We start from the raw sequence: 72,089 nt of genomic DNA on the forward strand, positions 1-72,089 counted from the left end.
TGGGGGTTCACGGTGATACTCTACCTCAAACATCTGAACGGATTTCAGGTGTTGTCAACCATGTATTTGTCAGAGCCAGTCCAGCCATCCTACGATCTCCTCGTGGAGTGGTCCCACTGGAAGGACTCTTGGGTCCTTCTCTTCCCACATATTTGTTCAGACTTCACCTCGTTACCAGTCATTCTGTAGCCTAACAGTTCGTCCTATCTGTCTGTGTGATGCTCACATCTGCCTCATGCCAGTTATTACTCTAAGTAATGCTGTTTTAATCTCCACCTGAAAACTTCCATTGGCGTTAGGAGACCAGGTACCCATCATATACTGTCACCATTCACTCTCACACCATTGGCAAACTGCAGCTTGCCGGTGCCAGACTAGAAAATGATCTGGAGGGCAGATCGAAACTGATAGTTGTGAATAAAAGACTTTTTGATCCAAGCTGCGATTTTTTTCATTTTGTTAATACAACACAGATCACGGATCCTATGTCATGGTGTCTATTAAGATAAGCTCAGCATTAGTAACATCAAAACCCTGCAGTCATAGTCACTCTAGTAGAAAAGCGATTACACCAATCCGAATCGTTGTCTCTTGGTTTGTACAGGGGTGCTCCTCCACTGGCTCTTTTGCAAGTTACGGTGTGAACTGGTTCTTCACTTCACAAAAACACCTTACCATTACTAAAATATTTCGTATTCGTGATACTGTCATCTTTCTACGTGAACTGATCGTTGTCCTGTCTGGTTATTATATTTAATGTGAATAACATTGACAAATCTGAACGACATTAACAATGGTGTCACCCCAATGAGGTGATGTGAAACTGTATGCCACTTAACGACAACATGAAGTTCAGAATCACACGTTACGCAAGAGAAACATACGAAATCTGTATTGTGACTCAATGGCAGCGGCGTGACTGTCTAAATGCATTAATGAAGCTGTGTGCTGTTGACACCAGATGCCTTGAAACTGTACAGATCACACCGAACAAACACGAAAGTTTCTTGCATTTCAGTATTGCTCGTGACGACATGTAGGAAGAAACAAATTCCTCGGTTTGAGAGAAAGTAGCAAACAATCTTAAAAATAGGGGAAAGTGTTATTTCTAGAGGATAGTGTACCTAGGAACAGATGTGTTTTAGACGGTACGCTAGGCTAATGACTGATTTCAGAATCATCTGGTGAAATACCCACTAGAGACCTCCGTACACTGAGATGGCAAAGTCATGGAATACCTACACTCCTGGAAATGGAAAAAAGAACACATTGACACCGGTGTGTCAGACCCACCATACTTGCTCCGGACACTGCGAGAGGGCTGTACAAGCAATGATCACACGCACGGCACAGCGGACACACCAGGAACCGCGGTGTTGGCCGTCGAATGGCGCTAGCTGCGCAGCATTTGTGCACCGCCGCCGTCAGTGTCAGCCAGTTTGCCGTGGCATACGGAGCTCCATCGCAGTCTTTAACACTGGTAGCATGCCGCGACAGCGTGGACGTGAACCGTATGTGCAGTTGACGGACTTTGAGCGAGGGCGTATAGTGGGCATGCGGGAGGCCGGGTGGACGTACCGCCGAATTGCTCAACACGTGGGGCGTGAGGTCTCCACAGTACATCGATGTTGTCGCCAGTGGTCGGCGGAAGGTGCACGTGCCCGTCGACCTGGGACCGGACCGCAGCGACGCACGGATGCACGCCAAGACCGTAGGATCCTACGCAGTGCCGTAGGGGACCGCACCGCCACTTTCCAGCAAATTAGGAACACTGTTGCTCCTGGGGTATCGGCGAGGACCATTCGCAAGCGTCTCCATGAAGCTGGGCTACGGTCCCGCACACCGTTAGGCCGTCTTCCGCTCACGCCCCAACATCGTGCAGCCCGCCTCCAGTGGTGTCGCGACAGGCGTGAATGGAGGGACGAATGGAGACGTGTCGTCTTCAGCGATGAGAGTCGCTTCTGCCTTGGTGCCAATGATGGTCGTATGCGTGTTTGGCGCCGTGCAGGTGAGCGCCACAATCAGGACTGCATACGACCGAGGCACACAGGACCAACACCCGGCATCATGGTGTGGGGAGCGATCTCCTACACTGGCCGTACACCACTGGTGATCGTCGAGGGGACACTGAATAGGGCACGGTACATCCAAACCGTCATCGAACCCATCGTTCTACCATTCCTAGACTGGCAAGGGAACGTGCTGTTCCAACAGGACAATGCACGTCCGCATGTATCCCGTGCCACCCAACGTGCTCTAGAAGGTGTAAGTCAACTACCCTGGCCAGCAAGATCTCCGGATCTGTCCCCCATTGAGCATGTTTGGGACTGGATGAAGCGTCGTCTCACGCGGTCTGCACGTCCAGCACGAACGCTGGTCCAACTGAGGCGCCAGGTGGAAATAGCATGGCAAGCCGTTCCACATGACTAATCCAGCATCTCTACGATCGTCTCCATGGGAGAATAGCAGCCTGCATTGCTGCGAAAGGTGGATATACACTGTACTAGTGCCGACATTGTGCATGCTCTGTTGCCTGTGTCTATGTGCCTGTGGTTCTGTCAGTGTGATCATGTGATGTATCTGACCCCAGGAATGTGTCAATAAAGTTTCCCCTTCCTAGGACAATGAATTCACGGTGTTCTTATTTCAATTTCCAGGAGTGTATTAATATCGTGTCGGATAGCCTTTTGCCCAGCGTAGTGCAGTAAGTCGAAGTGGAATGGACTCGACAAGTCGTTGAAAGTTCTCTGCAGAATTATTGAGCCATGCTGCCTCTACAGGATGATATTTTCCACCGTGTAGAGGCTCTAGGGATTGATCGAAGAGAGGACAGGGAACAGAAAAGGTCTAATGAACTACGTCCGGAAATGCATAGTTTCCATTCTAGAGACCATTTACTCAATCATACATTGTTACAGAGACTACGGTCTAATACGCGCTGTACCACGCAGCCACAGTTACAGTACGTGTTGAAAACTGTTTCCATGTGCCTCAACGCATGGGTGTACGTGCCGTAGCGTGTTCTATCTCACTCGTACACATCGACCAGGCTGCATCCGAACAGTGTCGAAGGCAGCATGAATACGCTGCTTCAGTGTCTCCACATCTGGAATGGGCTCTGCATACACAATACTTTGGAGATGGCCCCATAACCAGAAATCGGCACGGGTTGAGATCCGGTGAACGAGCAGGCAATGCAACTTGAACGCCTCATCCGATGCATCTACAAGGGAAGACATGATTGAGATGCGTCCGGACGTTAATGGCGAAGTTAACTGGAGCACCATCATTTAGGAACCACATAAATCTTCGAATCATCAATGGCACTTCTTCCAGCAGGGGAGGCAGAGTCACCCGCAAGAAACACCGATAGTTCCGGCCTGTTAGACGACATGGAAAGAAAACTGGTTCCAAAATACGGTCCCGGCCCACTCGTTCCGATTGTACCGATGCTGATGATTCGCTGTCACCATACCGTGGGGGTTCTGCGTACTGTCCCACAGATGAATGTTATGAAAGGTGAAGACACCATTCAGCGTAAAGGTGGCGTCATCTGTGAATAGGATGGATGACACAAATCCCAGAATAACCCGTGCAATAATGGATACAAAATCCGTTAAAAAGAGACTGTTAGTATAAAAACAGTTTGTAAAGAGAAAGAGAGGTTTGGGAGCAGAACATTAGGAATACTAACATAACAGTAGTGTTAAATATGAAGAAACTATAACGTCATTAATCATTAAAAAATGCTAATGATAAAATCACGAGTCGGCATTATTTGTAGAGAAATAAGGTAAACTACGACATAGATTGGAGAAAAAAACAGAAAGAGCAGTCAAAACAATAACAAGTCTTCAAAAAGATCAAAGAAATATTTTTTCCTAAAATTAAGTTGCTCGTTCAGTAAATCTAGAGACTCGTTTTTAGAATGTGCGTAAATTTCTATTTCTTCTAGTGAATTTAATAAAAGTCTTTAAGGGGCAATGTGGAGAATTTTTAAATTATTTTGGATTGACCCTTCAGAGTAATCACAGTATTTCAAACTATCGTTTAATGTTGCATGGGTTATTCCCACATCACCATTACTTTACACAATATTATCTATTACATGAATTTATAACCATTTAGTGTCTAACACGAGATGTAATGGAGTTCTGTATATCTAAAACTGTATGCTGCCCTTTGCGTCTGTTTCCTTCCTACGTAACAGGCAAGGTTGCTCGTTAACTAACGCCCCATGTTTCGCTATTCTGCCATTCATATTACTATGAATAATCTCTAACGACCATTATATTTCCTACTATATTTTCTGTTTATTTTGATGTGTCAGATCGATAGAGGACGCCGTTTTTACGGCAACCCTTAACGTTTACATAGATCGTCTTTGCTGTCGTTACAGCACTCCGTGGCAGCTTTTCAGAATGTCGCATCGATATTAGACGCCATTTTTACGCAACTCTAAACGTCCATATAGATTATCTTTGTTAGTAGCTTCTCTCTATCGCTATAACAACCTTTGACAGCTATTCCATATATCTTTGCCAACAGGACCCATGTTACGGAACGGATAACAGAGGGCAACCTAGATTACTTTATTTCAAGCTATTTATTTACTACAGTTCACATTTTTTGACGAATAGCTGTTTCATAGCAATTTTACGATGTATTTTACCTATAACTCTTCTTCAGATCTTAGTAATATAAACTATTGTAATACATTTTATGCTAATAGTATACACTATACTTCTGATTGTTTAACACCGATGTCACATACAGGACGGTGAGTGTGAGTAGCGCTATTTAAGACCACTCCCTACCTATCCATTTAGCAGTCAGTTCACCGTCGTGGATCGGCGCAGCCTGCTCCATAGAAGTCCACCTGCCGTTCTGGGTACATGTAGTTTGTAATCTTATTTCAGGATATATACGTTACCGTAAGGATCACTCTAACTGTACGTGTGTTCTTTCAGAGCCTGAAGATGATCCTTAAGGGCTGAAACCGGTCACTCCGATTAAAAGGAATTTGCGATCAAGACTGGCCTTTAGGTAAGTAAACACGATATCGGCAAGCCCTAAATTTTAACTCGGAACCGTCGTGTACAACGCTGTATCACATCCATCACAACTTGAATCAGCAAGTGAAGTGCGTCGCATACAACATGGCGCATTGTCATCCATAACAATTCTATCGTTGTTTGGGAACGTGAAACCCATGAATGGCTGCCAGTGGTCTCCAAGTAGACGAGCAATGGACCCGGTCCATGACGTTATTGACAACTTGGATCCGTGCTTTCATGGGGTCTGCGCCACACTTGAACCTTACCGCCATCTCTTACTAAAGGAAATCGGGCTCATCTGACCACGCCACGGTTTTCCAGTCGTCTCGGGTCCAACCATTATGATCTGGTGCGTAAGAGGAGGGCTGTAGGCGATGCCATGCTGTTAGGAAAGGTACTTGCGTCGATCATCTGGTGCCATAGCCAATTAACGCCAGATTTCGCCGCACTGCCCTACCGGATACGTTTGTCATACTTCCCACATTTATTTCCACGGTTATTTCACACAGCGTTGTTTGTGTGTTGGCACTGTTAATCTACCCAAACGCCGCTGTTCTCAGTGACTTGACACCTCAGTGGACAAAATCAATACGAAAGTGGTCTGAAAGCATATTTTTAGAACCATTTGTAAAACATGTGGACGACTTAGCCATACTTCGTTGGCCGTACACCATACTGTATCGTGAGACAGAAGAAGGTGTTTCACTTTGGAAAACGTGATATTTCAAAATGAACTGAGTTTCTGTATTGTCTTAAGAATTTCACCTGTCTTTAAAATGAAAATTTATGTTAGTTTCCAACTGCTCCTATTTCAAAATGTGTTCGGTAACTGGTTTTTGATAATACTCGTGCTTAGTTTGATTTCACTAGCTGTGATTGTTGGTGTGTAGTAGAATAATAATGTACAGTTAAACTCCAGAATGAGATTTTCACTCTGCAGCGGAGTGTGCGCTGATATGAAACTAATCTACAGTTAAACTATTAAATACGCAAATTTTTTAAAGTTCAATAGAATATTTGTCCCTTGGAACGTGTTTTCACATCTGGCAAAACATTAATTTTGCGGAGTAATTTTTATAATTTCAGAAGAAGACCTCAGGATTTAAAAAGTGAATGCCATCATTTAAAATTGAATATGAAGTTATATTAAACGACTATCACAGGGTTGAAAAGCAACCAAGCGACCAAGATACAAAACTATTCTCTATCAAAAGCGTACAAGACACGTAGCAGAAAGTAGGTAAAGGGTAAAGAAACAAAACTCAAAAGTGACAAGGTGTAATATCAAGGAGAATGACTACTTCCAAACATATAAACTGTTGATACAGCAGAATATTCGAAATAATTGTTCTTAGAATGCTTACATTTACACGTGTTACAGCATGTGCACATAGCTGACTTGTCAATATTTCGCGAGTACAATTGAGCCTGTATGGGCGTAAAGCACTCGTAACGCGTCGTCAATTCAAGCGAATGTATTTTTTGTGAGTTTCGTCATGAGTACAGAACCGTAGATGAATAAGTACCCCAGTCGGAGAGTCTATATCGAGGATAGGTGGATCACATATGACTGCTTGACCAGAAGTGCCTATTAATGAGAAGCTGAGATGTTAGGTAAAGACAAAAGCGATTTTGAGGGTTCAATTTCTGATATCACAGCTGTTAATGGATACATTTGTCAAATTTATTAAATATTTTCCAGTGCTCCGGCTGCAGATAATCTAACCGATAATTTCACTGCTAGTTTCGCTGTTACTTTTTCTGAATCACGCCGGTGGTTCCTCTATGACGCTCGGCAAGTATTAATTACCCATCACCCGCATAAGTCAGTCTGTGTGAGTCTTGAAACCTATGACACTTTTCCCTTTGCGTTCATTCAGTTGCTGCTCCCAGCCCACCAGGACCTACCCGAAATGACCTCGGTATAATTCTGGCCTTAGGTTCGCAGCCAACATGAGACTCGAAAATTGCTTTGATCAGAACGACGGAGTCAGTAAAGATGGCTACGTGTACTCCACAACAGTCCCGCGATCTGATTTCAGAACGGTAGCGTCATGCAGCCGCAAATTACGTGCCAGATGATGATTAGAGGAGCAGCACAGGTATAAATTGTAGGAAGTCAACATATAAAGTGTGCATTTCATCAAGGACTGGCGATGGGAATTTATGTAGAGATACAAATATTTGTACAATATAGTAACACACAGATGCTGAAATTATATTAGTGAACAGGCACGAATTGCGAAAAGAAACTCTGCCACTCAGCTCGTTCTACAAGAGAGTTCAACGTATTACGTAAGAACCACGAAATTCACTAAAATCAGAAGTGCCAGGAATTATTCCGTTGAAACAACGCATTCGCATTATATGGAAGTGGGAGTTAATTCAACGACTTCATTAAATATATACAGCGCGATAGAAAAGTTCCCCTTACTTCTCAAAAGAAAGCAGTAACAGAGTCTTCTTGGTCTAGTTCCAATTTTGTGTTTTTTTTTTTTTTTGTGTTAGCAGAAGAGCCAACACCGTGTTGCGAGAGGAGGCCGAAATGCACGCGTTTTAGCTCACGCAGGCTGGCGTGAGGAGGTAATAACTATACTGACGTGACGTCTGGAACATGACTAGGAATGAGAATTCAGAAAGCGGACGTAATTAGTTTGATACTTAACTTTAATCCATTAATGATGAACGTCGCTCTTGACGGTACATGATTCACAATATTATCTGTTCATAATACATTCTTGAAGATAGTTCTTATAGTAAGTGAATAGGGCGTCTTGCTAGGTCGTAGCAAATGACGTTGCTAAGGCTACGCTAAACTGTCGTCTCTGCAAATGAGAGCGTATGTACACAGTGAACCATCGCTAGCAAAGTCAGCTGTACAACTGGGGCGAGTGCTAAGGAGTCTCTCTAGACTAGACCTGTCGTGTGGCGGCGCTCGGTCTGCAATCACTGATAGTGGCGACGCGCGGGTCCGACGTATACTAACGGACCGCGGCCGATTTAAAGGCTACTACCTAGCAAGTGTGGTGTCTGGCAGTGACACCACAGTTTCTCTGATGAATGTCCTCAATTGACGAGTTTGCTATTTCGGAAATACGTAATTTCAAACTGGACCTGTCCATCGTCACTTTTTTCAGAGTACTGAAAAGTAACGCTCTTTATTACATGAACTGCTAGGCCTGGAGCCACAGTGACGAATGATTGTTGTCAGTGGTAGAACTCTGAAAATGCGGACTGAATTTTACGTCGTGAGATACTTTTACGCTATAGGGAATGATATCAAGTATCTGATGCTGCTCTTTCGGCGCATTTCGTATTCACCGGTGGTGTAAAGAGAAAAAAGAGAAATAAAGATAGATTTTTTTTAATGTCTTGATGTGGAAATTTTCTTCAGCGCACCCTCGACGTGTAGCTGATGTTACCCTATCCGTAAGCAAGGAGGAACGAGAATACGCTGGAAGCGACAAACGACCCGTAAAATTGCGTAGCTTGAAGTGAGCCGCGGCGCCTCCTTAAAGGCGATGACTCCGCTGGCAGTGCCGCTTCCGCTACCGCCCTCTAAATTTGCGGGTACTCTACTGCTACAAGCCGCTGTTCGCTTTCTCTCAAAATACGTAGCTGCTTTAAATGTAATCAAAAATTAAGAAGTCTTATTTCATATCAAGACACGATTTTCTATTGCATTCCTTTATTTCACAGTCCATGCGGTACTCTTTACAATGAATTCGGTGTGATGCTAAAAAGCCCAGAATTTGAACATCTATCTCGAATTTGTTTTTTACACATTTGAAAATTTTTCTGCGATGGATAGTAATTTCTGCTCAATCTTACTGAGCAGTCCTGATCGCATGAAATTTTTGCCACTTAGCCGGTTTCGACTTGTAACGGGCATATCCTTGCTGATAACTTTACAAACGTACGAAACGCCTCGTGAGTTTAAGCCGTTCCTGCTACAGGGTGTTTCAAAAATGACCGGTATATTTGAAACGGCAATAAAAACTAAACGAGCAGCGATAGAAATACACCGTTTGTTGCAATATGCTTGGGACAACAGTAAATTTTCAGGCAGACAAACTTTCGAAATTACAGTAGTTACAAATTTCAACAACAGATGGCGCTGCGGTCTGGGAAACTCTATAGTACGATATTTTTCACATATCCACCATGCGTAGCAATAATATGGCGTAGTCTCTGAATGAAATTACCCGAAACCTTTGACAACGTGTCTGGCGGAATGGCTTCACATGCAGATGAGATGTACTGCTTCAGCTGTTCAATTGTTTCTGGATTCTGGCGGTACACCTGGTCTTTCAAGTGTCCCCACAGAAAGAAGTCACAGGGGTTCATGTCTGGCGAATAGGGAGGCCAATCCACGCCGCCTCCTGTATGTTTCGGATAGCCCAAAGCAATCACACGATCATCGAAATATTCATTCAGGAAATTAAAGACGTCGGCCGTGTGATGTGGCCGGGCACCATCTTGCATAAACCACGAGGTGTTCGCAGTGTCGTCTAAGGCAGTTTGTACCGCCACAAATTCACGAAGAATGTCCAGATAGTGTGATGCAGTAATCATTTCGGATCTGAAAAATGGGCCAATGATTCCTTTGGAAGAAATGGCGGCCCAGACCAGTACTTTTTGAGGATGCAAGGACGATGGGACTGCAACATGGGGCTTTTCGGTTCCCCATATGCGCCAGTTCTGTTTATTGACGAAGCCGTCCAGGTAAAAATAAGCTTCGTCAGTAAACCAAATGCTGCCCACAAGCATATCGCCGTCATTAATCCTGTGCACTGTATCGTTAGCGAATGTCTCTCGTGCAGAAATGGTAGCGGCGCTGAGGGGTTGCCGCGTTTGAATTTTGTATGGATAGAGGTGTAAACTCTGGCGCATGAGACGATACGTGGACGTTGGCGTCATTTGGACCGCAGCTGCAACACGGCGAACGGAAACCCGAGGCCGCTGTTGGATCACCTGCTGCACTAGCTGCGCGTTGCCCTCTGTGGTTGCCGTACGCGGTCGCCCTACCTTTCCAGCACGTTCATCCGTCACGTTCCCAGTCCGTTGAAATTTTTCAAACAGATCCTTTATTGTATCGCTTTTCGGTCCTTTGGTTACATTAAACCTCCGTTGAAAACTTCGTCTTGTTGCAACAACACTGTGTTCTAGGCGGTGGAATTCCAACACCAGAAAAATCCTCTGTTCTAAGGAATAAACCATGTTGTCTACAGCACACTTGCACGTTGTGAACAGCACACGCTTACAGCAGGAAGACGACGTACAGAATGGCGCACCCACAGACTGCGTTGTTTTCTATATCTTTCACATCACTTGCAGCGCCATCTGTTGTTGAAAATTGTAACTACTGTAATTTCGAAAGTTTGTCCGCCTGAAAATGTACTGTTGTCCCAAGCATGTTGCAACAAACGGTGTATTTCTATCGCTGCTCGTTTAGTTTTTATTGCCGTTTCAAATATACCGGTCTTTTTTAAACACCCTGTATACACAGACAGATATGTTTTAAGCTGAAATTCTTCAGAAGCTCTGTAACGCACATAACATTTTTCACTCTGCAGATCTCGCAACAAAACTCTCCACGCAAATTAAATGTGTATTTATTAAAATTATAAATTAGATGGGGTGGCTAGATTTTAAACTTTTATATCTACTAACGTTCTACTAACAAGGAGTTTGTCATTCCGGTGGTTATCAGAACGGAATAACAAACTGTTGTACATTAACACTGAAACCCTTGAAACGACAGCAAATAACGAAATTTATATTATTTTGTGGTAGCAGCGTAGTTGTAAAAGTACATAATTACATTTGTAGATGATTTAGCTTTTTTAATCTATCATTAGTTTGATGCGGCCGCCCCCCCCCCCCCCCTCCCTTGTCCCTACAAACCTCTCTTTTGTGCCAACCACTTCATCACAGATTAGCCTTTATTCCCTATGTCCTCGCCGGCCGCGGTGGTCTCGCGGTTCTAGGCGCGCAGTCCGGAACCGTGCGACTGCTACGGTCGCAGGTTCGAATCCTGCCTCGGGCATGGATGTGTGTGATGTCCTTAGGTTAGTTAGGTTTAAGTAGTTCTAAGTTCTAGGGGACTGATGACCACAGCAGTTGAGTCCCATAGTGCTCAGAGCCTATGTCCTCAATTATTTGTTGGACATACTCAGTCTTACAGTTTTTACTGTCTAAGGCCTCATGTAATGCCACTGAAGTTGTTCCCAGCTATCTTAATACGTCCTATCATTCTATTTTTCCTTCTTGTGAATTTTTTAAAATATTTGATCATTTATTCGTAGATTTTGTGCAGAACCTCTTCATTCATTATCTTATCAATTCACCTGATTTTAAACTTTCTTCTGTAACATCATATCTTAAATGCTTCGATTCTCTTCTGTTCCGGTTTTCTCATTGTTTATGATTCACTACTTCACGATGTTGTGCTCCAAACGTACATCCTCAGAAGTTTCTTCCTAAAATCAAGGACGATATTTGGTACCAGTAAACTTCTTTCGGCCAGGAATGGCCTCTTCGCCCGTGATAACTTTGATGTCCTCCTTGCTATGGCGTCATGTGTTAATTTGCCTCCAAGATAGCAAGATTATTTTACTTTGTCTACTTCGTGATCACAAATATTTCTGTGGCCCTTAATTGCTTTCGTCTTTCTTCGGTTTATCCTCTGCCCATTAAACTATTCATTCCATTCAGCAAGTCCTGTAATTCTTTATGACTTTCAGTGAGGACAGAAATGTCATCAGTGTGTCTCGTCATTGATATCTTTTCACCCTGAATTTGATTCCCACTGTTGAACCCTTTATTACAGTCACTCCTTCTTCGATGTACGGGTTGAACAGTTAGAGAAAAAACTGCATCCCTGTGTTACGCCGTTTTTAATCAGCGCATTTCATTCCTGACCTTTCATTCTTACTGTCGCCTCCTGATTCTTGATAATATCGTATATATTCACCTTTTCTACAGCTTACACAGTTTTGCTCAGAATGTCGAACAACTTGCACCATTTTACGTAGTCAAATGCTAAGCGATATTGTTTCATTTTTTGTCATTATTTCGCGGATAGTATGTTGAGAGTACGGGACATGAGGGCCCGCGAGAAACGCTTTGCTTTTCTCGCACTGGAGGATTGCACTCCTGGTGTGGTTTTAGAGTCCTGTTGACAGCAGTGGGTGGTCAGTGAATCTCATTAAGAGAGGCGAGCCTCCTCAGGGAGACGGGCAGCTTTCACGAAAGTCAGACTGTGCCATTCTCATGCTTTTCGGGGCAGAGTCGGTGTCTGGCCTAGGTGAGGGTATGGGATGCCGTGCCATCACTGCTGTCCTCAGACGATAATTGAGTAAAATCGAACTCGAGTTCCATCCGCACCCGGCGATTTATTGGCTTTCAAATATTTCACTTGTTTCTCTGCACCAGGGATACTTATAACCATGTCGTCCTTACGGTAGTCTGTTAGGTGGTCAAAGCACGGTAGGTTTGAACGATTTCTTGAACGTGAAATTTAAAACTTCGGCTTTCGTTTTGCTATCTTCAACTGACACACCAGACTGACCAACAAGGGGCTGAATGGAAGCCTTAGACCAGCATAGTGATTTTACGTAAGACCAGAATTTTCTCGGGTTCTCTGCCAGATCTTTTGCTAAGTGGTAATTGTTGTATGGTTCACGTGTAGATCTTTTCACAGACACACAAAACTGTACTAAACATGGCTGGTCGTCAATTGTGCGTTCCCTTTTGAACCGAGAGTTCAACAGCTTCTGCTTTCTCAGCATCTTCCGAATTTCGCTATTAAACTATGGTGGGTCTTTTTCATCCTTTATCCACTTACTTGGTACATAACTCTCCAAACCACTATTAACAATCTGCTTACATTTTGTCTATAATTATTCTATAGCCATCTTACTGGAACTAAGTGACGCCAAGTCACTGTCTGAGTTAGATGCTAATAACTGCTTATCTGCTCTGTCTAGCAGAAACACTCTCCTCGCCTTTTTCACTGATTTATTAAATTTCGTAATCATAGTTTCTATAATGACGCCATGATCGATAATTCCCGTTCCTGTACCGACACTGTCGATGGGTCCTGCTTATTTGTAGCTACACGGTTTAAGATATTCCCATTGCGTGTGGGCTGCAGGGATAGCTGCTGAAGACAGTTTTCAGAAAACTGTGTTCAAATGTATTTCGCATGACTGTCTGCCTGTACAACCCCGCAATGAATTCATAGACATCTCAGTCCATACTCCGGAGGTTAAAGTCGCCTCTAACTGGTATTGCATGATCTGGTTATTTACGTGCTATTGACCGTAGACTATCTTTGAATGACTCTAGAACTATCACAGTAGAATCCAAAAATTAATCTGATTTCACATACACCTATTATAAGTGGTCAGATGACTTCACTGTCACACTCAACTTCGATCTCTATAGAGACATAGTTTATGTCAACTGCATTCAGCACTTCCCCTCCTATGGCCTCTAATCTGTCTTTCCGATGTACGTTCCAAGACTCGCTAAGTATCGCACAGCTTTCTACTTCTGGATTCAGCCACCCTCAGTCCCAATAATAATCTGAGCGCGAGACCTTTCCTGGAGGGCAGTAAATTCGGGAACCTTATTACGAATACTTCGACAGTTTACTGATAATATTGTGACAGTGGAATTCTCTTTACTCTGAATGCTGTTTGACTTCCTCTGCTGCTTATCGACTGGCGAGTGTTGCTCAGAGCACCTCAAGCTCCTGCATAGCCTAAAAAACCGTCATGTGCACTCCACAAGTACTCTTATACCAGAGTAACTGCCCCTTTTGTGTAATGCACCCCTGACCTATCACCGGGAATCTTCCAAATCTCCACACGATAACGCAGGTCCAGAAATATGCGGCCAAAACTGTCAAAGAGTAGACTAAGTTTTTGGCTGGAGACCCTCCACTCACCTCCAAACAAAAGGACCCCGATCAACTCTGGGAACGATGCTGCAAATTGCGAGCTCTGCTTGCATCTTGCGCGCGAGCCAAGCAGTCTTCGCCACTTCCGACAGCCGCTTATACGAACTGATCATTGCCTCAGAAAACATGCGACAGGCGTCGTTGTGGCAACGTGAGCCACAAAATGCGGACGACTAATCGCTGCACTCTCGATAGCGACAGGCAAGGCCACCTCCACATCTCGGATGAGGTCCCACGGATGGCGTACCGAGTACACGTTGGCTTTCTTTCCAGCCCTGAACGCTGTCTGCCTGAAGGAGTCCATAACGCACCTTACGTTGGAGCTCCCGGTATCTAGTGAACCCCTGTTCTCTTGTGCCTGCTCGGACACTGCTGAAGGGACGGCCGCCTGTCCACCAATAGGGTGAATGAGCAAGGCCAGGCGGCCAGTCTCCACATCGAGCGACGCGGACGGCTTACCACCCGCCACTCACGCTGCGGTGAAGAAGGATCCACCGCGTTGAGTGTACTAGGAGGTGCCTTGGAAGCAGAGCCCGTGGATAAAACAAGCGACACCTGAGTTGTCCCATGCGACGCGCCAGATTCTCCGCTACCGCTACACCCCGAGGCAGCTGCATGAAGCTGACTGACTCATCGTAGCCAAAAGTATATTCAGCTGTTCGCCAACTGCGACCAGCTCCTCCTGGATCTGCACACAGCAAGCACACATCCTAGTCATCCTGGCAAAACTAACTGTAGAAGTGAACTACAAAGGCAGACAATTCCAAACATGTAGCTAGCTACCCTTCTGATGTGACACCAATGGGCGCTGAGACGTTAAAGAGCTGCGTAGCTGGCTATTCAGTGAGCAGCTATTTCGCTACAGCGTGAATGAATTTGCACTTACAAAAATGCGAGATTAAACCTCTTAAACAGAGAAAAAAGGAAGAAATTTAATAAATGTACTACGAGGAAAACACAGAAAAAGATAAACACTTACCTTAACGCTCTGTACTGCTGGAGCCTGACTGATTAGACATATATTGATTGACCAGACAGAACTGCGTCGCTTTCCTCTAGGATTATAAGTTTGTTGTACGTTGTTTCGTGACTATTTAGCTAACGACATTATTACACTATGTGATCAAAAGTACCCAGACACCTGGCTGAAAATGACTGACAAGTTCGTGGCACCCTCCATCGGTAAAGCTGGAATTCACTATGGTGTTGACTCACCCTTAGCCTTCATGACAGCTTCCACTCTCACAGGCATACGTTCAATCGGGTGCAGGAAGGTTTCTTGGGGAATCGCAGCTCATTCTTCACGGAGTGCTGCACAGAGGAGAGGTATCGATGTCGGTCGGTGAGGCCTGGCACGAAGCCGGCGTTCCAAGACATCCCAAAGGCTACCTGTGGGATTCAGGTCAGGACTTTATGCAGGCCAGTCCACTACAGGGATATTATTGTCGTGTAACCACTCCGCCACAGGCCGTGCATTATGAACAGGTGCTCGATCGTGTTGAAAGATGCAGTCGCCATTCCCGAATTGCTCTTCAACAGTGGGAAACAAGAAGGTGCTTCAAACATCAATGAGAGCCTGTGCTGCGATAGTGCCACGCAAAACAAGGCGTGCAAGCCCCCTCCATGAAAAACACGACCACACCATAACAGGAGCTGCTCCGAATTTTACTCTTGGCGCTACACACGGTGACAAAAGACGTTCATCGGGTATTCACCATACCCATACCCTGCCATCGGATCGCCACATTGTGTATCGTGGTTCGTTACTCCGCACAACGTTTTTCCACTGTTCAATCGTCCAATCTTTACGCTCCTTACACCAAGCAAGGCGTCGTTTGGCATTTACCGGCGTGATGTGTGTCTTATGAGCAGCTGCTCGACCATGACACCCAAGTTTTCTCACCTCCCGCCTAACTGTCATAGTACGGGCAGTAAATCCTGATTCAGTTTGGAATTCCTGTGTGATGTTCTGGTTAGATGTCTGCCTATTACCATTACGACCCCCTTCACCTGTCGGTGGTCTCTATCAGTCAACAGACGAGGGCGGCCTGTACGCTTTTGTGCTGTACGTGTCCCTTCAAGTTTCCAGTTTACTGTCACATCGGAAACAGTGGACCTAGGTATGTTTAGGAGTGTGGAAATAACGCGTACTGACGTATGATACAAGTGACAGCCAATCATCTGAGCACGTTCGAAGCCCGTGAGTTCCCCTGAGCGCTGCATTCTGTTCTCTCATGATGTCGTATGAATACTGAGGTCGCTGATGTGAAGTACCTGGCACTAGGTGGCAGCACATTGCACCTAATAATGAAAACGTATGTTTTCGGGGGTGTCCGGATACTTTTGATCACGTAGTGTATATTCAGACGCAATAAGAAATATTACTTTATAGCAACATCATACCATTGTCCAGGTACATGGTCACTGTCCACATCGGAAGCAGACTTTTCAGCTTCTTTACTAGTTGACAAATACTACGATGGAGCCCTGAGTTTTCTAAAGTTTGGCTTTCACTAAGAATCGCAGCATGATAACTGCATCTCTGGTGCCTTTACCCTTTCTAAGGCCAAGTCATCTGACAGACCCACAATTTTCTTTTCCGTTCTTCGGCATACTGTTCTTGTCAGCAACCTAGAGGCATCAGTTGTTAGGCGAAAGTTCTCGCACGTATCTGCCAATGCTGTCTTCGGAATTATGTGCACAATAGTTTTACAAAAGGCTGATAGTACACTGGTGTGAAATACTTAGTCAAAAGTAACTTTCACATGATGTATCAGTGCCAAGTAGCCGGCCGCGGTGGTCTCGCGGTTCTAGGCGCGCAGTCCGGAACCGTGCGACTGCTACGGTCGCAGGTTCGAATCCTGCCTCGGGCATGGATGTGTGTGATGTCCTTAGGTTAGTTAGGTTTAAGTAGTTCTAAGTTCTAGGGGACTTACGACCACAGCAGTTGAGTCCCATAGTGCTCAGAGCCATTTGAACCATTTGAAGTGCCAAGTAACATAGTCTGCATAGTCTGATGGAACTTGGACCATACACAGAAAGTAACTGAAAAAAATACTCAGTGAGACAAAGACAATAATTACGCTGAAGACACAGAGATGAACGATACTTCCCTGGACAGGTACAGTCTGCGATCGTTTCGGAGAGCAAAGCATGATCTGCAATGTACTCACACCCTGGACGTAAAGTTGATGAGTCATTGTGCTAGGATGTTCCAGCCCCCCACCAGTGTGTTCGACAACTGCTGTATGGTCGTTGGTCTTATCGACACAGTGCAATAGGTCTCCCAATAGCATCCGACACGTGCTCGATGGTATCTGTCGGGGTAACGGCTGACCAGCACATTGGTCGAATACCCATTCGTTCTAAGGACTCCTCCACCTGAACTGTTCTAAGCAGCTGCGCATTTTCATCCGTAAAAATGAAGTCAGGGTCGAATGCACCTCTGAAAAGACGCCCGTGGTAAGGAGTAGAGGGTTACAATAACGTTGACCGGTGAGTTTATCCGGATCAAAGGTTTGGAAGTCCATATACATACGCAAAATTATGTCTCCCAACACCGTAGCACCTGGACCATCAAAACGATCATTTTCGACAATGTTCCGAGGTGGATTACATGTTGCCACTTCTCGCCACATAAAGGGACGTCCGGAATCATTACTCAGATTTCATCTGCTCTCATCCGAGGAGAGCACGGGACCTCACTCCTTGTTCAATGAATGTAACTCCATCCTATGTCTGGACCAACTCCGTGCCCTTGGTACCATCGCAAACGCTGCCGCCGTTGTGCGGGTGTTTACGGAACACATCTAACTGGTCGTCGGGCAAAGAGGCCACGCCCGTGCAGTCCCCGTTCCACTGTGGAGCGTGAGTTTCATGCTTTGTAGTCCTATTAACTTCGTTGCAACTGCAATCGCTGTTTGGGCGGTGGTTCCCTTCTTGCTTGCTGCACAATTTAGCGGTCATTTACTGCTGTAGTTGATAGTGGTCGACCATCTCTTCTCCTTGGGTAGTAGCGCCTGTGATTCGGAACGCTACTCAAGCACGTGGAACAGTTCTGTGAGCAATACCCAACTCCTGGGCTATATTCGTCACATTTCGTCATCTTTAGTTTTCCGATGATTCTTTCCTATGGGAAGTCATCAAGATGTTGTCTCTGGTCCATTTTGTAATGAAGGAACCACCACAAACTTAAGCTGTGCAGAGCAGTGTACACCTCCAGTGTCACAGATACTACACATAACTAGAAAATTTAGGTTGCCACTTCCCCTGGTAATTTTCTAAATTCTGAAGGAATGTTATTTATGTCTATTATCTAATATGCCTTATGTAAGTCCAAGATCTCCAAAGCTCACTGGATACCCTGTATCTTCCATATCGTATCCCTTTCTTTTTCTATCACTTCATCAGTTGATTTTTCCACCACGTAGTGGGTTTCAATACATTCTTTACACCTATTCACTCTCTCCTTTGCGTTTAATAGTGGAATTCCCATTGCACTCTTAATGTTGTCATTTTTGCTTTTAATTTGTCCGAAGGTTGTTATGACTTTTCTATATGCCAAATCAAACCTGGCGTCGACCATGTCTCTTCCGGTTCCTTCACATTTTACATGGGGTTACTCCACGGTTGCCCTCCTGCAGTTCCTATTTATTTCATTTGTGACTTCTGTATTCCTGCCTTTCCCTAAACAATTCTGCACTGCGTTCTCTCGTCAATCTATCGAAGTATTACTTACGACACCAAAGATATTTTCGCAGTTGTTTCCTTGTACATACATTCGTCTATCCAAATTCTGCGATTGCCCCTTTTCAGAAATGTCCATTTCTCTTCAATGGAAATGCATTCTGTGTCATGTTTTATCACAGTATCTACAGTCTAACACTAGAGTGCCCAGAACAATGTCCAGAAGATTGAATAATTCAACTCTTCTATCCATTTAAAACCAAGTAAACCCCCTCACTTATTTAATCTTGTTCAGTGAAATCTGTTTATTTCTTAATAACTGATGTTGATTGCATATCAGTCATGTAAAAACATTGAAATGTAACAATTGATTACAATTTTGAAATAATAATTCAGAAGATTATTGTTATATGGTTGGGGTCAAAATAATTCTTCTGGGCGTTAGAGATGGCAGGGAAAGGCTGGGCTACATCATGTAATCATTCTACAGTACAGCAGGATACCACTTTTTTTCACAATGATTCTGCCGGAAGATTCTCTTAAACACCTGTGTACTTATCAATACTACACTACTGGCCATTAAAATTGCTACACCAAGAAGAAATGCAGATGATAAACGGGTATTCATTGGACAAATATATTATACTATAACTGACATGTGATTACATTTTCACGCAATTCGGGTGCATAGATCTTGAGAAATCAGTACCCAGAACAACCACCTCAGCCCGTAATAACGGCCCTGATACGCCTTTGCATTGAGTCAAACAGAGCTTGGATGACGTACAGATACAGATGCCCATGCAGCTTCCACACGATACCACAGTTCGTCAAGAGTAGTGACTGGCTTATTGTGACGAGCCAGTTGCTCGGCCACCACTGACCAGACGTTTTCAATTGGTGAGAGATCTGGAGGATGTGCTGGCCAGGGCAGCAATGGAACATTTTCTGTATCCAGAAAGGCCCGTACAGGTCCTGCAACATGCGGTCAGGCATTACCCCGTACATCGGGGTACATTATCCTGCAGAAAAATATGGTTCCGCAGGGATCGAATGAAGGGTAGAGCCACGGGTAGTGACACAGCTGAAATGTAACGTCCACTGTTCAAAAAGCCGTCAGTGCGAACAAGAGGTGACAGAGACGCATAACCACTGGCACCCCATACCATCACGCCGGGTGATCCGCTAGTATGGCGATGACGAATACACGCTTCCAATGTGCGTTCACCGCGATGTCGCCAAACACGGATGCGACCATCATGATGCTGTAAACAGAATCTGGATTCATCCGAAAAAAATAACGTTTTGCCATTCGTACACCCAGGTTCGCCGTTGAGTAGACCATCGCAGGAGCTCCTGTCTGTGATTCAGCGTCATGGGTAACCGCAGCAATGGTCTGCGAGCTGATAGTCCATACTGCTGTAAACGTCGTCGGACTGTTCGTGCAGATGATTGTTGTATTGCCAACGTCCCCATCTATTGACTCAGGGATCGAGACGAGGCTGCACGATCCGTTACAGCCATGCGGATAAGATGCCTGTCATCTCGACTGCTAGTGATACGAGGCCGTTGGGATCCAGCACGGCGCTCCGTATTACCCTCCTGAACCCACTGATTCCATATTCTGCTAACAGTCATTGGATCTCGACCAACGCGAGCAGCAATGTCGCGATACGATAAATCGCAATCGCGATAGGCTACAATCCGACCTTTACCAAAGTCGGAAACGTGATGGTAGGCATTTACACGAGGCATCACAACAACGTTTCACTAGGCAACGCCCGTCAACTGCTGTTTGTGTATGAGAAATCGGTTGGAAACTTTCCTCATGTCAGCACGTTGTAGGTGTCGCCAACCTTATGAGAATGCTCTGAAAAGCTAATCATTTGCATATCACAGCATCTTCTCCCTGTCGGTTAGCACGTCATCTTCGTGGTGTAGCAATTTCAATGGCCAGTAGTTTACATTGTGAACCTAGTGTACTTCCGCTCCTGAGAACCCTTACAATCCTTCATCTGTTTTCGGCTGGTTCAAATGGCTCTGAGCGCCATGGGACTTAACTTCTGAGGTCATCAGTCCCCTAGACTTAGGACTACTTAAACCTAAGGACATCACCCACATCCGTGCCCGAGGCAGGATTCGAACCTGCGACCCTAGTGGTCACGCGGTTCCAAACTGTAGCGGCTAGAACCGCACGGTATGATTTAGGGACCTCTATCTCACCATGATGGAATTCCGCGTCTCTAGATTTCTTCCTAACAGGCATGTATCTCGTCTTATGGTTTTAGAATTATGGATTCTCTGTTACTAGCTGTACACTACTGCAGAACTCATTCCTACAACGAATCTCACATCCTCCCGTAACTCTGTCCTCTCTTCCCTCGTCTTCTAGCCGGTTCCAGTATCCCATGGTCTCCTTTTACGGACAAAGTTTCTGAATTAAGCGGTTCCCTATCTCTTGTGTACTTCTGCTTGTGACGTACGCATGTATACGTGAACTGTTGTTGCCACTCGTTTGTGCTCGACTCTAGTGAAAATTGCCCTGTCGCTGAACTGTTCACAGTAGCGCACTGTATTCCCAGCTTTTCCACTTGTCATCTTTTGCAGTCTTCGGAACTGAGTGGATGATATTTTTCCGAGAGATCGACAGTAGTTGCCAGACACATATTCTACACAGTAACGTGAATAGCCGCTTTGTCACCACTTCCCCACTGAGTTTAGAAAATCTGATGGAATGTTACCTATCCTTTCGGCCTTATTTGATCTGAAGCCCCCCAAAGCTTTCTTAAATTATGACTCTAACACTGGATCTCCTATCTCTTATAAATCAACTCCTGTTTCTTCTTCTATGTCATGGTCCGCAGTTCGTGGTCTAATGGCTAGCGTTGCTGCCTCTGGATCACGGGGTCCCGGGTTCGATTCCCGGCGGGGTTGGGGATTTTCTCTGCCCACTGGCAACTGGGTGTTTGTGTTGTCCTCATCATTTCATCACCATCGTCATCATTCGTGTCAGTGGGTAGATTGGACTGAGTAAAAATTGGGCTGTATCAAAATTGGGACTTTGTACGGGCACTGCTGAGTGCGCTGTTGAGCGCCCCACACACCAGACATCATCATTATCACTTCTATGCCATCAGGCTAATCTTCCCCCTCATAGAGGCCTTCACTGTACTCGTTCCACATATCCGCTCTCTTCTCTGAATTTAACACTGGAATTCACTCTTAATGTTACCACACTTGCCTGCAGTTTCGTCGAAGCTTCTTTTGACTTTCCTATATGTTGAGTCAGTGCTTCACATAATCGTTTCTTATTCGATTTCTATATATTTTTCATGCAACCACTTCGCCTTAGTTTTCCAGCGCTTCCTGCTTATTTCATTCCTAAATGATTTGTATTTGTATATTCCTATACTTCCCTGATCATTTTTGTACTTCCTTCTTTCGTCGATCAACTGAACCAACTCTTTGGTTACCCATGGTTCCTTTCCGGTTACCTTCGTTATACCTATATTTTTATTTCAACTTCTGTGATTGCCTTTATTAGAGCTATCCATTCTTCTTCAACTGTACTGCCTGCTGAGCTATTCCTTCTCGCAGTACAGCCTCAGAGAACTGCCAGCGCACCTCTTCCTGACTAGCTTCTTGTACTTCAACCTGCTCTTCATTACTACTAAGTTTTGATATGAGTCTATATCTGCTCCTGAGTACGCCTTACAATCCAGTATCTGATTTCGGAATCTCTGTCTGACCATGTTGTAATCTAACTGAAATCTTCCCGTATCACCCGGCCTTTTCCAAGTATACCCCCTTTATTCTTGTTATTACTAGCTGAAATTCATTACAGAGCTCAATTAGTCTTCCTCCTCTCTCACTCCTTGCCCCAAAGACATATTCTCCTGTAGCCTTTTCTTCTACTCCTTCCCCTTCAACTGCATTTCGGTTCCGCATTTTCATCTCACTTTATGCACTGTATTAGTGTTTACATATCCTCATAAGCTTTCTCTATCTCTTCATCTTCAGCTGGCGATGTGGGCGCGTGTATCTGAAACATCATTGTCGGTGTTGGTTTCCTGTCTACTCTGATAAGAATAATCCTATCACTGAACTGTTCACAGTAACACACTCTTGCCCTGCCTTCACTTTAAAAACGAATCCTACTCCATTGTACCATTTCCTGCTGCTGTTGATATTACCCTATACTCATCTGATTAGTAATCCTTGACTTCTTTCTACTTCGCTTCACTGACCCCTACTATATCTAGACTGAGCTTTTGCTTTCCATTTTGAGATTTCATATTTTCCCTACCACGTTTAAGCTTCTGACATTCCACGCCCCGACTCGTAGAACGTAATTCTATGTCGGTTTTTGAATCTTTTTCTTATGGTCACTTTCCCTTTGGCAGTCGCTTCCCGAAGATCTGAATGGGGGACTATCCGGATTCTTTTGCCAATGGAGAGATCATCAAAACACTTCTTCAGTTTCATGCCATACAGTGGTTTCCATTTGTTTCTGCCGTTGATCATTGCTGATGCTTCGTCCTGTTACGGACAGTTTCCACCCTAAAGGCGAGAGGGTGTGTGGAATCTCTGTCCGCTCCTCTGTCATCTTTGACGAGCGCAAGTTCTTATACCGAAAGTCTTCGACCAGCATTGCTGAAGGTTTTATACGAAGAGTGGGGTTACTAGTCAAAGACGCTAGCACTCGACCACGCGACAGAAGGTGAGAAATCCGTAGTGATTATAAAAATGTGTGTATGCATATGTGTGTGTGTGTGTGTGTGTGTGTGTTCCACATCTTCTCCTAAACCACTGGACCGATTTCAAAGAAATGTGTTATTCCTTACTCTCAGGCAACAATCGCTGTGGGGGTTAAACGTCACCCACCTTAGTTCGATAGATATGACGTCATAAAAAAGGAGACGCCTGATAAAATGGCGGATCATGCAAGACGTTTAAATTTATTGCTTCTGTGCTACTAACTTAGTTCGCAATAAACTTCGCAAACAGCGTCCACAGATGCCGTTAAATCAAAATTATATCATGGTACCACCAATAGTTCAGGAGACTTTGCATCATAAACACTGAGATGCGTGAAAAATTGTCGCGTTGTTCATGACATTTAGATTTATTTGTTCTTTACAAATGGCTCTATTCGCAACACATATTGTAGACAGTATGCACATATGCCGCTGAATCTACCCACGAAGTTATATCATTGTATGACATAGATCAAAGATACGACGTCATAAATACTGAGATATGTGAAAAAATGACGCATCATATTTGAAATTTTTGTACATTAATTCTTTAGTATTCAGACACTCTCTCAGTTGAGTGAAGTTAAGAAAATCCCTGACACCAGGCAGCGCTATTGACAGCTTTCAACTACGGAGTAAAACGGCTCTAGGTGAAAACAATAGCCGTTTATACTGCTTAAGTCGTCATAGATGCGCTTACAAAATCGCGTTGTAGACACGGGAAGCAGTTGCGCCCAGCGTACCATTATTTCATAATTTCAAAGGTTATTTCGCGAAATGAAATTTTTTCGATGTTATTGATCACAGAGATAAAGAGTTAAGTGCTTTGGACAGACCTTGGCCTCGTGACCATTTGTATGCATGTCGGAAGGGCGAGCATACAATAGCCATTCTACAGCACGGGCTGAACATTTAAACATCACACACTGGCTCCTGCCCAGAAAAATTGAGCAAATCGATTGGCTCTTTTACATTAGGTGTTGTCTATGGTGGGCCTTAGGCGGCTTATAAAAACACCATTTGCTCGTGGGCAGATCCTGAGAAAACCACCAAAACAAATTTTTAGTCAATGTTTGCAATGTGGGCCGCAATTACCTAAGGAACTAACCATAGAAAACGGCCCAAGTTTTAACAGTATACTCTTCTGACATTTATCTAGAAACGCCATTTTCCTATTTTCGAAAATCTTTATCCGTTATCAAGGTACACTCGAAAGTCTATCAAAAGTACCAATTTTGGGAAAGGCTACTTCTATAATTTATGTTCATGGCAGATGGCCTAAATTTTTACCCTGCGATCTTAAGATGATGTTCTCAGGGAACCATAGAACTTTTTTCGATATAATTATCAGTTACTGAGATCCAGAGGTTCAAAGTTATCATGCCAAATATTCACGTAATATCCATTCTGACTGGTAAATATAGTTTTAACTAATTGAGAAAAATTATTTTGTCATACGAAATTCTTTGTATTTCAAATCAAACACTGCATTTTTGGCACACTTTGTGTGTAGCCTAAAAATGTGTACTTTTCGTAATGCAGAGTAAAGTAAAATGTAAATGTGTGCCTAGGGCCTCCCGTGGGGTAGACCATTCGCAGGGTGCAAGTCTTTCGATTTGACGCCTCTTCGGCGACATGCGCGTCAATGGGAATGAACTGACGTTGATTAGGACAACGCAACGCCCAGTCCGCGAGCGGAGAAAATATCCGACCCAGCCGGGAATCGAACCCGGGCCCTTAAGATTAACATTCCGTCGCGCTGACCACTTTTTTTTATCGGCAGACGCTCTATCCATCTTTTTTTCTTTTTTTGTTTTTTTTTCTTTTTTGAATTTTATAACGCCTTAACCACTTTTTTTTAGTTTTTGTTTTATCTTTTTTTTACATGGACAAAAGGCGTCTTTCAGTTACGACAAACAAAATTAGAAAATTACAGCCGTAGCAACAACAGAACAAGAGTTCCTTCTAAACCATGAAAAAGAATTTGAAACTAATAGTGTGATGATAGATAATAAAGAAAGAAAAATGTAACCAAATCCCGCACGCCATTCCATGTGCATGGCCCCTCGGCGTACAGATGCCATGTTCCAAATTGTTACAACATTTCGCGTCGTGTGGAGCCCCATGTCGGCGGTCATCCTCTGCCCGGTACTCCCCAACTGTGAGGGGGGTTGTCGAAGACACTGCGCAAATAGTTCGCGAATAGCTGTCGGTATCGGGGTGTACACTCAAGTGTGCTATGACTGTCCTGGAGAAATTGCCAGTAATCAAGCACCATCTTCTCATCATCGCGAAAGAGGTAGTATATGGACATGCCTTTAAACCATGTGAGAGCGTGAGTCTTCGCAGGTGGGAAATACGTATCCTCTGGACAAAGGAGGAGCCGTGGCTCAATTGTGCGAGGCGCGATAGGTAGGTAGCAGGCGAGGATCTTCTGCACTAGCAGCCATACCCCTAACGCCGATCCACATGTTAAACGGTGTTCGTCAGTATCCACGAGGTGGCAACGTGGGCAATGGGGGGAATCCGTCATCCCAATAGCGTGCAGCCTTTGTCGTGTTACAACCTTCCCGTTCACCACCTGGTACCACGCGGCTCGTACCCGCGTGGGGAGGAACGGCTTCTGGACCGCTCTCCACACTGCCGGCCATAGGGTCGTAGGGCTCTTCCTCTCAATCACAATCCGAGGTATGGACCTTAGCAGCAGTCTGTAAACGTCTCTCGCCTTGGGAGTGCGAGTGTTGGGAAAGTCTGGGTGCACGTAACTATATTCAAGAATAAATGCCGAGAGGTGCGAGAGTGAAGGTGTAATGTGCGCAATCGTGACAGGTGGCAGAAGGGACGCCGGCAGCAATTCCTCTAACAGACGTCGCGTAAGGGAAGCATCTTTGTGGGTCCACAATTTCATCATTGTGCACAAGTATAACGCTGTAGCTCTCGCTCGTACATTTATAAGTCCCAGTCCGCCTTCACGCGGAGGGAGGGTGAGTGCTTCGTAGCGGACTTTGAATAGGTGTCCGGCGGTAAGGTAATATCCAAACGCTGCTTGCAATCTGTGTGCCATCGCTGTCGATATCGGTAGGACCTGGGCCATGTGGATCATCTTAGTCGCCACGTGAAGGTTGTATTCCACACGCTGGAGCAGGTCCATCCGTCGAAGTAAGTTCCGGCGAACTTCTGTGCGTATGGCCTGTAGTAATCGTGCATAGTTCATTGCAGCCGTGCGGCGCACATCCTGTGTAAATGTTATGCCCAAGAACCGGATTTTGTTAACTAGTGGGAGTGGGGCTAAAGCGTCCTCCTGTAGACCTCTCCCAATCGGCATCGCTGCCGACTTGGCTACATTCATAGGCTGCCCGCTGCCAGTCCATAGCGATTGATCCATTGTATCACCGATCGTACCTCGTCACCAGATCGGACAAGTAATAGAAGGTCATCAGCATATATCCTGCAGTGAAAGGTGTGACCCCTCAATGACATTTCCGAGTGCCTGTTTTTCAACCCTCCGACAAGTGGTTCGAGTGCGATCGCGTAAAGGATCATGGAGAGTGGGCATCCTCGGCGAACTGACCGTCGGATCGGAAAGGGACCCGCAATCCGTCCATTCACCAGTACACGGGATGCAGCTCCACGGAAAAGGCGCTGAAAGATGTCGAGAAAGTCAGGCGGGAAGCCCATGCGGGCCATAACGGACAGAAGGAACTTGTGGTGAACTCTGTCAAAGGCGTGGTCGAAATCAATGGAGATCAGAGCAGCTCGAAGGCGACAGCATGTGGCGATGGCAATTAAATCCCTGCATTCGCTGGTTGCCGTTTGCATGTTGGTCACTCCGCCCTGTGTCGTTTGCTCCATTGAGAGGAGTAGGGGCAGAACCTGCTTTATGCGGCTGACGAGTAGTCGGGCGAAGATCTTATAGTCCGAGTTGAGCATTGTAATGGGCCTGTAGTCCTCGACCGTCCGACCTCTGGAAGGCTTATGTATCGGTATAAGGAGACCTTCCACGAATGCAGATGGCACGTGGGAACCGGGGGTCATCAGTTCTTGGTACATGCTGATCCATGGGGGCATCATTAGATCGCGGAAAGACCGATAAAACTCGAGCGGCAGTCCGTCTGGCCCGGGAGATTTGTTGAGTGCTCCCTTGTTAAGCGCGTCATCGATGTCGTCCCGTGTAATTCCACCTAACAGCGTCGCCGCTGCTGCAGTGTCGATGGTGTGCGACACGTGCTGCAGTATGTCGTGATCGTCCGCTTCCTCTTCCTCTGTATTCACCTCGTCGTAAAACTGGCGATAGTGATCTGCAAAGGCTTCTGTAACCGCGGCCTGAGTCAGTACGACCCTACCACCTGGCAATACGAGGTCCGTGATCAGCTGCTGTCGGCGTCGGCGGCTGTCGAGCACGATGTGATGCATAGACGGGTTTTCTCCTTCCGCTCGGTCGTGACGTCGCGATCGCACGACGACCCCCTCCAACCGTTTCCTCGTAAGAGACAATATTTGACCTTTAATTCGGCGGCTTTCCATTTGTCGGTTTGGAGATGGTGGTTGGCCGTCGAGTTCGCGAAGCATCGTGTAATAAAAGTCCAATGTGTGACGATGCCAAGCTGCGATATCTTTACCGAATTGAGTTAGCACACGCCGAAACGCTGGTTTTGCACAGTCCACCCACCATGCTAGAGTCGAAGGATATCGGGGAAGACGACGTTCGCAATCCAGCCATGTGTTGGCGATAATTCGACGGCATTCCGGGTCTTGAAGATGTGCCACATTCAGCTTCCAGGGTCCTCGGCTGCGCCATATTCGCTGCTGTTGTAGAGTGAGTGTGCATATGAAAGCGCTATGATCGGAGAAGGCAAGCGGCCAACGTTCGGCGTCCAATACTCCCGGCGCTAGAGCTCTTGAGACATAAATGCGGTCTAGGCGACTGGCCGAGTGACTAGTAAGGTATGTCGGCCCGGGACGGTCACCGTGCACTGTCTCCCACGTGTCAGTGAGAAGCAGATCACGAACCAGGAGCCGAAGTTCTTGACAAGTCGAGAAGTGTGGGACTTGGTCTTTGGGGTGGAGCACACAGTTAAAGTCGCCGCCGAAGAGATATTGATCGTAGCGGCTGATAAAGAGGGGGCGATATTCTCCGAGTAGAACAGCGATCATTCGCGGCGTTGGTCAGTTCCTGATGGAGCGTAGATGTTAATGATGCGTGTGCCCAGTGCTGTGATCGCCAGCCCCCTTCCTGACGGAAGGTAAGTCACGTCTTCGATGGCAATTCCGTCGTGCACTAGTATTGCCGTACCGCTGCCATTCCGGTCCGCCGGTGACATATGTGTCACGTAACCGTAGAAAACGGGGAGGGCCGCTATATACACTTCTTGCAACAGGGCAATGTTAACATCCGAAGAACGAAGCATCTCACGCAGCAACTGGATCTTCACTGCCGTTCGTATCGTGTTGAGGTTAAGCGTGGCGATACGATATGCTTGTTGCGGAACCGCAGGTGTTAAGTTATCCATTAAGACTGGAATTGCCTATGGCGCTTATGACTCTATTGACACCTCCGCATCCCCACAAACCTCACCTGCCGTCCTTTCTAGAGAGCCGGCGCCAATGGCGTGGGCCCTGTTGGCGTAACTTGCATGGTTCCGTCGTCGTCGTGGTCATCCGCCCACGTCGGGGAACTCAATTCAAGATCTGCTGCCCTAGCGTCCTCAGGACTCGGCATGGGTGCTTGCACTCCAGAAGCTGGTGGGCAGCATCTGTCCTGCATATCGGCATCCGATGTTGCCACTGTAGGTATATGTGGTTTGTCCGCAGTTCCGTTCGGTGGTGCCACACTGCAGCAAATGGCGGCTGCCTCTGTGGTAGCGTCGTCATTGAAGGTGGAGTCTTCGTCCTCTGGAGGCTGCGTCGCATCCCGTTCGGAAGTTGCTCTACGACTCCGCTTCCGTCGCTTCGGGGAGCGTTGCTTCCTGGAGTGTCCTTCTGTGTCAGACGACGGCAAAGATTCCCGACGTTCCGGCACAAAGGCAGCTGTAGGCACAATAAGCGATTCTACGGCCATGATATCGTCATGTATGTTGTTATCCGTCGACGGGGGCGGCTGCATCGGAATTGAATCCGTAGCTTGTGGAACGGGTGTGTCGCCATCGCCCTGTATTGGAGGATGGAGCCGCGACCCAACAGTGGATGTCGGCTGTCGTGGTGAAGTGGTAACTGTCGTGAGGGCTGCTGCATAAGTCACGGGAAGCAGCGTCGGCTGCGATGGCGGGTCTGCGTCAGCCGGCGGCAGTTGCGTGATTCGACGTTGGAGACATTCTGATCTAAGGTGTCCCTCCTTCCCACAACCAGAGCAGGTCTTTGGTTGCCCATCGTAGATGACGATGGCACGGCAGCCACCGATAGTCAGATATGAAGGTACATGTCTTTTAAGTTCTATTCGGACCTGGCGGACTCCATTCAGCACAGGATATGTCTGGAATTGCGTCCATTTTTCCGCAATATGATCATGGACCGTGCCGTAGGGGCGCAGCGCTGTCACGACGTCCTCCGCCGGTAATTCGAAAGGAAGTTCGAAAATTCTGATCGTGCGAAGTCCCATGCCAGAATAATCGACGTGTACAGTCCCCACATTGCCATCAGCATGGCAGAAACGGAGGCCCTGTTTCGTGTCCCGAAGGATCCGTTCACATGTTGCGTCGTTGATGATCTTGACATATACGATACAACTCACAATGGACAAGTGAATGCCGAGAATGTCGGTCGCCGGGATTTTAACTTCTTCTCGTAGAAATCGTTCGACTTCGAGTGCTTTGGGCCGTGCAAATTCGTTGCGGAACGTAAATTTGAGCGTCGATTTTCTGTATTGGTGCGCCATGGTGATCTATTCGCTGAGTACGGCACGCGCGAAACGGCCGAGTACGATGTAAACAACACAAGCGCTCGCTCCGCGGCAGGAACACAAACAGCGCGTCCTCACCGCAGCACAGCCAAAGGCCAACTTATTCAACTATCGGGGGCGGAAGTCACGTTGCGTTGGATGAGGGTCTTGCGCTCGTCCAACTAGTGGAAGCAACTATTTTGTGGTGCAGTCACTTTACACCGTACATATTGTAGTGTCACTCTAAAACCATCTCTTTTTATTTATCAGGCGGTGGTTTTAGAATTTTTTTGAATTTCACATAGGATTCAATTTGTATGTGGACTGAGAGAGCGGAGATATCCTTTGGACGAAAAGAACGCCTATTCTGCGTTCCCGGTAAAGCTTTCGGACGTTGGATCTATTGCAGGGGAGAAACTCCTTCACGCTTGAGGTATGCATATTTGCTTATACTTGGTGTATTATGCCGTAATTTACTTGAGACTCTGATCTAGAAATACTGTTGGCCATATTTTGAAGATATCAACAATACTTGCTGATTGAAACGAGCAGAAAATACGAACGTTCCATCGAGCAAAACATGTACGCAGTAGTGAAGACCAGCAGAAACCCGAAATTGACATGCCACGACTTGAAGGAGCAAATCAAGAATAGAAGCCATAAACTAGAAAGCAATTTGAATTCCATGTTTATCAAGAACCGAGCAATAAAAGAGTACTGGAACAAAAAAATTGGTAGCTGCAAACTTTTGATGAAACTTAGGGCCCAGTGACATGGTGTGTTGAATATCACCGGGAAGACATGTACGGCTGCCTGAAGCTGATAAATCGAGATGACTGAAAGATGAAAATATAAAACCAGGCCATCTGTGTGCCATGGATCCCGTATCAGTTGTAGAACAATTTCGCCGGTGACTAAATGCTTTCAAGAAAACTGTGATACCTGATAAGAATGGCCCACTGGGTGTGGCAGTTGAAGGAAGCAAAGCGAAAGGTGAAGTTTTGAATTTCTCGTTCACGCAGGAGAATCGCACAAAACATATTGTCGTTTGACATCGAATAGACCCCTTTCCGATATGATGTACTGTTAACTATGGATGAAGGGCAACATGCAGACACCATATGTCTAGATTACCGGAAAGTGTTGGACTCGGTGCCCCACCACAGGCTGTTAAAGAAGATACTATCATACGGCACAGGTTCATCGATAAGTGAGTAACTGGATAAGGTCTTCAGTTGTAGAACCCATTAAATTGTCCTAAAAGGCGAGTGTTCATCAGAGACAGGGGTATCGTCATGAGTGACCCAGAGAAGCGTGGTAGGACCGCTCTTATTGTCTGTATACATAACTAACTTGGCGAACGGGTGGGCAACAATCTATTATTGTTTGTTGATGATACTGTGCTTTGGTGTGCAGCAAGATGTAGAAGACGAGTAAGTGTGGGAGGATACAAGACGACTTATACAAAATTTATAGTTGGTGTGATGAATGGCAGCTAGTTCGAAATATAGAATAATGTAAGTTAATGCGGATGAGTAGGAGAAATAAACCTCTAATGTTCGGGTACAGCATTAGTCGTGTCCTACTTGACACGGTCAATTCGTTTAAATATCTTGGCGTAACTTCGCAAGGCGATATGAAATGGAACGACCATGTGAGGATTGTGATGGAGACGGCGAATGGTCGGCTTCGGTTTATTGGGAGAATTCTACGAATGTGTAGTTCATCTGTAAAGGAGACTCGCATATAGAACGTTAGTGCAACCGATTCTTAACTACTGCTCGAGTTTTTGGGATATGCACCAGGTCGGGTTAAAGGAAGACAAAGATGCAATTCAGAGGTGGACTGCTAGATTTCATACTGGTAGGTTCGAACAAAACGCAAGTGTTAAGGAAATGCTTCGGGAACTAAAATGGAAATATCTGGAGGGGACATTCCTTACGAGAAACGCTACTGAGAAAATTTGGAGAACTGGCATTTGAAGCTGATTGCAGAAAATTTCTACTACCTCCAACGTACAATGCGCGTTGTGAACTGCTGTCTGCTGGAGTTTTCTGTTTGTGTGGTAGCTTATATTAAGGTTTGTGTTTTTAAATAGATAGCATAGATAGAATCATAAAAGAAGGTTGTATACCTGGAAGAATCCTGGAGATACTAAAAGGTATCAGATAGATTATATAATGGTAAGGCAGAGATTTAGGAACCAAGTTTTAAATTGTAAGACATTTCCAGGGGCAGATGTGGATTCTGACCACAATCTATTGGTTATGAACTGCAGATTGAAACTGAAGAAACTGCAAAAAGGTCGGAATTTACGGAGATGGGACCTGGATAAACTGGAAGAACCAGAGGTTGTAGAGAGTTTCAGGCAGAGCATAAGGGAACAATTGACAGGAATGGGGGAAAGAAATAGAGTAGAAGAAGAATGGGTAGCTCTGAGGGATGAAGTAGTGAAGGCAGCAGAGGATCAAGTAGGTAAAAAGACGAGGGCTAATAGAAATCCTTGGGTAACAGAAGAAATATTGAATTTAATTGATGAAAGGAGAAAATATAAAAATGCAGTAAACGAAGCAGGCAAAAAGGAATACAAACGTCTCAAAAATGAGATCGACAGGAAGTGCAAAATGCCTAAGCAGGGATGGCTAGAGGGCAAATGTAAGGATGTAGAGGCTTATCTCACAAGGGGTAAGATAGATACTGCCTACAGGAAAATTAAAGAGACCTTTGGAGAGAAGAGAACCACTTGTATGAATATCAAGAGCTCAGATGGCAACCCAGTTCTAAGCAAAGAAGGGAAGGCAGAAAGGTGGAAGGAGTATATAGAGGGTTTATAAAAGGGCGATATACTTGAGGACAATATTATGGAAATGGAAGAGGATGTAGATGAAGACGAAATGGGAGATAAGATACTGCGTGAAGAGTTTGACAGAGCATTGAAAAACCTGAGTCGAAACAAGGCCCTGGGAGTAGACAACATTCCATTAGAACTACTGATGGCCTTGGGAGAGCCAGTCATGACAAAACTCTACCATCTGGTGAGAAAAATGTATGAGACAGGCGAAATACCCTCAGACTTCAAGAAGAATATAATAATTCCAATCCCAAAGAAAGCAGGTGTTGACAGATGTGAAAATTACCGAACTATCAGTTTAATAAGTCACAGCTGCAAAATACTAACGCGAATTCTTTACAGACGAATGGAAAAACTGGTAGAAGCGGACCTCGGGGAAGATCAGTTTGGATTCCGTAGAAATGTTGGAACACGTGAGGCAATACTAACCATACGACTTATCTTAGAAGAAAGATTAAGAAAAGGCAAACCTACGTTTCTAGCATTTGTAGACTTAGAGAAAGCTTTTGACAACGTTAACTGGAATACTCTCTTTCAAATTCTGAAGGTGGCAGGGGTAAAATACAAGGAGCGAAAGGCTATTTACAATTTGTACAGAAGCCAGATGGAAGTTATAAGAGTCGAGGGGCATGAAAGGGAAGCAGTGGTTGGGAAAGGAGTGAGACAGGGTTGTAGCCTCTCCGCGAAGTTATTCAATCTGTATATTGAGCAAGCAGTAAAGGAAACAAAAGAAAAATTCGGATTAGGTTGTAAAATTCATGGAGAAGAAGTAAAAACTTTGAGGTTCGCCGATGACATTGTAATTCTGTCAGAGACAGCAAAGGACTTGGAAGAGCAGTTGAACGGTATGGGCAGTGTCTTGAAAGGAGGATATAAAATGAACATCAACAAAAGCAAAACTAGGATAATGGAATGTAGTCAAATTAAATCGGGTGATGCTGAGGGGATTAGATTAGGAAATGAGACACTTAAAGTAGTAAAGGAGTTTTGCTATTTAGGGAGTAAAATAAGTGATGATGGTCGAAGTAGAGAGGATATAAAATGTAGACTGGCAATGGCAAGGAAATCGTTTCTGAAGAAGAGAAATTTGTTAACATCGAGTATAGATTTAAGTGTCAGGAAGTCGTTTCTGAATGTATTTGTATGGAGTGTAGCCGTGTATGGAAGTGAAACATGGACGATAAACAGTTTGGACAAGAAGAGAATAGAAGCTTTTGAAATGTGGTGCTACAGAAGGATGCTGAAGATAAGATGGGTAGATCACGTAACTAATGAGAAGGTATTGAATAGAATTGGGGAGAAGAGAAGTTTGTGGCACAACTTGACTAGAAGAAGGGATCGGTTGGTAGGACATGTTTTGAGGCATCAATGGATCACAAATTTAGCATTGGAGGGCAGCGTGGAGGGTAAAAATCGTAGAGGGAGACCAAGAGATCAATACACTAAGCAGATTCAGAAGGATGTAGGTTGCAGTAGGTACTGGGAGATGAAGAAGCTTGCACAGGATAGAGTAGCATGGAGAGCTGCATCAAACCAGTCTCAGGACTGAAGACCAAAACAACAACAGCTCATTTTATAGGATATGCTCCCTAAGAAAGGTAATGCAATGTATTTTTTGCTGTTTTCTATTTTGTCTTGTGCTGTTTTCTATTTTGTCTTGTGTTACCTGCATGTTCGTCTGGTGTGCAGGTTTGTTGACTGATGAGTAATTGGATTTTTTTGATAGTTTGTGTATTTTGAGAGAGCTGTATCCACTGTTTGAGGACATGGTTTTAATGATATTAATTTCTTTTTCTTTTTGAATTGGTTCAACTGGAATTTTATGTTGGTGATTCAACGTGGCTCTAAAAATATGCCAACTTACTCTGGTTTGGGTAACAAGATGAGCCGTTGATACAGACATCAGTGGATGTTGAGTTTCTATAAACCTCGAAAGGTGTTTATGATTTTTGCTGCTGATTTTTACATCTAAGAAACTGATGCTATTGTTGGTCTCGTGTTTAACAGTGAATTTAATGTTATTCTGCATACTGCTAAGATTTGTTGCTAATGTGTCTATTTCCTCACTGCTGCCATCAAAAACTATAACCGTGTCATTAACATATCTTCTGCAGTAGATGATTTTGCTGTTGATGTGACTGTTAGCTTGAAAAAAATGTCTGGTTTAAGTGATTTATGTAAATATCTGCAAACATCCCAACTAGACTGCTACCCATTGCTAACCAATCTTTGTGTCTTTTGTTATTAAAACTGTAGTAATTGTATGACATTACCAAGGTGAGTAACTCAATGAACTCACAGATGCCTGCCATGCTTAGTTTATGTTTCACTAAATTGTTTCTTATTATTTTTATGGTGTCCTCTATAGGGACGTTAATATAAAGGTTTACTATGTCAAGTGACGCAAATCCGGTTGTCGTTGGAATGTGAACTTCTTTAATTTTGTCAATGAGTTCATATGTGTTCTTAATGGAAAATTTGTTTTCAAAATTACAGTAGATATTAAATAGAACAAGGAGTTTGTTGTTTAGTCTATATGAAGGGCTGTTCCTGGAGTTCACAACTGGCCTGATAGGACAGTTCTCCCTACGTGTCTTAGGCTGTGACCAGAGTCGAGGTGTAGAGGGATTCATGGAAATGTAGCTCTGCACTTCCCAATTGGTTAGGAGGAAATTACAATTCTGAGCCGTGCTGCTGCTCTCGTTGGTGGTGTTTGTAGGCCAGATGGTATCGTTTAGTTGGCATGGTTGCGGTTGTTTGTCTTCTTCTCGTGTTGACTGGTGCCACTCGGATTCGCAAGCGTGTCCTGTCTGCTAGTGGCAGCAGCGGCGATTATTGGTCTATAGTCACTGTTGCCCTATTCTTGGGGCGACGTCGTTGTTTTTCCAGGTCGTGTGAGTGTGCGAGTTCCGTTGGGGAATGAGGAGGAACGAAGTCCGCGCAGTGCCAGAACACGCCGGGACTGCTGACGGCACGCACGAACTGTCGGATGGAAGTGCTGTCGTCACGAGGGTGCACGACCTCGTTGTAAACCGGATCCAGCAAACTTTAAGATGAGTGCGTTTCAATCCAAGTAGAGAAACCTCCACCATTGTGACATCTCGCGATTCTCCAGTGACTTGGGTTCGTGTTGCTGCTCGTAGTGTCGCCAAGGCGAAGAGCAGCGATTGGAGTGCTTGGGGACGGCAGATCTGATTATCTTTCCAACGAGGCAGAAGTGCAACAAATGAACAGCCTGCAGAGTGAGTAGATCCATGGTCAGTGAAATCTACAAAACTGGAAGTGAACAAGAACATTTTCTGATAAAACTTGACATTTTAGAGAAGAATCGCATCACGAACGAGAAAAAAGAATGGAACAGCGAACAGTTCTGGGAATAAGTGCGAATTCAGTCATGACCTATGAAAAACGCTTTAAAACATAACTGCGGTTGTGCAGAGAGGAGAATCAACGGAATCTGGCATGCTCGTAATAGTCTACTTGAGGTCTTTGCTTATTTGGGAGTTATTTGGGAAAGTTTCTTAACAACAGTTAAAAAAAATCATTTCCCTGAATGATGCATTGTTTACCACTTCGTAATATAGTAGCCACATGCATGTGTTTCAAGCCACTGGGACGTGCAAAATTTGCTGTGATAACGGTTGGATCAAGGTGAAAGACTTGAAATATCATCGTCGTATAAAATAAAGTTTTCAACTAGCCTCTAAAACATTTACATTGTTTTTGAGGAATGATTTTGAAAATGATATGTTCTGTAGCAGTTTACTTGTTAAAAATAGTTGCACATCAAATGCTCAAAACAGTTACCTATTTTCTAGCACATTTTTAAAATGGCTTATGCTTGTCCAAAATTAACTTACATTTCAGATATGCATTCAACCGTAATAATGAACATTGGTGAGACTACCGGTGTGTGAAACTCACATCACATGCCAATGTTTCCAATGTGGTGTCTGTTCTTTCGGACAAGTCCAGACGAATGGAAAACAAATATATAATTAAGGCTATGATGGCTGATCGTCCCCTCAGTGCAGATGAACACCAAGGTTGAACTCTCGAGATCCCATGTAAAAATGAGATTAACGCGCAGGGGGACTACATCAGTAGTTGAGAATTTAGGCCTTACAGGAGGCGTGCCAGAGTAGTGCATGCGATTGCGGTTACCACTGTGCCTAGTAAGCAGGAGACTACCGTTCGAATCCCAGTCTGGCGCCGGCTTAAGTGGCCCAGCGGTCGCAGGTTCGAATCCTGCCTCGGGCATGAATGTGTGTGATGTCCTTAGGTTAGTTAGGTTTAAGTAGTTCTAAGTTCTAGGGGACTGATGATCACAGCAGTTAAGTCCCATAGTGCTCAGAGCCATTTGAACCAACTCGGTCTGGCACAAATTTCCAACAGGCCCCATTGATGTAAATCAACGCCCGCCTGTATCTAATGTCTTAAATTCCTTTGTGTGTCTCTAATAATTTGTCATTGCACTTGTAGGAGGTATTCAGATACGTTGACAGTGGTACTGCAATGGCAAAATTTTCTAAAAGGGTGGAAAAGAACTTAAAAAATGACTGCCAAAAATCATGTAAAACTGGAAAGACTGCAAATTCAGTGAAATGCTTTTAACAATATTTTTAATCTTTTAAGAGACAGATGTGAAGCCGGGCGTTTCCGGTGAAATGAGACCAATGAGCTAAGTACCCAATAAAAGAAAGGAAGCAACGATTTTTCGTTAACTTTGTACTATGCATACTTAATGGTTGTTTATGTGTGTACAAGTATATACATGTATCTGAACCGTGGATTTAATTTCAAAGAATATTCTTAAAAAATTATTTTATTTACTAGCGATTCATCAAGAAAATTAACACATCTAATCACACTATATGAGCGTGGAAGTGGTTGCCAGGGAGTAACTGATGAAATCAAAATCAAATTGCTTTTAACAGATGGGAATTTTATTCCTAAAAGCTCTTTTTTTAAGAAACAGATTTAAAATTATAAGCAGAAAGCACCCTCTAAATATCAAGCTACAATTTATTCAGAGGCGGAAAGAAACAAATTTTTGAGTGTATGAGCTTTCGGGCTGAGAACCTTGTCGCTCCCTTTTGACACGGCCGTAGTCACGACCGCTCACAACAACCTCTGAAAGACTACACTAGTGCAAATCTGCAACACACCAGATTACCTTAAAGTAAAAGTGTTAACAATTCACACTAGCTCACAAACTATGCACCCCGTAGGAGGGATGGAAATGGTACAAAACACTAAAATTACAAGATTAACTTGCCACCGAAGACGCAACTTCATTATAACTTCTATGAAAAGTCTTACGGTGGAAGGGTTGCAACTTTATATACTAAAATGACCATTTAAATAAAAGCCCATGAAATGCAATCTTATATAAAATTATACAAGGTTAGCCAAACGATTTAACATGCTCTACAGTACACATATACCGCCTCTCAAAATGATAGGCAAGATCAAAACATATTTCAGGAATTAGGCCGTTACACTCCAAGCAATAAATCCGTTAACACACGTGACAGAGGCAGCTCCGAACGACATACAGACAGTAACTGCCTCACAAAGGCGGACAAGAGACTGACCCCAGACTGCCTCCGACTGATCCAGACTGACCAACTGACCCTGATAAGTTCATAGCGCCCCTTAAATGCACGTGAACAGGCAACCTTTCCCCTCTGCCACCCGAGGGAGACACCAGAGCTGCGATTGCCACAGCGGCGCCACCGCCAGAAACGGAGGGCGACTGCTTCACACTACGCGCTGCGGCGCGCTCTTTAAAACAGCAATTTTTACCACGGCTCAGTGTCGAAATATATAAGTAAACTATCAAAATTTTACTGACCTAAAGAATTCTTCTTCTATAAGCAGCACTGCCTACTGTAGAGGAAAAAAAATGGTAGCAGCAGAAAAATGCTCCTATCGGAGCACAAGAAAGCGGACATGTTCCATGTTCCTCTTAAAGAGGCTGTCAGGAAAGTGGGGAACCAGGTGCCTCAAATCTCATTCCTCGTTCCCCACCAAAGACATTGGCGTGCGAACATAGTCCCGCTGTTTTATTCTGAAAGATAACGGCAAAGAGACAGAGACGGTGGAAGAAGAGACAGCAGGCAATGCCAGTGGCGAAGAAAGAGAGAGGAGATAGTGACTGTGGTAGAGAGAAAGTGGCAGTGAAAGACATGGCTGAAGACAATAGCAGTGAGAGCCAAGCAGAGAGGAGATAGTGACCGTTCAGCGAATTACAGTGGTAGTAAGAGAGAACGACAGATGGATTGAGATAGAAACAGTGAGAGGAAAATAAACAGGAGATAGTGGAAATGAAAAATACAGATGAGAGGATACCACATATAGGCTTGGGGGGCTCTGTAAACTTTCAGACCGACGAACTTTAGCACGTAGGTATGGGGGAGGACTAATTTTGGATCGAAATTTTAATCACGTGGGTATAGGAGCCAGCACATAGTCCCTTTCCTAAAATGCTTAGTGGCTATAGACAACATGAGAATAGTGCCAACATCGTGATAATCAGTTCTGGGGAAACGGGGAGGCCACACTCTCTCCGCAGCGAGGATCTTTTTTTGGCATGCAGGCAATAAGCAAATGTGATACCATTCAAAGAAATTTAAATCTTCATGGACCACTATCTTCCCTCAGGATATGATCTTTCTTTGGCACTGAGGCCAGAAGGAACTGTCATACATTTAAAGAAAATTGTAAAATTATACCTGGACCCAGTGAACGATCTGTACGATACCATTACATGTTATTCTGACGATGAACAGCGTCAGGTGGAAGTGGGAACCGAGTGCTGGCACATACAGACGAGCGAGCATTGAAATCTGTTCCCCGGTACAATACGCGTCTGCATAGGTTATTAAGACGGAGCATAGGTTCAAGATGTGTAAGGAAAGGGAGGGAAAACAACTGTTCGCTTTTCTAAGCCGGCCAGTGTGGCTGAGCGGTTCTAGGCGCTTCAGTCTGGAACCGCGCGACCGCTACGGCCGCATGTTCGAATCCTGCCTCGGGCATGGATGTGTGTGATATCCTTAGGTTAGTTAGGTTTAAGTAGTTCTAAGTTCTAGGGCCCCCCCTCCCCCCATGAACCATGGACCTTGCCGTTGGTGGGGAGGCTTGCGTGCCTCAGCGATACAGATGGCCGTACCGTAGGTGAAGCCACAACGGAGGGGTATCTGTTGAGAGGCCAGACAAACACGTGGTTCCTGAAGAGGGGCAGCAGCCTTTTCAGTAGTTGCAGGGGCAACAGTCTGGATGATTGACTGATCTGGCCTTGTAACATTAACCAAAACGGCCTTGCTGTGCTGGTACTGCGAACGGCTGAAAGCAAGGGGAAACTACAGCCGTAATTTTTCCCGAGGACATGCAGCTTTACTGTATGATTAAATGATGATGGCGTCCTCTTGGGTAAAATATTCCGGAGGTAAAACAGTCCCCCATTCGGATCTCCGGGCGGGGACTACTCAAGAGGACGTCGTTATCAGGAGAAAGAAAACTGGCGTTCTACGGATCGGAGCGTGGAATGTCAGATCCCTTAATCGGGCAGGTAGGTTAGAAAATTTAAAAAGGGAAATGGATAGGTTAAAGATAGATATAGTGGGAATTAGTGAAGTTCGGTGGCAGGAGGAACAAGACTTTTGGTCAGGTGATTACAGGGTTATAAATACAAAATCAAATAGGGGTAATGCAGGAGTAGGTTTAATAATGATTAAAAAAATAGGAGTGCAGGTTAGCTATTTCAAACAGCATAATGAACGCATTATTGTGGCCAAGATAGACACAAAGCCCATGCCTACTACAGTAGTACAAGTTTATATGCCAACTAGCTCTGCAGATGATGAAGAAATTGATGAAATGTATGACGAGATAAAAGAAATTATTCAGGTAGTGAAGGGAGACGAAAATTTAATAGTCATAGGTGACTGGAATTCGTCAGTAGGAAAAGGGAGAGAAGGAAACATAGTAGGTGAATATGGATTGGGGGGAAGAAATGAAAGAGGAAGCCGCCTTGTAGAATTTTGCACAGAGCATAACTTAATCATAGCTAACACTTGGTTCAAGAATCATAAAAGAAGGTTGTATACCTGGAAGAATCCTGGAGATACTAAAAGGTATCAGATAGATTATATAACGGTAAGACAGAGATTTAGGAACCAGGTTTTAAATTGTAAGACATTTCCAGGGGCAGATGTGGATTCTGACCACAATCTATTGGTTATGAACTGCAGATTGGAACTGAAGAAACTGCAAAAAGGTGGGAAATTAAGGAGAGGGGACCTGGATAAACAGAAAGAACCAGAGGTTGTAGAGAGTTTCAGAGAGAGCATAAGGGAACAATTGACAGGAATGGGGGAAAGAAATACAGTAGAAGAAGAATGGGTAGCTCTGAGGGATGAAGTAGTGAAGGCAGCAGAGGATCAAGTAGGTAAAAAGACGAGAGCTAATAGAAATCCTTGGGTAACAGAAGAAATATTGAATTTAATTGATGAAAGGAGAAAATATGAAAATGCAGTAAATGAAGCAGGCAAAAAGGAATACTAACGTCTCAGAAATGAGATCGACAGGAAGTGCAAAATGGCTAAGCAGGGATGGCTAGAGGACAAATGTAAAGATGTAGAGGCTTGTCTCACTGGGGGTAAGATAGATACTGCCTACAGGAAAATTAAAGAGACCATTGGAGAAAGGAGAACCACTTGTATGAATATCAAGAGCTATGATGGAAACCCAGTTCTAAGCAAAGAAGGGAAGGCAGGAAGGTGGAAGGCGTATATAGAGGGTTTATACAAGGGCGATGTACCTGAGGACAATATTATGGAAATGGAAGAGGATGTAGATGAAGACGAAATGGGAGATAAGGTACTGCGTGAAGAGTTTGACAGAGCACTGAAAGACCTGAGTCAAAACAAGGCCCCGGGAGTAGACAACATTCCATTAGAACTACTGATGGCCTTGGGAGAGCCAGTCATGACAAAACTCTACCATCTGGTGAGAAAGATGTATGAGACAGGCGAAATACCCTCAGACTTCAAGAAGAATATAATAATTCCAATCCCAAAGAAAGCAGGTGTTGACAGATGTGAAAATTACCGAACTATCAGTTTAATAAGTCACAGCTGCAAAATACTAACGCGAATTCTTTACAGACGAATGGAAAAACTGGTAGAAGCGGACCTCGGGGAAGATCAGTTTGGATTCCGTAGAAATGTTGGAACACGTGAGGAAATACTAACCTTACGACTTATCTTAGAAGAAAGATTAAGAAAAGGCGAACCTACGTTTCTAGCATTTATAGACTTAGAGAAAGCTTTTGACAATGTTAACTGGAATACTCTCTTTCAAATTCTGAAGGTGGCAGGGGTAAAATACAGGGAGCGAAAGGCTATTTACAATTTGTACAGAAACCAGATGGCAGTTATAAGAGTTGAGGGACATCAAAGGGAAGCAGTGGTTGGGAAAGGAGTGAGACAGGGTTGTTGCCTCTCCCCGATGTTATTCAATCTGTATATTGAGCAAGCAGTAAAGGAAACAAAAGAAAAATTCGGAGTAGGTATTAAAATTCATGGAGAAGAAGTAAAAACTTTGAGGTTCGCCGATGACATTGTAATTCTGTCAGAGACAGCAAAGGACTTGGAAGAGCAGTTGAACGGAATGGACAGTGTATTGAAAGGAGGATATAAGATGAACATCAACAAAAGCAAAACGAGGATAATGGAATGTAGTCAAATTAAATCGGGTGATGCTGAGGGGATTAGATTAGGAAATGAGACACTTAAAGTATTAAAGGAGTTTTGCTATTTAGGGAGTAAAATAAGTGATGATGGTCGAAGTAGAGAGGATATAAAATGTAGACTGGCAATGGCAAGGAAATCGTTTCTGAAGAAGAGAAATTTGTTAACATCGAGTATAGATTTAAGTGTCAGGAAGTCGTTTCTGAAAGTATTTGTATGGAGTGTAGCCATGTATGGAAGTGAAACATGGACGATAACTAGTTTGGACAAGAAGAGAATAGAAGCTTTCGAAATGTGGTGCTACAGAAGAATGCTGAAGATAAGGTGGGTAGATCACGTAACTAATGAGGAGGTATTGAACAGAATTGGGGAGAAGAGAAGTTTGTGGCACAACTTGATTAGAAGAAGGGATCGGTTGGTAGAACATGTTTTGAGGCATCAAGGGATCACAAATTTAGCATTGGAGGGCAGCGTGGAGGGTAAAAATCGTAGAGGCAGACCAAGAGATGAATACACCAAGCAGATTCAGAAGGATGTAGGTTGCAGTAGGTACTGGGAGATGAAGAAGCTTCCACAGGATAGAGTAACATGGAGAGCTGCATCAAACCAGTCTCAGGACTGAAGACCACAACAACAACAACAAGTTCTAGGGGGCTGATGACCTCAGATGTTAAGTCCCATAGTGCCCAGAGCCATTTCAACCATTTTGAACCCTTTTCTAAAGTACCGTCCCGCCATTTGCCTGAACCGATGTAGGGATATAACGTCAAACCTAAATCTGAATGGCCAAATAGGAATTCGAAACGCCAACCCCGCGATTTCGGGAAAGACTGCAAGCCTGCGGGACAACTGAGTGGCGGAAACCATTGTATCGTACCAAAACCGGTATCGCTGAGTGACTCCATTCATATATGGTGAGAAGCGCACCCACCTGGTCATCACAGATAGCTAATCGTGACCGATAGGCCACGACGACCAGCCGCTATGGAGCTGTATTAGTTCCTCTCGCCTTTGAATCCAGGCCATTTACAAGAAGATTCAATCTCACGCCCAATCTCGAACAAGGTAAAGTACTTTTAAGCAGAGTCCTAAACACGGTTGGTAAGCTTCCCTAACATCTTGTATGCGACAAACACAGATTAAATTATTTATGTTGTGTCATATAACTTCAAATGTCTGAATATTATTATGCGAATAATATCCTCTTGAAAGTTAATGTGTTTCAATTGATCTAGGAAGTCATACGAATTGCTACGTCAATATAACTTTTGATCGAAATTTGTCAGTGTCTTCCGATAGTCCACAAAATCCGTAGTACGCGCGGTGACGCGGTGACAGACACCTGGCTCTTATTTAGGACGGCGGCGGCTCACGTACCCGTCCATTCATCCTGACTTGGTTCCCTATGTTTTTCACCAATCGCTTAAGGCAGATGCCGAGGTGATTCCTTTGAAATGAGTTCGGCCAATGTACGTCTCCCGTGATCGCTTGTGCTCCATCTCTAGAGACCTCATGGCTAGTGGTACATTAAAACAGTCCGTATTACGTGACTTTAAAACTGATTAAAAACTATTTCGTCCTTTACAGAAATTAAAAATAAAAGCCTGCTACTTCCTACTTAAGTATCAACTGAGTACGTCACTGGTAAGTTTTCGGTGCTTACGCCCTAAAGTATCCCATTCTTGAACAAAATTTTGATCCACGTGAAAAGTAGTGAGGGAGGAGCTGGGAGCGGAAGTGCCAGGCGACCAAATAAACATAATTCACAACATGAAGATTGAACATTTTAGTCACTTAGACCAGGGCTGTATCAATTTAACTAAACACCCAAATTAAAAAAGTAACTGCTAAGAATATACGATAAAACTGATAATGCTTCCAGAAAAATGTCAGCACCGGCTACCATTACTGGAGGTGTCGCACCACATAATCTCCTAAGATTGTACAGCTGCTGTTTGTACTACAACACCCAGAAAGGCATCGATTAGATTCCATATAACGATTTCACGTGCGAATCAGGGCAATTTATCTGGCGACTCTCAAGCCCCAATGATTAACAAATTATAAAAAGTCGGATACTAAGCTACAGTCAAAGTAGATGTAATGTAACATAAATGGACTGTGTGTTATGTGTGTCAAATACTGTAGTCCACGTAAGAACCATAGACAGAGCTATTAAGCGACAGTGCTAAGAACCAGAGACATTATTATAAAGCAATATTTTTGAGTCTCTGCGGCTGTGAAACATGGTAGCGAAGTAATGGAGATGACTTATTAATCTGTGTCTAAATCAAGAATTGGAGAATAAATTGGAGCTCACCAAAGAAAAATAGAAGAGATTTGGTCTTAAAAAGTCTCTTATTAAGTTATTTCTAATTTTATAGACCAGTCACAGAACTTCCACGAGGACATCGTGTCGGGGAGAAGCTACCAGAAATCGTAAGGAAACTGCAATACACACGCGTGAAGTGACTGAGATTGAAACTGTTTAGCTCTTCATCGAGATAATTCTAGTCGATGCTTGTTGAGGATATGTACATGAATTTGAAAACCCATTGTACGACGAATTTAGAAGGGTGGATTGTAAGCCAGACTATTCAGCATTAGAAAATACAACACCAATACAATACATAAAACTGAATAGTGAAACAAAAACAATAACTAGGATATATTTTAACTTGGCTTCCAGTAACATGACACCTATTTGAATTCGTGAATAAAATAACAATAAATTGCATGAAAAATTTTCTTTTGCAAATATTGTACTTGTATTTAATATAAATGACTAATTATATATTTCTGTTTAATCTCCATTTACTGGAGATGGATTCATGTCGATACCAAATCCGATTTGATGTCGGTAAAGGAAAATTAATGTCTGTAATCCAATGTGATGACCAAACAGCTGTCTACGATAAGTAATGTTGACAATTACATTTCTATCTCTGCAGACTTTTCTGTGGGTGAGAAGAGTACTTGTTATTTGTAGATAGCCATTATATTTTTTAGACTAGTAGTAGTTAGCGTCGTGAATCTTTTAGTAAATTTTACGTACAAGATCCATAGCAGACTGGAATCGTTAGATTGTTTCTGTTACGTGTTAGTCTAAAGCTAAATGCAAGCAGATTAACCAAAGTAAATAATTTCCACTACTTCAGGTCAATTAATTTATGTGATTTCAAAATATGTAGTCCATATGGTGTGAAATGTTTTTCTTTACATGGTCAAAACGAGAAGTAAGGTCAAGATGGCGGAAGAGATGCAACAAATTGTTGAGGAGGCGGTGACAGGGCTTTGTTGATCCGCTTACGTTACTTTTAAGATATATGGGACAGTTGTCTCTGGAAATGAAAAACGACTTACAGGCTAACCAAATAAGGCTTAAAACTGAATTCCAAACGGTACTGAAAGATAATAAAACAGCACTGCAAACCGAATTTCAAAGTAGCCAACCTGCTCTGCACACTGTTCTCCAAACCGCATGTCAAACGGAATTGCAAGCTAATAAGACTGCGCTGGAAAACGAATTTCAAAATAGTCAAGCTGCAATTGAAACTGCCCTTCAAACCGAATTTCAAACGGAATTAGAGACAAATCAGATACCACGGCGTACCGCAAATGGTGCAGGACTGTGTTGTAAAAACAAACCGTACTGAACAGTGCCATTCAGCAGATTTCAACCACACAGCAAAGCTTAGCAACCGAATTCTGTTAGTTCGGTGACGAACATAAACATTTATCAGAGGCATTTAGAAAGTCCGGTTGACAACGTGAAGCAAGGCCAAGATGCATTAACTAACACTGTTGTCGAGTTATCATGAACAGTAGAAGCTATCTCACATGGTCAGCGTCATATTATTAAAACAAAAATTACACAGGAGGAGGAATAATTCATTGAAATTTTCCAGCAGTGGTTAGAGCATTAAGACACGCAACTGACCACTACTGTCGAATGAAAATTTCGGCACAATGTTGCCAACAGAGAGTTTTTGAGTAGTTTGCATGCAGTTCGCGCAAAAACTTTTCGCATTGAAGTGCTGCAACTGAAAAACGAGTTGCGGATGTCAACCAGGGAATTCGGAATCTTCGTCACACTATTCAAGATAACCATTCGGTCACTAATGAAAACGAACGAAAGCCAGATCAATCTTACACATATCCTGCACAATATTCCTACAAGGCAAATGTGCATATACAACCAACAGTGTCACCCTCCGTTACGTATGAAGGAGAATCTGATAAAAAAATAAAATAAAACAAGAGGTGGACATCCAATCATATTCACCCGTCCCTTTCAAGGGGCTTTGCCGAGAATATGGAAGGGAAATCAAAAGATAGGATATGTTAGTGGACACATTAATAGTTGATTAAGCCCTGTGGGTAGCAGAGGCGGCAGAATCTTGCGAAACTTACGTTCAATTCGAGAACTCATTCATTGCAAAGTATTGGAGTGCCTGCAATACAGGAGAGACTCCGAAAGCAAGTGTACAACACCGAACTCTAGAACCTACGTTTAGGTAGTCTGCGAAAGAACTGCGAGAGGTGCCAAGTACAAAGTACCTGTCAGAACCGATCTCTGCAAAAGAAACTGTAAGAGCACTAAAGGCGAAGCTGCCACTTCACATCCAGCAAATATAACAAACAACATGTCAGTGACAATCATTTTGAAGTATTTTTGTGTGCAGCAGATGCTGCAACATACTAATGGAAGACTCCAATTCCGTAGGTGCCAATGTCAACGGGCACAGTGGTCGTAGCATGCCAAATCATCCTAATCGTGTCACTTGTAACTAAATCACGGAATACCTAAGTTAGGATGGCCACCTCGCTCGCTTCCGACGTTTAAGAGCAGTGCACTAGTAGGCGTGCCACCAATGGCAGCCAGCTGTGCCTTCAGAGGACCACTCGCGTCACATCGATGAGTATACTGAGGCTGCCTTGCGGCACCCGCGGTAGGACAAACAGAACTTAGGGACTCAACATCATTTACGGCTCAGCCTCCCACGTTCTACAGTACAGCCACTATTGCATCGTTGACTTCAGATTCTCTTTCTAGCCATACAATAACTGTTACTGAGACGTAGGCACGTTGTGGTAAATTCATCAGGAAAGAGAAATGATGTTTATTACCGTCCCCCCTTTATCAATTAAATTTTTCAGCTGTTGTTTATATTGTCTCATTTTAAATTTTGCCAAGGTTTAATTGTGCATCATTTCATGCCATGTTCTTTTCATATTTTTGTGCTTATAAACTTTCGAAAAAACTTCTGAGTCACACACATCATGATTTTGATTAAGGTGGTTAGTGAACCCTCTACCTTCATTAATGTCTTTGAATAAAAGAATTGTGAACACAAGACTTGAAATTTACTGTTTGGGCCGAAAACTTTTAAAGTGTTAGTTTAATCCGTTGTTCACATTTAATCTAGAAACGATTCTTGAGAGCGAATCTGTCTCACGGTTAATTCCGACACAGGTTGTTCCACACACAGAGTTCCACAATTTCTCTAGCAGACAAGAACAGTGTATAGAGAGCCTTTGCACCTTTCCAGCGACTTAAAAATCTCCAAGTGACATGTAATTTGAAAGACGGTATCTAACGGACTGCTTTCACGTAGTTCAGTGCAACCCATCGGTTACGGTACGATGTAGTAGTAAAAGATGTTACTGAAACAAGAAGGTTACTATAGAAGAGCCGTTTACGTTCATGGTTGCAGTGTAAGATTTATGTATATATTGTGGAGATTTTCACGACAAAGGAAATAAAAAAATCATGCGTCCTCTTCTGCTAAATGACTTTGGACGCTTTTTTTCATTCCGCAATGTCATTAGTTCATCACTGGGTGTGATAAGTACACATATCAAGTGGGCAGTCTCACAAAATACGGAGCGATAAGAAGATTGTAGTGCAAGTGATGACATGGAAGCGCATCTTCAAAAATGGTTCAAATGGCTCTGAGCACTATGAGACTTAACTTCTGAGGTCATCAGTCCCCTAGAACGTAGAACTACTTAAACCTAACCTAAGGACATCACACACATCCATGCCCGAGGCAGGATTCGAATCTGCGACCGTAGCGATCGTGCGTTTCCACACTGGAAAGCCTAGAACCGCTCGTCCACTCCGGCCGGCGGAAAAGGATCTCATTACATGAAAACATCCGTGCAACACTCGTTGCTGAATGAGACCATGTGAGCGATGAGTGTGCTGATCAACAGACATTCGAACGAAGGACGGAAGTGACGTTAGCAATCGGATACTGGAGCTACTCAGAGTAAACAACACTCCACAACTAAAAGCTGCAGCCAGATTTCGCACAATAGTGTACTGCAAGACACTGGGAGCGACTAGTATGATTTGCCTTATGAACTTACGATGTGTCATGTAAGATATTTTAATTTCAGTCCGTCACTCAGTTCAATGGTAACTATGAGAAGAAAATTAGTCTTAGATAAATTAATCTAGACATATTTAAAAATTGGACTTCTGTGTGCGTGCGTGTGTGTGTGTGTGTGCGTGTGTGATTCCCACGTCTTCTCCTATTCTCCTAAACCACTCGACCGATGCCTACCAAACGTGGTACACATATACCTTAGTACCGGGTGACATTCGCTGTGGGGGTAAGAATCACTTACCTGGCAAAGGGATGGAGGTGAACAATAACTGTACCATGCGACTCGTTAATTCCCAGATTTTATCCAACCAGTATTTGGAATGCAGTTGTACGGGAAGGAGTAGAAAAAAAGGTTACAGGAGAATATGGGCTTGGGACGAGGAATGAAAGAGGAGAAAGACTAATTGAGTTCTGTAACAAGTTTCAGCTAGTAATAGCGAATAACCTGTTCAAGAATCACAAAGGAGGAGGTATACTTGGAAAAGGCCGGGAGATACGGGTTTCAATTAGATTACATCATGGTCAGACAGAGATTCCGAAATCAGATACTGGATTGTAAGGCGTACCCAGGAGCTGATATAGACTCAGATCACAATATAGTAGTGATGAAGAGTAGGCTGAGGTTCAAGACATTAGTCAGGAAGAATCAATACGCAAAGAAGTGGGATACGGAAGTACTAAGGAATGACGAGATACGTTTGAAGTTCTCTAACGCCATAGATACAGCAATAAGGAATAGCGCAGTAGGCAGTACAGTTGAAGAGGAACGGACATCTCTAAAAAGGGCCATCACAGAAGTTGGGAAGGAAAACATAGGTACAAAGAAGGTAGCTGCGAAGAAACCATGAGTAACAGAAGAAATACTTCAGTTGACTGATGAAAGGAGGAAGTACAAACATGTTCCGGGAAAATCAGGAATACAGAAATACAAGTCGCTGAGGAATGAAACAAATAGGAAGTGCAGGGAAGCTAAGACGAAATGGCTGCAGGAAAAATGTGAAGACATCGAAAAAGATATGATTGTCGGAAGGACAGACTCAGCATACAGGAAAGTCAAAACAACTTTTGGTGACATTAAAAGCAACGGTGGTAACATTAAGAGTGCAACGGGAATTCCACTGTTAAATGCAGAGGAGAGAGCAGATAGGTGGAAAGAATACATTGAAAGCCTCTATGAGGGTGAAGATTTGTCTGATGTGATTGAAGAAGAAACAGGAGTCGATTTAGAAGAGATAGGGGATCCAGTACTAGAATCGGAATTTAAAAGAGCTTTGGAGGACTTACGGTCAAATAAGGCAGAAGGGATAGATAACATTCCATCAGAATTTCTAAAAGCATTGAGGGGAAGTGGTAACAAAACGACTATTCACGTTGGTGTGTAGAATATATGAGTCTGGCGACATACCATCTGACTTTCGGAAAAGCATCATCCACACAAGTCCGAAGACGGCAAGAGCTGACAAGTGCGAGAATTATCGCACAATCAGCTTAACAGCTCATGCATCGAAGCTGCTTATAAGAATAATATACAGAAGAATGGAAAAGAAAATTGAGAATGCGCTAGGTGACGATCAGTTTGGCTTTAGGAAAAGTAAAGGGACGAGAGAGGCAATTCTGACGTTACGGCTAATAATGGAAGCAAGGCTAAAGAAAAATCAAGACACTTTCATAGGATTTGTCGACCTGGAAAAAGCGTTCGACAATATAAAATGGTGCAAGCTGTTCGAGATTCTGAGAAAAGTAGGGGTAAGCTATAGGGAGAGACGGGTCACATACAATATGTACAACAACCAAGAGGGAATAACAAGAGTGGACGATCAAGAACGAAGTGTTCGTATTAAGAAGGGTGTAAGACAAGGCTGTGTCCTTTCGCCCCTACTCTTCAATCTGTACATCGAGGAAGCAATGATGGAAATAAAAGAAAGGTTCAGGAGTGGAATTAAAATACAAGGTGAAAGGATATCAATGATACGATTCGCTGATGACATTGCTATCCTGAGTGAAAGTGAAGAAGAATTAAATGATCTGCTGAACGGAATGAACAGTCTACTGAGTACACAGTATGGTTTGAGAGTAAATCGTTAGACGAAGGTAATGAGAAGTAGTAGAAATGAGAACAGCGAGAAACTTAAGATCAGGATTGATGGTCACGATGTGAATGAAGTTAAGGAATTCTGCTACTTAGGTAGTAAAATAACCAATGACGGACGGAGCAAGGAGGACATCAAAAGCCGACTCGCTATGGCAAAAAAGGCATTTCTGGCCAAGAGAAGTCTACTAATATCAAATACCGTCCTTAATTTGAGGAAGAAATTTCTGAGGATGTACGTCTGGAGTAAAGCATTGGATGGTAGTGAAACATGGACTGTGGGAAAACCGGAAGAGAAGAGAATTGAAGCATTTGAGATGTGGTGCTATAGACGAATGTTGAAAATTAGGTGGACTGATAAGTTAAGGAATGAGGAGGTTCTACGCAGAATCGGAGAGGTAAGGAATATGTGGAAAACACTGATAAGGAGAAGGGACAGGATGATAGGACATCTGCTAAGACATGAGGGAATGACTTCCTTGGTACTAGAGGGAGCTGTAGAGGGCAAAATCTGTAGAGGAAGACAGAGACTGGAATACGTCAGGCAAATAATTGAGGACGTAGGTTGCAAGTGCTACTCTGTGATGAAGAGGTTAGCTCAGGAAAGGAATTCGTGGTGGGCCGCATCAAACCAGTCAGTAGACTGATTACAAAAAAAAAAAAAAAAAAAAAAAAAAATGTGAATAGTTACTTACAACAAACTTTACACATAATTTCAAATCAAGAATTTTCTTGTCGCTGACAATCCCTACAGAATGATGAAAGGAAAAATATGTATCGCTTACTACTTTTCTGCTGTTCATACAGTAAAAGGATCGCAAGAGGCTTGACGTTGTAATTTATTACTTCTTCGCTGATTACTGTATTCATGACATTTCATATACAGTATGCACATATACCACTGAATGTAGGTGCAAAATTATTGAAAGCAGGTTGGTAGGTACTCAGAGAGCGCACGTGATAAGGTTATGATTGTGGCTGGGGCCGTAAACATTTACTGTGAGTTGCACAATCAAACACACAACTTTATTTTCCAAAGAACCACTAGTTCACACATTGCTCTAAAAGGTCACAAGTAAGCAATACGGCTGAAGGCCTCGTTAAAGAAAACTTGACATGCCTTCTGAGATGTCACTACAGTTGAAGCTTCATAACAGGTTAACTGATCACACAACTTCAGCGTCCAGATTCGGCGGGTAACGAACTTTGTCGCTCTGGCAGCTGGCGCCTCACGATCCAACAGCGCGTGCACGCCGCCAGTCGTCCCGGCCTGGCATCGCGCCGCGGAGAGTTCCTTGCTGCTCTTTTCCAACCGACTGATTCAATCCAGCATGCAGACATCGTTAAAATAACTGCTCAGTGAATACCACAAAATCTTCACAAGGTTCCGTGAAGCACTTCCACAAACAAGTTGAACAATACCAAAATCTGTCACTGTGGAACAACAGGGAGGAATCTCAAGTCGACACACAGACACACACACACACACACACACACACACACACACACAGACAGAACCCGGAAGTGGTCGGCTACCCAATACACGTCTTCCGATGAGACGACCGACCGAACGAGCAACCAAGGTCGTCCCCACTGAAGTCGTGTGCCGGCAACGGTCGGGGGAGACATGGCTGTCCGGACCTCACTGCTGCTCCTTCACCACTGAAATCCCGACACACGACGACCCGGAAATACTAGCGGTCCCTCCAAAGGTAGTACGACAGTGCTCTTATCGATAAGTGCTACTGCTGCCACTCACGGGCAGGCAAGCTAGCAACTTAGTGAAGCCAGTAAATTGAATAAGAAACGAGACTGGAGTACCGCCAAGACAACATGTCAAGCAATAACGGCACGAACACGAGCCGCGCACAGCTCAATTATATCACTGTGTAAGTAGGCTGTTTAGTTTTTTATGTTGGTAACGCCACGTAGCGCTCTGTATGAAAATCACTGGTTGAGCTGTGTGCATTCTGTGGCTGGTTGGCATTGTTAGAATATTCGCTATTGTAGTGTTGGGCAGTTGGATGTGAACAGCGCGTAGCGTTGCGCAGTTGGAGGTAAGCCGCCAGCAGTTGTGGATGTGGGGAGAGAGATGGCGGAGTTTTGAGAGCGGATTATCTGGACGTGTGTCCATTAGAGACAGTCAATTCGTAAGACTGGATATCATGAACTGATTATACATATAATGACTTTTGAACACTATTAAGGTAAATACATTGTTTGTTCTCTATCAAAATCTCTCATTTGCTACCTATGCCTATCAGTAGTTAGTGCCTTCAGTAGCTAGAATCTTTCATTTAGCTGGCAGTATTGTCGCTCGCTTTATTGCAGTAGTTCGAGTAACTAAGATTTTTGTGAGGTAAGTGATTCATGAAAGGTATAGGTTATTGTTAGTCAGGGCCGTTCTTTTGTAGGGATTTTTGAAAGTCAGATTGCATTGCGCTAAAAATATTGTGTGTCAGTTTAGTGTTGATCAGAATAAGTAAAGAGAGAAATGTCTGAGTACGTTCAGTTCTGCTCAGCTGTTTGAAAATCAAATAACGTAAGAGATTTACCAGCACAGTCATTCATTAATTTTTCTAAGGGATGTTTCAACTGTGCGACACACAATTCGGGGGATATGACGTCATAAACAATGAGATGCTTGAAATTGCTGCATCATGCATGACGTTTTAATTTGTTACTTCTTTCCTACTATATCTATTCACAATAAATTTTGCAGAGTATCCAAATATGCCGCTGACGGTAGCTACAAAATTATAGTACGATACGTAGTAAATGAGATACGACGCGATGAATTTTAAACAGAAGGCCAGAAAATGGTTCAAACGGCTCTGAGCACTATGGGACTTAACATCTGAGGTCATCAGTCCCCTAGAACTTAGAACTACTTAAACCTAACTAACCTAAGGACATGACACAGATCCATGCCCAAGGCAGGATTCGAACCTGCGACCATAGCAGTCGCGCGGTTCCGGACTGTAGCGCCTGGAACCGTTCGGCGACATCGGCTGGCTCACAAGGCCAGACACTACATGGTATGGACGTTCACGCACAGTTATAAATAAATTCCTGAGCAACTCTGGGGTTGCTCCTGTAGTACGCTGCAGTACAACAAAACACTGACATGTCATAACTTTGTTGTGAGAGCAGTAATGATGAAGTGAAATGAAGGTATTGGAAGCAGCTTTTTGCATCGACTGGCTCTAGCTACTCTTGTCGCCTAGAAGAGAGAGCAAAAGAGATTATAAACAATAGTTGCTGTAAATCATTGTTCATTTCTTTGTGCCCTGTTCCACCTCATAGGAAACAAGTCTCTCACGTAGAGTCAGAGATTAAATGAAAGTAACAAAAAACGTATTTTAAATTTATTGTGTTCTGCTTCGTGTTTCTCGTCCTGTCATTTATTTATTTTCTCCTAACGCGAGTTTATATCGGATTCAGCCGGTTCGGGAGTCAGCCAGAACCGCAAGAGAGCAGCAGAATAAACATTTATTCGCGGAAACAAAAGTGTGGAAGGTTCGAACAAGAGCGTTTGGCGAGGTACCAATCTGCAGCGGCGAGGTGCTCCAGTAAATCCCGGGATTCACAAACAAGTCGCGCGGCGTTCCCGATGATAAAGCGCCGCCCCCGCAGGGCAGCCGCGGGAACTGCGGAAGCCTTAGCGCGGCGGCGGCGGTGGCGGCGGTGGCGGCGGTGGCTGGCTGCCAGCGCCCTAAGAGCGGCCGCGCCTCTAAACCACCTCGCCTCACCTCACCCCAGCGCTGCCGCCTCGTACACCTGCGCTGGCGTCCCTACCCGTAACTCCCCCTGACTGCTCTGCAAAGGACTTGTCACGGTTCGTACGCAGGTTAGCTTCGCCTTAGCCAGGTTTTGGATCTCAGAACGCTACCCACGACATAAAATGGCGTTCAGACAAAAGCTGGGACCACGTTTGAAATAGAGAGTGAAGATCTCGGAATGCGCTTCGCACGTCGATACGTTTTTCACTAAACCTACATTTGTTGCTCTGACCACCGTACAATCTGTGGCGCAAGGTACCATTGTCACTTTACTGTTCTAGTCGCGAGGTGTGTACAGGAAGAATCTTTCTAAATTTACCTTCGAACTCGACAGATGAGATGTACAAGTACACACAAACAAATGATTACGATATCTGAAAAAAATTGACGATTTAGCAAATCAGTTACACGTTGATTCACGCTTGGTCCTTGCGCAAGCGTTTATTTGATGTGAAGATGACCCAGACAGGTCTGGGATGCCAACCCGACACTCGCCTCCCCGATACAGCCCAATAAACAATAATGATGGTCAGGGATTCCATTTATTTTCATAGCAGGATCTTGGTGACGATATTTTTTTTCCTAGGGCAGTATGCTTAGGAGAATACAGTCTGTTGCTTGACGTTTTGAGGAAATAATGTTCTCTGAATTCTAGCACTGAACCACACTGCGATCAACAATGTATGTGTTGTAATGTCTGCCACTGAAAGGGCACCCGTGCAGCACACCGGTACGTCGACGATATTCTACGCCCCGTTTTGTTGTCCTTTATGGTAAGCAATTCTGGTCTTACATTTCAGCAAGATAACGCCGGCCCTCACTCTGTGAGTGTGTCTAATGCTTTTCTTCGTGCTTGCGAAACCCTACATTGGTCTGGATGGTCTCCTGATCCATCCCCAATTGAGAACGTTTTGAGTACTATGGGCAGGGCCCTTCAACCGAGATTTTTACGGTCTAATGCGTCATTCGGACAGAATTTGGCACTATATCCTTTAGGAGAACACCAAACAACTCTACTAATCAATGCCAAGCCGAAAAACTGCTTGTTTAAGGGCTGCGGTTTACCAACGCCTTACTGACTTGCTCATTTTGTGAAGTTATTTCTGTTCGATAAATCATCGAATTCTTCTGAAATCGTAAACAATTGTTTGTCTGTACAAGTACATCACATCTATTTATTTTCGTCCAGGTCGAATAATTCTTTCGTGACGGTGTTTTTTTCCCTAGTGCAATGTGCTTAGGAGATTGAAGTGTGTTGCTTGACATTTCGAGGAAATTACGTTCTCTCAATTCTAGCAATAAGCCATATTGCGATCAACAATGTCTGCTACTGAAGTTGGATATTACCTCGTTGACACTTTTGTGCTTAGGAGTGGGCCTTTGACGCCGTACTCTCAGGGAGTGCCGTGAAACTGAATTTCTCGTCACACTCCTCTTCACGCCCATCCAACCGGTCGCACTTGTGCTAACCAGTGAGGGCAATTGTAGGGCCACTCCGAACTTTCCTAACACACAGAGCAGGAGTCAGACTGCAGTACGGAGAGAAACCCGCGACATTACCTGGTGCTCAACACCAGGTCCACTGTGAAAGCGGCTGACAGTTCTGCAGCACACACCGGTTCCAGACAGTGGCATAATGGCAGAGGTAGGGGCCTGCTAAACTGCACGCGGGTGCAAAGTGCGAGCCTGTGTGCGGCCCGACGTCCGGTATGTCCCGGATTTTCTCAGTCCTTCTCGGAAATACACGGCACGGGATGACGTTTTATGTAGTGGTGCGCTACAGCACTGTCTCTTCCGGTATTTTACGAAGTACCAGCGCTTGTGTTTCTCGCTGTTTGCTTGTCGTTTAAAGGAAGTGTAAAGGAACTGTGGTTGTTGGAATGGCACCGCAGTGACACTCTATCACGACCATTTAAATATGAGTGGGACTGACAGAACTTTTTAGAAGAGAAGGATGATAATTATCACTGTCTACTGTGCAGGGTTCGCCAATTTAGTACTGTAGTGAAGTGTGTGGGCTCAAAACCGTGTGGTGGTCAGAGTAGCAAATATAAATTTAGTGGGAAACATCGACGTGCGACGCACATTTCCCAGACCATTAATCTCCATTTCAAACGTGATCCCAGCTTTTGTCTGTTCATAATTTTATGTCGTGGATAGTCCGCCTGCTTAGCTGGGTGGTAACGTGCTCGCCTCCCATGCAAGCGGGACCGGGTTCGATTCCCGACCGGGTTGGAGATTTTCTCCGCTCGGGGACTGGGTGTTGTGTTATCATCATTTCAGCCTCGTCACCGTCGCCCAATGTGGCGTCGACTGAAATGACTTGCACTTGGCGGCCGAACTTCCCCGGATGGCCAACGATACCATACACTCATTTCATTTCATTTCATTGTCAGGGATATCATTGCGACGTCTAAAATAAGTCTGAGGTGAAATGATGAACACAGTAAGTAGATACAGAAGGATGTAGGTTGCAGTAGTTTTATTGTATGTCAACCGGGGGCCTAGAAACGACGGAGAGGCTCCGTCCCCGCGGCAGCCGCAGTGGTCCGCAACCCCACGACGACTTCCGCAGTCCACTTCACCCCCTTGGACGCCCCACACCGAACCCAGGGTTATTGTACGGTTCCGCCTCGGGTGGATCCCCCCCAGGGAACGTCTCTCACCAGACGATTTGGTAGACATCAAAAGTTATAGTGATACACAGCCAGCCGATCTCAGCATGAGTAACGCATGAAAACCGTTGTGTTTGTGCTGTTTGGATTTCTTCAAGCAAATACGTACAAATACAAGATGTTTATAATCCGTTCTATTGCTTCTTATTTTTAGCCGACAACCAACTGGAGCTACCCTTTATTAAAGGCAAGCTACAAAGTTCCGCTCAAAATATCCAAATGTAATAAGCCTCTCAGCGATGGCGAGTTCATTAAAGAGTACAATGTTGAGATATCGGAACTCGTGGCGCAACTGGAGGTACAGAAGTTTTCCGAAGTTATTCTGCCGCTAAAAACAATAACTCGCCGTATAGCTGTGGTGTCAGCTGATGTCTACAGGCAGTTAACTGACAATACCAGCAAGTGATCGCATTCCCAATTGCTTTCGATGAGTCAATCAACATTTCTAACACAGCACAACTTACGATTTAGGTTCGTGGAGTCGACAGAAAATTGCACGTACAGAAGAACTGTTAGAGTTGATGCCAATGAAAGACACAACGAGAGCGATTGATTTGCTCAGGCTGAAGTCGTTCGCCTGAATTGGACCGTGCTAGTCTCAGTTACCACCGAAGGAACTCCAGCGATGCGAGGGGCACAAAATGCGCTCGTAGCATTATTGCGCAAAACACTACTACGACCAACAGACATTTTGTATGGAATTCATTGCTTCGTGCATAAAGAAGCCAAGAACAACTTCGTACTAAATCTGCAGGACGGAGAATGTCATGCAATTGTTGGTCTGAATAGTACATTATCTAAAGTCACATGGGCTATTACATCGTCATTTTCAACAGTTGTTGGTGGAACTGCGGGAACTGTATGGAGACGTGACTTGCTACTGAAAAATACGCTGGGTAAATCGAGGAGCAGGCGTGGAACGACTTTTCTAATTAAGAACTGCTCTTGTTAGATTTATCAACGGAAAAGGAAAACGTGAACTAATATTAGAAGATCCGGAATAGATTGCAAAAAAAATGGTTCAAATGGCTCTGAGCACTATGGGACTCATCTGCGTTGGTCATCAGTCCCCTAGAACTTAGAACTACTTAAACCTAACTAACCTAAGGACATCACACACATCCATGCCCGAGGCAGGATTCGAACCTGCGACCGTAGCAGTCGCACGGTTCCGGACTGCGCGCCTAGAACCGCGAGACCACCGCGGCCGGCAATATATTGCAGACCCCGCATTTTTAGTTGACTTGTGTGTGCTCAGTTGAACACCCTTAACAAGACATTGCAACATGAGAAGGAATTTAATATCTTATTTAATGGGAAAGGTGGATGCATTTAAAATGAAAATCACATTTAGCAAGAGACAGCTTCTGAAAAAGAAGACCGCCCATTCCCCTAAATTCTCTGGTGTTATAGAAAGTGCAAATTTTGAACAATTCATTTCGGTGTTGGAAGAAATACAGGAACAGTTTTCAAATCGTTTTCAGGTCGCTGTCAGCCCCACATCTGTTTTTGAGAGGTATTTAAGACCATTTGCCGCATCAGTTAAAAGCGCCCCTGCTCATTTGCAGATGTAACTGATCGATCTACAATGTAACTCCCGATTAAAAGTCATATTGTATTATGATAAAACTGTAGAGGTTTTCTACGAAGGCAGCGCGGGATAGCTGTGCGGACTGAAGCGCCGTGCCATGGTTCGCACGGCTTACCCCGTCGAAGGTTCGAGTCCTCCCTCGGTCATGGGTGTGTGCGTTGTCCATAGTTTAAGTTAGATTAAGTAGTGTGTAAGCCTAGGGACGGATGACCCCAACCGTTTTGTCCCTTAGGAACTTACCACAAATTTCCAAAATTTTCTCGAAGGATTTTCTCGGAAAAAGTTTGCACACCTTTATATGCCCAAACCGAAATGTTGTAAGAATTTTAAATTCAATAACATGGCTCGCATAACATTACTGGTTTAATACAGCTGCGAGCTCAAATTTATTTTATTTGATTTGAATTTTTGGTTTTGTCTTGTACCAGCTGTCAGTAACAACAATACAATACCGCTCGTCAAGCCATCAGTTTAAGTTCTCGAGATTCCTATTAAAGTGTAATATTAAACCAGGCCAGATGCAAGCCGGTCTGTGTTGCAGTTACTGACTGCAAAGCGACGCTTTTTCAGTTCCCGCTCAGACAGCATAGCGGTATGGTGGGGTAATCGCGTGCGTTAAGTTTCCGGCCGGTGCTGCCCTAGGTTCTCTGTATCATAGGGCTCTTCCAAGGCCTTCCACGCAGTATACCATTTGTGAGCATCGGGACGTAAACTTTACTAGCGTACGAAGGAAGCAAGCCACACGTTATCAACGACTGCATCTTGATGAAAAACATTCAACGATCAAATCAACTGACAATTGACAAAGCCTCCAAAATTATGCACAAACTAACAATACTCAACACAGTACAAAATACCCATTAAGAAAATAAGAACCTACCCCACTGCAATATTTGAATCCAACGCGTGCTTCGCCACAAGTGCATCGGCTCACAGATTGTACATACAGACTCACAAGACAATTGTAAGGCGAGGTGAGCCTAGTGTACTCCTGCGAATGAGCAGAGCCTTCAATATCACATCACTGGAGGCACACTGCGTTGTGATGGGGACCTGCTCTATAGAGCTGTTCTTTACTGACTGAAAAGTGATAGGCCCAATAAAGTCACCGGGATTACGGGAACCAACGTTATAAACAAAACACAAATCAAACAATGGCGGATTCAAATGGCAGAGGGGGTGGGAGGCACCCGAGTACATTTTTCCTTCCCTGACGTACGCGATGGATTAAAACATGTCGACCCAAGCCGGGGGATGGTATATTTCCTGACCTGCCATGGGCCGTACCGGTACACTTAAACGCATGGTACTAACAATGGAATATGCATTCGCGAAGAAACTGGGACACCAGTACATGTCACACTGCTATGCAAAACGCTAGCACATGTGATATCTAAACAGAATAATACGTAATCCCGAGGGCTGGAACACAATAAGTAGCATAGCCGATGTTGTATCCAGCACACTGCACGAACTATACTAGCGCCAAATCCAAAAATATGGAAGGAGGCGTAGATAAGCACAAACAACACAAGAAACAATATGGGAGGACGCAAGCGAGACCACAGATTCCGAAACCGAGGAAGGAACCAACACACTAAGTGAACATGACTCAAAAGGGATCAACATGTAAGGGACCCAAACCAACAACACGTGACACTAGGAAAACACGCGGGCTCGGTCGCGAGCGGCGCTGCCGATCCACCTTGCAAGACGGGCGCGAGTTTGTGGGGGACCTTCCTGATGTCAACTCCGGGCGTTGATCGTCGCATTGCTTCGGTGCCTGTTTTCTCGGAGAGACCCATCCGTCGAGAACATCTGGAACAACGCTCTCCATCGAAGGTGTAAGTGGTCTAGGCGTCTTCGTTTCGTTGAACGATTTGCATTTCAGCGAGTGTACTTGTTTGTTTGTTGCTGTAATGTACGTGTTGCTGAAGTAAGAGCTACCGGCAAGGTATGTAACCACATGGAGACCAGTAGTCAGTACATCCTTTAAAATATCAGTGTTCCCAAAAGATGTAACTGTAAAGTATTCAAGATAGTAGGTCATAGTCTAGTTGAAATTTTATGCATGCCAAGTTTACACAGTTGGCTGCTACATCGCAGACCTAAGCAACGAAATTAAAGTGCACATCCTAGTATCATTGTAAAGTTGTGGATTTGAATAACGTGATATTATTTCCACTATATCTTTGTACACATTGTCGGCCTTAATCATATGTGTAAATTTTGTTTGACAAACTATGAGAGTCTAAAGGTCTGATACTATATTTTCAGCACTGAAATTGTGTACAGTTCATACTTTAAATGTTTTACAGCATTGATATCGCTGAAAAATTTCACTCATCTTTATTGAAAGCATTTATGGGTTCGTCATTTATATTGTTTTTTGATCTCTTAACTTATATTAACTGATGTTTGCTTGGTGTTTACCGTGTTTTTTGCGGTCTGTTTGTGTTCCAGTTTCTTGCGATTTGGGGTGTGTGGGAGTGGCACCACGTACTGCTTGGGTGCACAGCAGCTGTGACATGTCGTCTAATGGGAAGTGACTCCCGGTTGGGCGCTGGCGTTTACGTGTTGTTTTGGACAGCTGGTCTGCTGCTTCCGGGATTTTAAGTTAAGTCACCTTTTGTTCAGGACAGCCTGGCGTCACTGCCCGTTTGGTAGTTATTGAACCTATTTTATATATATGTAAAAAAGGGGATTTTTTAATTTGCTTTGGAATCAATTACATTAATTAACTTGTTGAGCACTTGGTGTTATTTGGGTTTGTAACGAACTGGTGTATGTTGTAAATCACTTCCATATTATAGATTATTGCCTTAAAAAAAAGAAAAAAGGAAAAAGAAAACGGAGACTACCGCTGCCACCTTTAAAATCACCTTCAGATTGTAATTTGTCTCTTAAGTCTTGAAATCTCCGTGGCTCATCTCTTAAGTAAGTTGTTGTAACTGTGTATTTGATATTATCTTAAGAACGTCCGCGTGTTAAATGCCTCTAATCTATTTTATAAAAGCTTGTTTTGAATAAATTGTTGATTGATTTGCTAGTTGTTGTGTTAAGGAGTGACATAGCAGGGGCCTTGTCCTCCCATGCTAAGTGTACCCCTCATCCCGACTTCGTAAGCCACAGACATTGTACATTGTTTAAAGTATACTGTACACATTCAGTAATGTATTATTCGTCTTATTATGTGCAGATAGAAGTATATCATTTAAAGCTACAACCAATGTATTTTATACATCAAACATATTTTCCGTATAACTATGCATAAAACTAAAAATGCACTGTTTTGAGTTATTTAAGGAATACTGCACTTAAGTAGGAATGAACTACATTCTATTTCTACTAACAAATTTATAATCACAAGTGTATTCTTCACGTAAAGCTAAAATTAATGTATTCCATGTATCAGATGGTCAACTAGTATATGCCTGACAAGACATTACATGATATTCAGCAGTTGTTTCTTTGATTGTTAGTAGTTGTGTTACATTCTGCCTGGTACCTTAGGTACATACACACCTACACACCTTGTGTTATACAGATTATATACTGGTTGACCATCTGATACATGGAATACATGAATTTTAGATCAACGTATTAGATCACCACACACAAACACAACAAACTTGCATAAACACAAAAAATTTCAGATGATAATAACTCGAGGATCTACCGAGACCTTCCCACTTGAAATAGATAGAAATAGGCTATTATCAACCAACAAGCTGCTTACACTACATTACACATCCAAATATAGTATATCACTTCCCTCTTCGTATTGTAACTTATTTTCACCACACCTATTGTTTTACTTTTTTGACATTTGCGTTATGTAAACTACAGTAGCGTCTACTAAGCAGAAATAAGTTATACAGCCCCACTTTAAGAATGAAAAATCAATAACCTGTAAGCTTAGAGAAATTTTTATTTATTGTTTTCTTTATATTGTTTAAAATAGCATTAAAAGTGCATACTAATAAGATTGTAATAAGTCTTTGCTGTTAGATTTAGAAGCATCAGACCCATCTTACAATTCAAGATGGTGGGTTACACTGCACTGTTAAAGAAATGAATAAGTATTGTAGGGCAATGTGTAGATGAGAATATGGGCAATAAACAAAACTACATATTTATGGCGTACTTGTAGGCTCTCTCTCTTCTACGACCAGAAAGTGAGGTCACAGGCAGTGAAGATTTGAGGAACAACTAGCGAGGGCTTTGTTCATGTCATTGGGTGTAAAGTAAGGATGAAAATGAGTTCAGCTGGAGCAGAAAGATCGGTTACCAGCAATTCGATACAAAACCGTGAAATTTTGTGAAATTAGCTCACTCTTGCTACAACAGGAGCCAAAGTTAACGACGTTGTTCTTGAGGAAGCTTAACGCCATGCCCTGAGGAATCTGGTAACTGTTACTGCTGTGTTATTACTCTCAGCCATCAGTGGGATATGGAGTTGTAAAACTGCCATAGGCTACCGTAGACTATCGCGAGGAAGTGTCGACAATGACAAGATCGTAACCGCTTTAACTGCATGTTAGGAGTGTTGCGTACCTATCGGGCGCTACCTCATTCTGTATTTGCATATGAGATCAGAATCTTACTAGATTACCCTAGAAACCGGAAGCGGTGAACATAGTTGTCTTCCTGTCTGTTTCTTATTATAATACTGAAGCTGTCAGTGTTTAATTAAAATTCTATTCGAAAACTGTTGATCCACAACGTGAAAGAGAAGTTATAGAAACATACAAAATACAGATTTATCGCATAGCAGAAGGAAAAGCAATTCCCTCACAAAATAGTAAAATAAAGAAGATGTAAAACAAACACATCGAAGGTAATTTATATTTTGTAAGGATATAAAATAAAAAATGAATAACACTAACAATGTGAAGATCTCACTCTGCGCAATATAAACAAAAAACAAAGAAAAGTCGCGTGCTCCCAGCTTTTCTCTCACACGTTCATTTACTTTTCTTTCTCCAGAAATACTACAGACATTGGCGGTAATCCTACCGATTACTATGTCATTTATGTGCTGTACCGCGCAACTTTAGTGGAAGGTTAAAACCAATACTAAAAAAATATTTGGCAACATACCCGATAATATTGAATAATACGTGGTGATGAGGCCTACATCACTGATTACCTTAACTTTCATTTTCAGCAAACACACAGCTAATGGTACAAAAGATTTGACAGGGGATCCTCTCCCCATAATGTCGCAGCTATTATGGAGTTACGACTACTCAAATCGCTTTAGCTCGCCACTTTCAAGTGCATGGATTCCATAATAAAGTGCCATTCTGGAAGGTAAGAATAAATGAAATGACTCCTTTTCAAAATCGTTCACACATTCCTACGACTTTGGTTATAGTATTCACATTTTGGTCAGCATTCCGAAAATGCGGCACTCGTCATTCAAAGCGTTCCAGGCGAAGATCTTCGGTCTTTTCGTCATAGTGTTATCAGTAGGTAAGGAAATATTTGATGCTTAATAATGAGGAAAATAAACCAATACAAAACTGTGACAAGTCGTAATTTCGTTGGACTGCTGCATGATCATGTTTGTCATACATCCAGTATGGTTTCAGTATACTTTTAGTTAAAATTTGGATATAAATAGATATAACTATGTGAAGAGACGTACTGCACTAATCGAAGATTGGCGATGTAAAGGGGTGCATACATGACAACAACACAAATACAAAACGAGATAATTATGATAATTCTCTTCTATTCTTCCGTCTCAAACGCACATTATTAATAAAATTGCATGTTTCGCTTTGAATCATCTTGAGATCCAAGAAGTTCTGTCAGTAACTCGTCTTTTCTACTGAGAACCACATATCAGAGAACACGTAATCCAGTTAAAACAGTGCAACTGAGACCCAATAATGAACCTTAATTATCTAAACGGTTGCTGAATCTCTCAGAACGATTATGTCGACTACATTCAAAATGAGATACTCACTCGGACTGTATCGCTGACTAATTTATTTTGAAAATTATTACTCAAAAGCTGATACGGCTTAATTCATATTATATATGCTACATATATTTCCAAAATGAAGGACACAATTAGGCACTGTTGTATCCAGAATTAGCAGCTATTGTGCTGGAAAAGTATTGCGATGGACTGAAACTGGAAAGAAAATGAAATACACTGTGTCGATATTGAAGACATTTTTATCCAGAAATCGGAGCGGTTGCGGAGAAAATATGACATCCGGTCGTGATATTTCTTATTGGATTCCGTTAAGATGGTGGGTTCGTTAGCATGATGAAAGCCTCCCTTAATTGCAGAGGCACCAGATAAGATCGCCGACGCAGGGCCCCATGAATTTATTGCCAGGCCCTGCCCTTAAAGGGTGACGGCACGCGCCGCCCTTATTCAGGACGTGGAGGGCTTCGCAGTCCGCACAGCTATGCGCAATACAGGATCTCCGCTCACAAATGTCCTCACGCAAGTGCGTGAGAAATGTGAAAGTGTGTTTAGGGATGTTTTTGTCGGTGATACGTGACGATTAGGAACGGATGTAGGAGTCGTGCTTTAAAGCCGCAGCTTATCTTCTGAGACATGGAATAACTGGCGTTTTAAGGGCCGTGACCTCTGTTCTTTGGAAATTTATTTGCTGATGTGGTGGTACTACGATTGTTGCTATGATTCAAGTCAAACTGCAGTGAGATACGAAAGTGTAACTGTCGATGAGAAATAAATGTTGCTACGTGAATGAGATTACCATGTTGGTGAGCCTACATGACGCAGTTCGTCACAAGGTGACTTACATAATTAACCACCTTTTTCCTTAGCGTTTTTTATTTCAGAATGCACATGATGAATGTATGTAATTTTAAACAGGAAGGAAATCAGCACTCAATCGCGATTCATTATGTTAATTCATGCAGATAAAGATTTCAGCTACAATATAGCTATTATTAGTGTGTGTCAAGTGAGTCACGTATAGTCAACAGACTTGTAAATGCACATGTCATTACACGGCCTTAGCATGTACACAGGCATGTTGAGTAATACGTAATTCACTGCATACGCTCTGATGACTGGCATTCTCTGGATAAAATCTTGATCAACAGTAACGTACAGATTAAATCGCGACTGATTGCTAACTTCCTTCCAATATTAATTACAGCACACTTACTGTGCACAACGGTTATAACGGAAACCAACCTGGCGTATGTAATTTTTCGTCATTCTTGATTTAATGCCAAGCTTAATCACGTGTTTAAAAACGCTCTTTATACAATGTGGAACATAAAAACACCCACAGCATAAACGTACACACGAAGAGAATTAAGCGAAATTGTATTATACTTAGAAGGAGAGACAGCATTGGTCGTATTTTTTTGTTTTATTAACCGCAAAATCGATTTTCGGTCACTTAGTGACCATCCTCAGTGCTAGAAGTTAAAAATTTTCACATAACGATCAGAGAGTATAAAACAGAAAATCACAACTACATCTGCATATGAACATAACAGTTGGTAGGAACATACCTGTAATATACAATTTAAATTGGTAGGCACTGGTGTCAACAAGCTTAGAGCGATCACATAAACTGAGGCCGCTGTTTACATGCACCTGTTCAGCAGACCTCGGTGTGACAGGGCTTGGAACGCCCTCTATGTGACATGTGTCACGTGAAGACTTAATATTACTGGTTTTGCGAGATATTAACACTAAATAACTCTTATGCATTTGTGAATCATGAAATAATTCAAATTTAAAATGTACGTAAAACACATAGCAGACGAAGGGGGAAGCAACATCTAAAATACATGGCGTATTGTCTTTAAAAAACAAACTTATAAAACATAAAACAGATCGATAATAGGTTGTCAGAGTGTAGGACAGGCAAAAGAGAAAAAGACAATAAAAAAGAATAATATATGAATAACATGAAATGAGGTATAACACAGGTTTTTAAAAAAACATAATACCCACAATCTGGCGTGGGAAGTTAGAAGTACAACGTTCGTGATTTACGTAAAATGTTACGTTAAGACTAAGGAGTCATATGTATAAAAAATAGTAATAGTATGAAACTGCCTTTACGTAATAATTAAAATGCCGTGAAACACAATGTTCATTACAAAAAAGTTTGTAGGTGTGGATAAACAATTTTGTTATCATATTTAACCGACATGCTGATGTACGTCTCGTTTGTCCCTTTGGACAAGCTAGCATTGTTATAACAGTGGTTATAGGCTTCCGCATAAGCACTGGGTCTGAACCCATACATAAATGACATCAAATATACACGGTTGCTTACTGTAAAACATAGCACCCACCATTTGGCATGGGAAGTTAGAAGTATATCGTTCTTGATTTACGTAAATATTACGTTAAAACTGAGAAATCAAATATATAAAAAATAAGAAAAATAGTAATAGTACGAAAATGCCATTAAGTAACAATTCAAATGCCATTAAACAATATTCATTACCACAACAAAAAAGGTTTGAGGGTGTAGAGTAACAATTTTGTTATCATATTTAACGACGTGATAATGTGCATATAATTCGACCCATCACTGGTTGTACGCTTCCGCATAAGCACTGGGTCAGAACCCATACTTACATTCAAAGGTTGATAAAACAGTAATAAAACTGCCAAGCAACTGGTTTTAAATATTAATAAAATAATTTGATTTTACATAGCTTATAGTAGCAGTGGGACCTATATGAAATAAAAGCAGACTTAAGAAGTACCTATAATTCTAATTGTGTTATTGAAATAAATTTAAAAATATAAGGTGCGAACAAGTAGTATGCATCAAACATCGAGAAACCATCATGAGTAATGACAAGTAATAGTGTCACTTATATCAGAAATATACATCATACTTTAGAGAAATTAAACATAGACTATGCCCGATATCCAGCACTTATTCAAACAGAAAAGGAATTGTTTGCATACCTTAAAAATAATTACGTAAAGTGATAACCGTTTCATATTACTTTGTGTCAATTCCTAAGAGATGTCGACTGTAGTAAAATTATGTTCAGTAGGCGTCCATAAGTTCTTAAAATTACGGAACAAAAGGGAGCATACTTTTTAAGAACCGATATTAGTGATGTTATTAGAACGAACCGAAACATGTGTGTATATGTGTTGAGATAGTTGGAATAGCGGCCATTGTAAGTGTTCTCGTAGCAACTATGACTGAGGCGTTGTATATGAGGGATAACAAGCAACTGACTACGAATTGCTAATTGTGATAATTGGCAACAAGTTGTTGACTTTTTTCATAAGAAATCGGAGAAGCATTCCCAAAAATGTATGCTTCTCAATATCGTTTTCTACTTAAGTAGCGCGATATCTGGAGATTTATGATGGCAAAAGATCTCCATCTCTTCCATCAGGTCGAGAAAGCGTCCTTTTTTACCCTTGTGCAGCAACTTCAATTGCAATGTCAAATCTGGAGTTGCATGACCAGTAGCTACAAGATGTGCTGCGAAATTCGATTTTTCCGCAATATCTTTCCTCTCAAGTGCAACGTGCTCACGGAACCTTGTTTCTAATTTTCTTCCGGTTTGCCCTATTTAACCTGCATTACACGTGGCACACATAGGTTTGTAAACACCTGATTCATGTAAGACATAGTTGCTACGAGAACACTTACAATGGCCGCTATTCCAACTATCTCAACACATATACACACATGTTTCGGTTCGTTCTAATAACATCACTAATATCGGTTCTTAAAAAGTATGCTCCCTTTTGTTCCGTAATTTTAAGAACTTATGGACGCCTACTGAACATAATTTTACTACAGTCGACATCTCTTAGGAATTGACACAAAGTAATATGAAACGGTTATCACTTTACGTAATTATTTTTAAGGTATGAAAACAATTCCTTTTCTGTTTGAATAAGTGCTGGATATCGGGCATAGTCTATGTTTAATTTCTCTAAAGTACGATGTATATTTCTGATATAAGTGACACTATTACTTGTCATTACTCATGATGGTTTCTCGATGTTTGATGCATACTACTTGTTCGCACCTTATATTTTTAAATTTATTTCAATAACACAATTAGAATTATAGGTACTTCTTAAGTCTGCTTTTATTTCATATAGGTCCCACTGCTACTATAAGCTATGTAAAATCAAATTATTTTATTAATATTTAAAACCAGTTGCTTGGCAGTTTTATTACTGTTTTATCAACCTTTGAATGTAAGTATGGGTTCTGACCCAGTGCTTATGCGGAAGCGTACAACCAGTGATGGGTCGAATTATATGCACATTATCACGTCGTTAAATATGATAACAAAATTGTTACTCTACACCCTCAAACCTTTTTTGTTGTGGTAATGAATATTGTTTAATGGCATTTGAATTGTTACTTAATGGCATTTTCTTACTATTACTATTTTTCTTATTTTTTATATATTTGACTTCTCAGTTTTAACGTAATATTTACGTAAATCAAGAACGATATACTTCTAACTTCCCACGCCAAATGGTGGGTGCTATGTTTTACAGTAAGCAACCGTGTATATTTGATGTCATTTATGTATGGGTTCAGACCCAGTGCTTATGCGGAAGCCTATAACCACTGTTATAACAATGCTAGCTTGTCCAAAGGGACAAACGAGACGTACATCAGCATGTCGGTTAAATATGATAACAAAATTGTTTATCCACACCTACAAACTTTTTTGTAATGAACATTGTGTTTCACGGCATTTTAATTATTACGTAAAGGCAGTTTCATACTATTACTATTTTTTATACATATGACTCCTTAGTCTTAACGTAACATTTTACGTAAATCACGAACGTTGTACTTCTAACTTCCCACGCCAGATTGTGGGTATTATGTTTTTTTAAAAACCTGTGTTATACCTCATTTCATGTTATTCATATATTATTCTTTTTTATTGTCTTTTTCTCTTTTGCCTGTCCTACACTCTGACAACCTATTATCGATCTGTTTTATGTTTTATAAGTTTGTTTTTTAAAGACAATACGCCATGTATTTTAGATGTTGCTTCCCCCTTCGTCTGCTATGTGTTTTACGTACATTTTAAATTTGAATTACTTCATGATTCACAAATGAACAAGAGTTATTTAGTGTTAATATCTCGCAAAACCAGTAACATTAAGTCTTCACGTGACACATGTCACATAGAGGGCGATCCAAGCCCTGTCACACCGAGGTCTGCTGAACAAGTGCATGTAAACAGCGGCCTCAGTTTATGTGATCGCTCTAAGCTTGTTGACACCAGTGCCTACCAATTTAAATTGTATATTACAGGTATGTTCCTACCAACTGTTATGTTCATATGCAGATGTAGTTGTGATTTTCTGTTTTATACTCTCTGATCGTTATGTGAAAATTTTTAACTTCTAGCACTGAGGATGGTCACTAAGTGACCGAAAATCGATTTTGCGGTTAATAAAACAAAAAAATACGACCAATGCTGTCTCTCCTTCTAAGTACATCCATTATCTGGTCGTGGTGCACAGGACACTCCATGGAGTCGCCAATCAATGATATTCTATTAATCTGAAATACTTGACACAATTGCAAACTGAATTTAATACTCAAAAGTACTAAACGGTTAACAAAAGGCAGCAAAATATACTTGAATAATCCACGATCGTCCTAACAAAACCAACACAATAACACTAATTAGTACCTACCGTATTTTACGGTCTATAAGAAGCTACGGACTATGAGATGCACATTCATTTTTAAGAAATTTTTTAAAAATAATATGTTTACCGTTTTCATTATTAGATTGCAAAACCTGAATAAAAATATTCTTAGTTTATAAAATCGAAGTGACCTTTAAAACCCCTGAAAACGGTCAGTTGAATTTACTTCTCCTTTTTCTTCTTCTTACTCTTCGTCGTCGTTGTTGTCCTCTTCGTATATAATGTGGTCTTCACTGCCATCGAGACGTTACTTACGTCGTACGTTTTGAAAGATTTAACAATAATGCCTTCTCTCACTCTAGACCATTAACGTTTTATCTACTGACACGTTTGTTTGGTGGTAGGTCGTTTTTAAGTTCCCTTCAGTGGTACACGGTGGATTTCTTGCATCATCCATTAGTTCCATTCCTTTCTCAGATACACTTTAAAAGGCTTATTTTTAGAGATATCAAGATGTTGCAAACTGTGAAGTAAATCTTCCCAGAATAACAGCAAGCTCTGAATTTCATTGTCTCAATTTCTCTTTCACAGAATTTATGAAATGACACAAAACTGATCTAGAACAAGCACGGAACTCTTCTTCAATTAAGCACCTTTCCTTCTCTCCCACCCTCCGTTAATCCATAATTTCATAACAGCCTCGTCCATCCCACCCTTGTCCTGTACGTGAACACCACCACCTGGCGGTGTTTCAGAAGGTTTTCGTATTGCTTTGCGCTTGAAAATGATCACTGCATTACGTTTAGTACCTTCGGCACAGCATGAAACAACAGTGTAATGCCTAGTTATGTTTTAGCACCTTTCATGGCAACAGTTCCGTTACTCGGCACATCAAATGTCAGGAGTTTCGTCCATATTCACTATTTGCCTTAGTTCAACACTGGTTTTCTTTCGATGTTGAATAATAAAAAGAA

Source organism: Schistocerca nitens, chromosome 1, assembly GCF_023898315.1.
Source record: "Schistocerca nitens isolate TAMUIC-IGC-003100 chromosome 1, iqSchNite1.1, whole genome shotgun sequence".
Taxonomy (NCBI): domain Eukaryota; kingdom Metazoa; phylum Arthropoda; class Insecta; order Orthoptera; family Acrididae; genus Schistocerca; species Schistocerca nitens.